The 71,001-nt window shown below is 50.1% G+C and overlaps 3 protein-coding genes and 1 long non-coding RNA gene across 6 annotated transcripts; 3 read left to right on the top strand and 1 right to left on the bottom strand.

Annotated features, from left to right (window-relative positions):
- Window positions 1–23,703: 23,703 nt before the first annotated feature.
- Window positions 23,704–68,694, top strand: LOC119399875 (uncharacterized). 3 transcript variants are annotated; one of them, XM_049417883.1, is made up of 3 exons: window positions 23,739–24,254; window positions 46,094–46,292; window positions 68,265–68,694. In XM_049417883.1, exons 1-3 carry the CDS (start codon window positions 24,037–24,039, stop codon window positions 68,571–68,573), a joined length of 726 nt encoding a protein of 241 aa, XP_049273840.1. In that variant the 5' UTR covers window positions 23,739–24,036; the 3' UTR covers window positions 68,574–68,694. The 3 variants fall into 3 exon arrangements, 2 of the variants coding, with proteins under 2 accessions (XP_049273840.1, XP_049273839.1); XM_049417882.1 differs by lacking the exon at window positions 68,265–68,694 and adding an exon at window positions 47,201–47,630 and having other exon boundaries at window positions 23,752–24,254; XR_007416935.1 differs by lacking the exons at window positions 46,094–46,292; window positions 68,265–68,694 and adding an exon at window positions 67,153–67,346 and having other exon boundaries at window positions 23,704–24,254.
- LOC125759353 (uncharacterized) lies at window positions 25,374–68,638 on the bottom strand. The gene is made up of 3 exons (XR_007416936.1): window positions 68,522–68,638; window positions 47,377–47,457; window positions 25,374–25,545 (listed from the first exon to the last, which is right to left on the bottom strand). It is a non-coding gene; the product is annotated as an uncharacterized LOC125759353 (long non-coding RNA).
- On the top strand, window positions 41,092–43,607 carry LOC119399874 (uncharacterized). The gene has a single exon (XM_037666750.2). The coding sequence runs from the start codon at window positions 41,192–41,194 to the stop codon at window positions 43,031–43,033; it is 1,842 nt and encodes a 613-aa protein (XP_037522678.2). The 5' UTR covers window positions 41,092–41,191; the 3' UTR covers window positions 43,034–43,607.
- On the top strand, window positions 56,675–58,983 carry LOC119399872 (uncharacterized). Its single transcript, XM_037666749.2, has 2 exons — window positions 56,675–58,111; window positions 58,568–58,983. The coding sequence occupies exons 1-2, from the start codon at window positions 56,723–56,725 to the stop codon at window positions 58,754–58,756; spliced, it is 1,578 nt and encodes a 525-aa protein (XP_037522677.1). The 5' UTR covers window positions 56,675–56,722; the 3' UTR covers window positions 58,757–58,983.
- Window positions 68,695–71,001: the final 2,307 nt, after the last annotated feature.

The following is a 71,001-nucleotide window of genomic DNA, read 5'->3' as shown; positions in this document are numbered from 1 at the left end:
GGGGGGGATTGATGAGTGCAATCGACAGAGATGCTCAAAGTAATTTAACCAACCTCACTGGATTCTTCCTCGCACAAGAACTAACTGTGGACAACAAATAATGATCAGCTGCCGTTACAACTAAATAAACTATATTCCGTGGGTATTGAGCTAACAAATATCGGACTTTCTCAACTCTGCCAATATCTTAACTTTCCGGACGATTAATCGCTTTTCTTCAAATTGCGTGCCTAAAAATAAAAAACACTACTGCTCTGCGTAAATTTTGTGTTTAGTGTATTGGTAGTTTATGTATTCAGAGTTTTTTTTTGTGCATGTATATATGTTAATTGTTAAAATAACAGAGAGCTGAGCTAGTTGGCAAGTATTCATGCTAATGAGACGGGGCGTGCGAACACGGACACAAGAGAGAAGTCAGGTCACGACATGTCCATTTAACATGTTTATTGTATCGTGTGTTTTCTTTGCAACACAGCAGTCTGCAGTGTGTTTGAAACCAATTCCGATTTTGGTCAGTGTTGTGTATGTTCACCACACCTTGTGTTGCCGCCACCGTCTCTGCCCCATGTACATATAGGGTGCGAGAACGTAGTCAAGAGGATAGTCGCGTTTATTCTCACCGCCCCTCCCCCTCATGAACTTTGTATTGGTGGAAAAAAAATAAAACCATTATTACCATTATTAATGCGTGCCTCTCACCCAGCGGCTCGCCATGTCTTGAAGGAAGTCTGGTCCTCGACCACATTACGTAATTCCGTGATGTGCATTACGAACTGTGCAGCACGCTTTCGCCTTCAAACGCTACGGAGAGCGTAACACGCTCCAGACTTCTCTTGCTCTGCTTGCGATGCACTGTTACGCCGTCCACCACCATGCGAGGAATGGCGCTGATTGGGCCTTAACAGAGAGTATGATCTGGCTAGTTGCTAATGATGCATTGTAGGTAGTGCGAAACTTTGCTCAGCGCTTTATATTCCTTTTGCATCCGTCCTTAGTAAAGTTTTGAGCTACCTACAATTATGGCTAATTGTACGTCTGATGCGAATGCCGTGCCATTTGGCCCGTCGCCCCTATGACGCGCTAATTACGCGCTAATGACGCTAATGACGCGCTAACCCTAAGCAGGACAAGCCCCGAATACGTAGTTCGGCGCGTTACTCACAATAGCCAGTTATGGTCATGTCAATAGCCTCGATGCATATTGATCTGATGATTGTCAATCGTTTCGTTGTTCATAGTCAATTTTTTTTAATGGTCCGACAGACACAAAATTACGTAAGTGCGCATGATGCCTCACAGACGGGTGGTTGGAACTTGGTACCTCGCTACTCCGCAAAATGGTCAATTACGGCACACTGGGTAGTTCCGTACTTCGGAAAATGATTATTTATGGCGTAGCGGGTACCTTGCAAATCTACTTGCCGTATTCGCCCCAAAAGAGTTTATAATGGGTGCCAGAAAGGCCACTCTTGCAGCTTTCGCTGTGACTGTGCTCACGTCCCGCGCCAGCCTAGTTTTTTTTTTTCTTTCTGTCTCAATAAAACTGCGGCCTCCACACGCTACCTTACATTTTAACTGCATCACGCTAATTTATCTTCCGGACAACCATTTAGCTGTGTGATCCTGTTGTACAGAAACACGATTATTGCGCTCTCTCATCTATATGTTTGTTTTTCTTTTCTGTTTAATCACTATTTAATGGCGCAAATATTCTTCAAAATTTCGTATGAACACTTCTTTGCCAATCCCCCAGTTTGGGCTCGGCCCACATGCGAAGGAACTTAATGATCATCATCGTCAACTCGCTCGAGGCGCTCGCGGAGCTCGAGGCAACGTGAACGCGCCAGAAGAAGAAGATTCCCGATCGCCCGCGGTCACGTATTCAGCGAGCTCCGCAGTGCCCGCGTTTCACGCTACTGCGAGCCATGCATTACCTGCCGAACCTGCGGAAGATCATCACCAGGAAGAAGAAGGAGAAGCCGACGGTAAGAGCAGACTCCGCTATTCGCCACTCTACATTACCAACTGTGGTGTGTTAGCTTCCCGGCCGGCGCTTCGGGCGCCGTGCCTTTGTTCTCCGGACGTCGCGTTCGACGCCCGATACCACACCAACCACAACCGAGATCGCTACACGTGATGGACGGGAGCTCTGCAGCCGGCGGGAGATCCGCAAGTGGTGGCCTCCTTACTAGCATTCCTGTTTCTCTGAGCTCCATTGCCCAAGGCTTATCTTCAAGGGGACACTGAAGTGAAGCAATTAATCGGTTTAGATTGATAAATTGTACTGTGAGAACTCTAATATCGTTAATTTGACCATCAGATGTTCATTATTAGAGGAGAAAATTGAGGCCAAATTTCATTTTGAAATTTCGCGAAGAATCTCCCCGCATGACGTCGCTGATTTTAAGGTGCACTTTTCACATTTTTGGCGACACTGGCTCAAAATTTCCTCAAACTTGGCATGTTAAGTCTACGGCCCCCTCAGAGGGCAATGTGCATCATTTTTACTAATTAGCAGCTACGTATGACCTAGAAGTCACCGCCAAATTCTATGAAGTCGCAGCGTTTGTTGGGGGAATTCTAAGGTGTTGTTTCGACTTGGCATGTTAAGTCTACGGCCCCCTCAGAGGACAATGTCATGTCTTGATTGTTATGGCTTTTATTGTATGCAGTGCGGATTCGTTATGCTTAGAAATCCGAAAACATTGCAGTGAGCAAAAACAGGAGGCCCGCGCCGCCACCTTCAAATATTTTTTTTGGCGCGCTGGGAGCGTTTCTTGGAAATAAAATTTTCAGTTCCGTGCACTTTGAATGTGCCCACATAGCATATAAAAAATCCAGGCAAAACAAAACTTGCGACCGGACAGGCATGTTCGATCTCTCGTGGAATCACCCATAGTTACAAATTTTTCGCCACTACCTAATACATTACCTTAGGATGAGCAGAAATGTCAGAATTCCCGAAAAGGACGCTAAAGTTTGTTACCTAAAGCCAGCGACACAAACATATCTCTGTATCGGAAAGTCAACTATTTGAAACACTCGAAAAGTGATTGACGTCACGAAAATGAGTAAGCGCTATCGGCTGGAGCATTTATGCAAATTGTCTGTGGGAGAGCAGCGATGCCTGGCCGGAGCTCACATTTTTCTTAGGTTGTAGCCGAGCATAGTTTATTCAAACCAATGTAACAGTTAGGCCGGCGACGAGTTCTGCTACAAGACAACTCATTAGATTGCAAAACGAAACATAGCAGCACTCTGTACAGCCTGATTCTGCTACTCCAAGTACCTCCCAGTCAACTCAGACTACTTCAGCCGCCAAACAATAAAAAGTTTCTACCCAGAAGGAATACGACTTCCTACTAGGAATGATTACTGAAGTCCAGCTGCAGTACTATGACGATCGGAATGACGGCGACGACGTCGATTGCGCCTCATGGCCCACAGAAATGCTTGCTGATGAGTTAGTTCTGTGTGACCATAGTTTTGTGGTCAGTACAGGTCGTGACCCTTGCCTCGGCTTCTGTTCCGCCAACGCAGAGGGTCAGGCTGCACCAACCCCTAGACTTCCACGCGCATGCAAGCAAGGCATCGAGCACTTCGTCTGTGGCTCCGCCAACCAACCCGCAGGCGCCCCTCGGCAACCAACTCAGACCCCAGGTGATAGGACAGCGCGTGGCCGCAGCGGTTCCTATGCCCAAGGAACTGCGACACTGGGCCCAGGACTTCCCCTGGCGTAGCGCGATGTGCGCTGCCGTCGTTCTCGCTTTCGTTGTCGGCATCTGCGGTACCGCGCTGGCCCTCGCCTGGCATACGGGTGCCCAGAAGCCCATCTGTGACGAGGCATGCAGGGAATACACCACGGTAGGGATTCTTCTTATATTTTGGGTTTCACGTGCCAAAATTACGGTATGGTGGGGCACGCCTTAGCGGAGGGCTCTGGAAAATACGACCCGAAAATACACCGTTACAGAGCCCACGCATGGCACTGCGTACGGTGAAAACGGAAGATATATGAGTACTACGTAATAGCGTGCACTACTGGCCCTGTTAGCTGATCTTCATGCTAAAAGCAGCGCAGAAACACGGCAACACGTGGCAAAGAACGACACAGAAGAGCAACTGTCCTGTGTCAATCTTCGTCTCGTGTCGCCGTGCTTGATTGCGACAGGAATTATACGGACAAACCTGGCCCGTTTTTTTTTTTTTTTTGCCGCCACCGTTAGGTTCCGTATGAAGCTCAAATCCATAAAATCACCCCGCGCCTCGCTTGCTCTACGCAAGAGCAAAAGCGCGTGAGCGCAGCAGACGAACGCGGCTGAAGAAAACATCTCTGTCGCGCGAAGGGCGGATACGACAACATCACCCCGCGTGCGAGGCCTGCCGTCATGGCTTTCCAAGCAGCGAGAAAATGCCCTGCCCGTCTACTCTCGTCAGGCGAAGGAGCGTGAAGGGGCGCTGGTAGAGGAGGAAGTGGTTGCGTCAATCGGGAAGCAACTACGAAATTTGATCAAAAGGGCGCGGTCGCGCGCGCTATCTCGACAGGTATCGGTAGACGGCTCGTATACCCTTGTACATGCTGTACAAGGGTATACAAGGGTTCATCGCTTACTTCGCGTTGAGGTGACAGACAGCACGAAAACGCTCCCTGGAGCGACCGCGTTCCTTACATTTTGTAGAGTGTTGCAGATTTACGCGAGATAGGATCCTAGAGGAGTTGTCTCTTAACCTTACTTCGTATAGCATGCCAACTTGTTGCGATCGCACTCAATGCCTCGCCCTTGCGTCGAAACTTGAGTTTCTTAAGCTGCTTTTACTCTGAAGAGCACTATGTGCTCTTACTACTGGGCAGCTGTGCGTTATCCCTGAAGATGATCTTACATGGAACCAAACCAATGTTTACGAAAACATTGTGCTTTGAGCTTTCCCAAACAGTCGTTCGGGCATATTGCTTACGAATTATTTACGTTCTCGTTCAGATGCTCGGCGAAACAATGGACTGGTCTGCGGCGCCCTGTCATGACTTCTACCGCTTCGTGTGCGGCCGAATGGAGAGCAACGCTACGGCGATACGCCACGCCATCAACCGTCGCTTCATCAATGCGGTTATTAGTTCCGCCAGGTAGGAACCAGCCTTTGCATGTTCCTAGAATTAGCTCAATATACTAAGGAAAGGAACAACGTCACACAGTCGGTAATCCAGGATATTAAGTCATAGCGCGGCATTACGTCTCGTCCAATAGCTTTTATCGCTAAGACCTTATTGTAAGGCCAGAGGTTTGCTCCTCGCTGATGCTGTGGTAGCGTAGAAAGCAGAGGTATTGAACGGGAGACAATGTATTGTAACGGATTTAACAACCTTCTCACGCTGTAACGTCTCCCGATTGGACTAACCTAGTGCGTTTTGGGTTAATTTTTGTCATCAATCACTTCACAAATATCAAGAACTCTTACCATTAAAGAAGGGAACGCAAACATGCACTTAAGAAAGAGAAGAAAACACAAATGCCGACCATCAACTGAAAGGGCCCACTGTGGCGGCGACGGAAGTAGACGCAAGAAGTTATCTGCACATGCAGAGGCATGGCAGCATCACCTTCAATCCGGCATACGTTCGAGTCTACGCGAGAGATAACAAATTATCAGGGTTTATAGTCACGCCGCTGTCAAATGTTTGCTGAAGTTGCAGAAACACTCGGTCACTGCAGTAATAGATACGAAAGAACTGAAATTTGGGCGAGTTTCTACGTATTCATACTTGAACAATTAAGGAGCACAGTAGGGAACCCAAGCTCAAGTTTGGGCGCGACGCCCGGCGCGAGCTATACGCTACTGGGTATAGACGCTGCCGGCGAAGGCGGATTGTCGCCAGATTTGGCAGCGCCGCGACAAGGACGCGTGCGCGTATGTGCTCCTCATTCGGCCCGCAGCACTGCTAGTCAGCAGCAGTTACATTGTGACGCACCACAGATTCGATCCGAGAGCTCTGCGCATGCGCGAAAGCGAAGGCGTCAGTGTTGTGCCTAAAGGAGACTCGCCGTGGATATTCCCTGTTACGATAAGAGCAGTGGCGCCGCTCGACGGTGCTTTGGAAGCCTATAAGACGACGACCCGGCAAGGAAACAGACCAGTAATCTGATGTTCTTGCTCCTTCTTCTGTCGTTGACTTAAGGCGAAAGCCTTCGACGCCTCGTCAAACACGAAAATTGACCATCGGCGCCGTCAACGCTGGTGATGTAAAAATCATCACGTGATGACCTCACTGTACGACGTCACAGATCGCCAGAATGTGTGATGTCACTATGACGTCAGTGCGACGTCATGATGACGTCACATAACGAGCCGCCACGTGATGACGTCACCGCATGAGACCGTCGCTTGGTCAAAAGTTGGGCCGATCACGGAGACAGTGCAGAACCACGTGAGGGTAAGAAAGCTTGCAATGCATGCCTATGATCCTGGAGGCAGCGCAATATCACGTTAGGTGGACGATGCTTTCGGTGGAGTGCTGGGAAGGATCAATGCATCGACTGCGAGTAAAAAGATAATGGCTTTCGCCTTCCAGTCGTCTTGGATGAATGCATAAGGAAACCTGTCAGTTTTTGTACTCCTTGTTCAAATAGATCGAACTGCTGTCTTCACGATATGGAAGTACGCGCCACCACCAACACGGCCGCCCTTCTGCGCGCCTTCCGGTAACGCGGAAAGCCGCACATTTCAAGGTTAAAACTCTGCAGTCTTCAGCTTAGGGCCAACTTCGCGCCTTCCCTTTCTGGCAGGCGCGAAGACGTTCCTGCCGAGGGCCAGACCGCGTCGCAGAGAGCGGCGCGTCTCTTCAAGACGTGCGACGACGTGGTGACGCAAGACACGGACTACGTGCCTCGAATCCGCGGATACATGCGCGACGCCAACCTGCACTGGCCACAGGACCCAGCGACACGTGAGGACGCCTCGGTGGACGTGTTGAGCAGCATGCTGCAGATCAGCGACAAGTGGGGATGGCCGTGCTTCTTCGAGTTCTACACGAAAGGGAGCCGCGATTCGTTCGAGGTACAGGTCATCGCCTTCGTACTAGTGGCGGCTATGATTACAAGCTTTTACGTCACTGGTCTTCGTTCGAGGTACAGGTCATCGCCTTCATACTAGTGGTGGGCATGATTACAAGCTTTTACGTCACTGGTTTTCGTTCGAGGTACAGGTCATCACCTTCATACTAGCGGTGGGCTTGATTACGAGCTTTTACGTCACTGGTTTATTTTGCCGGATGTCATGGCGACAAAGAACAGGCGTTATAACTTCACGGGCCGCGAAATTACTTAACAGGCACATACCTATACAGGGCGTTTCAGCTGACTTGCGCCTATAGTATTAAAAAACAAATATATGCGCTACGCGCGTCGAATTCCTCCAGTATTGTTCTGAGCCGTATGCAGAACGTCAGGATATTTTTGCCAATCCACCAAGCTAGGTAATTAACAAATGGCGTGTTAATTACTATAAATGAACACAACGGTTGCAGCACACGTTATTAAATGTCCGAATATTTCATCTACGCTAAACTGCCAATCCGCCAAGCTCTGCCTCTAACAGAGTAGTTAACCTTTAAAATAGTAATTCTTACGAAAAATATTCAACACAAATGTTGTAACGCTTGTTCATCAAGGTCGAATTAGTCCTAATTGCCCGTTTTTTCCCGTTTTTTTTTTAGCGTGCGCGAAATTTAAGAATATACTTGGCGCGAGTTAGCCGAAATACCTTGTATAGGCTTTCAAAGAGTCGATACAACGGCGAACACATGTACTTAAACAGCGGATCGCTGTTTTAGGGGTCATCGTAGCGCATGGCGGCCACTCGGCGCTACCGCCGGCCGGCAGCTGGAATGAGTCCTCTGCAGGCGCTGTGGTTACTGTGAGCGGTGCTCATTCGTCGTCCGCCAGCGTCTTCGAATTATCGCAAAGCGAACAGTGTGTGCGAGCCATTCACGCGACGAAGGAGCATCACTCATGGTGGGTACTGCGCGTACGCGAAACTCGCTCGATCCGGCGGTGGCGCCGAGCGGCCGCAACGCGCTCCTATGTTCCCTTTGAAGGGACAGACAACCACTCGGAACACGAATTGAGATAACCCCACTAATGGAAAGAGTGAATATTGTATTGGCTAGAACTAACCCTGTTCTTCTGACTAAACGCGGATTAATATTTTTTATATCTTCGCTAATGTCGCGAAAATGGCTTTTGGCGCCCCACGCGGCAAGAAAGCAAAGATGCAAATGATACCAATCACGTGATCTTTTACTGGTGTACGCGGTTTATCGTCTCAATATTAGTGCTGATATGCAGTACATTTTTTAGTGTACTATTTTATAAGATAAAATGTGCAGATACGCTTTCGTTTGTACTGAACAAAACAGCGGCGCCGCCTTCGCTTTGGTATATAATCCGATGCTCATGAGCGGCAGCATAAAAGTTGTTAGCTGAGGGCCTAGAGGCACCTGCCGACGAGTTGGAGAAGTACGAGGAGCGACTTGCTCTCGATGCGGTAAAGGGACTTAACGTGGAGACGAGCGTTCGGAAAACTTACCCTACCAGCTTTTTATATTAAAAACATTCACCGAGTGTTACGATACTGCCCAATGCGAATTCTGAGCGCAGCTGTTTGGGTGTTTTGATATTGCGATAAGTTGAGCAAATGCGCATGCGTCAAGGCGACGCGGCGCGGCGCGAGTGGGAGTTAGAATGCTCGGTTTTAGCGCCAATATAATGTGGTGAACCTGTCGTCGCCAACTTCCGCCGTCACTGGCTGAAGCGAACGATGAGCCGGACTATAAAGGGCCCTTGTGAGTCCGCTAGAGCGTTCCACACACAAGGTTTCCCTTCGACCAACACACGTCTTCTTCTCCCAAGCCTCACAGGTCAACCCATTATCTCGTGCCCGTGAGCGAGAGGCATGCGTTGGGCTCTCACAAGAAGCGCGAGCAGGCACGAGGCATCGCAGACGCTAACAGAGCGGCTCGCTGGCCCTCATGGTGGAAAAGTCGTTGGGGCAGTCTCTCTTTCGCTCTCGTTCGTCCCCGTTTGCAATATCAATTACGCCGACAACGGTAACTTTGCTCAACGCAGTAACGGGCGCCTAAGAGCTGCGGTCTGAAAATGTAAAAATCAAAGTGGTTAACCACAGTTGCACTCAATCCTGTGAAAGCAGAACGTTGAGCGTAACGAACAGTTTGCGAGGAGGGTTATCGGCATCGCTATCACCTCTCAGCGTTGCTAAAGGAGAGACTCTTTCAACTTTTTCGGTGGCTTTCCAAATCAAGAAATTCTGCTTACAAAATATCCGGCCGTGGGGGAGCTCTTCGTTGCGCTGCAAAAAACTGGGTCGACAAAAATCGGTTGTCATTTCCTTTAGAAGCGGATTGCTCTGTACTTGCTTCTTGCGGCTCATTGGCCTTACGTAAGTGCAGTGAGGCTTTCAAGAGTCTAACACCTACCGAACGTTTCTGCAAATTTTCAGTTGACCGTACATCCCACCATACACCTGGAGCTATTCCAGTACCACGCGATAACCCTCGGCGTGGGGTCGCCGGCTCATCGGAGGTACTTCGAGACGTTGTACTCACATTACGGGGGCGGTATCGTGGATGGCGTAACGTTCGAAGAGATGCTGGACTACGAAGCCGAGATCATGGAACCCGTGTTGGCCGAGCTCTTCTCGCCTCCCGACATATACGTGTATGAGAGGGACCCGTTGGACACTTCAGGAATGTGGGAACGCTGGGCGAGCGCCATCCGGAGGCACTACAGCCTCACCGGAAACGAATTGGTACGAATACGCTCAATCTGCGAGCCTAATATGCCAATCTAAAATTGAAGAACGAAGGGAGGGAATTTTGAGGACTTGTTCCTATGTTTGACACAATACCTCAATGATACCCAGCAGAAAATGAAGCCATGAAGGTATAGGGGGGGGGGGGGTTACTACAATTACTACAAACACTTTTTTAAGTGTTTGTAGTAATTGTGGTATGTGAAGAAAGAAAAATGAAAGAAAAAACAACTTGCCACCGGCAGGGACCGAACCTGCAACCTTCCGATTACGCGCCCGATGCTCTTACCAATTGAGCTACGGTGGCGGTCGTACCCTCCACTTTATCGGGTATTTATGCTCAAGCAAAAAAAAAGTGTTCCACACTCACCGCCATGGCTACGAGAGGCGCTGACTAACACTATATGTTTCTTTTTGTTCGTTTCCTTCGATAAAAGTTCAGTTGTTAAAATGCGCCTGTCCTGTAGCTTCCCTCATCTCGTCCCGCGTTTTTCTTGCTCTCTTTTTTTATTCATCATGTATTACAAACTCGCCCAACAGTCTATTTTTCCTGAAGCTCAAAGCTGGCGTGCGCCATCTCTACGCCCCAGATCCAGATCGTCACCAACAAGCGACACTACTTCCAGCTAATGCTCTACCTGATCGACACCAAGGAGACGATCCTTGAGCTCGTCATCGGCTGGCTCTGCGTCCAGTACACCTCCTGGTTCTCGAACCGCGAGCTGATCGCAAACTTCCACAACTACCAGGACAACACGGCCAAGCATCACCGGCGCACCTGCCTGGTCTTCACCATATCTCTGACCGGGATCGCCCTGGTGGTGCCGTTCGTGCAAGACGTCTACACAGAACCGGCGCGCAAGGACGCTTCGCGCATCGCTAGAGACGTGCGCCGCACCGTGTACCAGACGCTGGACGAAGCCACCTATCCGTGGCACGAGATCGGCTCGGTCTTCAGGTTCCTGGACACGGCACTCGCGCACGACCTCGAGGCCAGGTTAGTAGCGACATGTACCTTGGTCCCACACCAAAGAACATCATCCTCGCTATAAGGCGCGTTTGTGGGCAGGTTATCCGTGCGGCGATGACACAGTGAGTAGAGCGCCCGGCACCTACCGTAGTGCACCGAGAGGTAGTGGTTCGACTCCCAGGTCACCCTTGTCAACGAAGCTTCTTCTTATATCTTCTTTGTCATTTCTTCGTTTACATTTCACGTCAGATCCCTGACGGAAGTGACGTCGGTGAAGTCTTGGTAAATCCTGCCATAAAACACTTTCGTGTTTAAAATACGGCAGGCGTTTCTTAGACAGTAAGTTAACATCAAAATTTGCAGTTTTACGTGCCACAAGCACGATGTAACTACGAGGAACGTCGAAGTTTGTGAATACAGATTAGCTTTACGATGAGCCTCATTAAAATGAACCAAGTTCCTTCATGTGAATCCAATAGAATAGCTGCCGCCGTGAACGTTAATCGAACCGGCGTCGTCGCGACGACCACCGCAAAAATTTAACCCATATTCTGCCACGGTGGTTTTATTACGATATAGAACACTAAATGAGCGCTAGATGCGTGAATTAGGGTAGTAAGAGGCGTTTCAAGCCGACGGGTGGGGGAAACGCTTGCGTGGAATTGTCGGGAGCGGTTATAAATGGAAAATGTGATTAGGCAATGTACCATCCGCCACAGTGGTCTAGTGTTATGGTGCTCGACTGCTCACCCGATTGTCGCGGCACCAAAACCCGGCCGCGGCGGCCTCTTTCATGGAGGCAACATGCTAGAGGCCCGTGTACTTAGTTAAATTTAAGTGTACGTTCGAAAACACCAGATGGTCGAACTTTCCGGCGCCCTCCCTAACGGCGTCCCTCATAATCGTATCGTGGTTTTGGGATATAAAACCCCAACGATTGTTATTCTTGTTAAAGGACATTATCACATGAATGAATACGTCCAGTGAAAGCCAAAAGCCTCTCCCTTGTTCCTTCGAGTAGCCCACCCCCACGAATGCTGAGTTAACGTTATCACAGCAAAATGTCCACCTAACTTGCTGCCTCCCCCTTGAACGCCTGTCTTCTCTTGGAAACGAGCCTGTTCCATTTAAAGTACTCTGCCTCCAAAGGGGCACTGAACCACCTTTCTAACTAATAAATGAATGACCTCAGTGTTCCAGTTCACTGCCTTACGAATCAATTTCCGCAAAAAAAATTCGAATTCGCCAAGAACGAGCGGATATGTAGAGGTATTTCTCGTACGCTTTAGCCACTCATCCCGACGAACACCCTCGAAGGAACACAGGAAGGAATGACGCTTCATTGTCTCTTACAGCTTCACTGTCTGTCGGTTTAGTTAGGTTATGCCTAAAAGAAGCGAGCCCACAATCAATCCCCCTCTTTAGCTAATTCATAGCGAGGGTCCCTTTGCGACAGACTTGATGCCTTAGGTACTGTATGAGGGTTTATTGGTCAGCTCGCAGCTCGTAGTAAGATCGCGTGCTACGTGACGCCTGCTCGCTACATAAAATTTTTTCCACGTTCACAGTCATGGCTGCGAGCGGCGCTGACACACTCCCAGGATTACAGAAGCATAAAAATCACACCATCTCCCGCGAAAGGGGACCATGAGGCGATGCGAAGCAGCGTTTCGGCATGTACAGGCTGTTTCACACTTAGGGGAAATCTCTGAGCGCGTGCCATCGTGATGCGGCCAGCGCTGCAACCACGCGCCATCAGCAGCTCGCGCGTGCGCAGATGTACAACTCTACACCCTTGAGGCGTCTGCGCACACGCGAGCTGCTGCCGGCGCGCGATTGCAGCGCTAGTCGCATCGCGATGCCAGGCGCTCCGAGATTTCCCCTAAGTATGAAACAGCCTGTACAGCCCGCGTTTCAGAGGGGGAGGGGAAAGGGAGAGGGGGAAAGGGGAAAGGGAGATGAGAAGGGAAGTGGAAAGGGGAGGGGAAGAAGGAGGGGAAGGGGGCAGGGGGTGTGTGAAGAGGGCTTGCGCATGCGCAGTAAGGGTGGTCACGCCGCACACCACCACCACCGGATTGCACTCCGCTATAAGATGCTTCACATCTAATACCCAAAAAAGTGGACCAGAAAGTGACCGGCCCTTTAGCTCAATTGGTAAAGCATCGGGCGCATTATCTGAAGATTGTGGGTTCAGTCCCTACGTGCGGCAAGTTCATTTTTCATTCACTTTAATTTCGTTCCGTTTCTCATGATTTCTATACTACAGTTAAAAACATACACAAAAAATTGGAGCGGCTACGCACTAGTGGTACGAAGACTGAGGAAACAGCGCGCAGCGGGAGGCCTTCCCCTCCTCCTTTCCCTTCTGTTCACCCTCACATCAATAATCCTCACCCGCGCTTCCCTTTCCCACCCCCTTGATACACATGTCAATGCTAAGCTTTACCCTCCCCCTCACCCTTAGTTCCCTTTCCCACACCTTGCTATACTAGACTATACATGGCTATGCTATACTGAACCCTTTCCCCTCCTCGTTTTAGTCGTCCTCGCCCTCATTTCTCCTTCTCACCCCTTAGCGGTACACTATGCATGGGTACGCTATGCTAGGAGCTGCTTGGCATATATCCGCTTTCTGTGGCACATACCCGCCTAGTTTTGTCCGGACGATCCCAGAGTTCTGCCAAGCTTGAAAAGCACCGCTTTTATTCACGTCCCCTATGCCTTCCTTAGCTTCAGTGTGTTGGTTTCGTTAGTTTGTGCCCAACATTTGCACCTATAACACAACCCTACATTCCCACAGCGTCGATGCGATTCTAGCGCTGCGTTTTTAGGAGCGAAGCTCCTTAGGCACGCACCCAGCCGTCGCCGTCGAAGCAACTGCAACATAGATGTGGCGCCGGTGAAAAAAAAAAAAACAAGGCGCGCGTTGCGCAAAAACGTACATAGTCGTTTGCGTCCCATTTATAAGGAGCTTCGCTCATTGGGTGTATTCGTACACGGAACAACTGCTCATTTTTCTTCGCAGGTTCGCACAGTTCCCAGACATGGAGGCCAGCTTCGTGAAGAACCAGCGTGACGCCACCAAGGCCAACCGCCGAACGAACCTCGACGCCATCGGCAGGATGGATCCGACGTGGATACTCGTCGATGAGCTCTACCGACCCCTCACGTTGCCCGACCGGACGGACTACGCTCTCAAGCCGTCCATACTGACGCCTCCCATGTACCACGTGGGCGCGCCAATCGCGCTCCGCATGGGCACCTTCGGCGTCGAAGTGGCCAAGGCCACCATCAAGACCTACGAAGACCTTCAATACGAGGGCCACAGGACCACGGCGATAGACAACTTCCGGGAATGCATATTTGCCGCAGTGGCAGAAGAGGCAAGTTGAGAGCGTTTCTTTAACAGCCGAGCAGTTTAAGCTTGGCAAAACTGCGCTCTCGTCCCGCATGGACTGGTTGAGCGAGGCGCAGCCACGTTAAAAGAGAAGCCCGGCCTAGCGATGCCAAGGCACGCAAAGCCAAGAAAGCAGCATAGTATATATAGTATAGCATGGTGGTGGGAAATGTGATGGTGACGAGGAGTGATGTGAAGGTGAAAAGGAAGGAAAGGGGGGTAAAGCATATAGCTTAGCTATGAATAGTATAGTACAACAATGAGTGGCAAAAGAAAGTGAGGGGAAGGTGGCGGAGAGACGGTACAGAATAGCACAGCTTTGTATAGTATAGCAAGGAGGTGTGAAAGTGAAGTGAGGGTGAGGGGAGTGATAAGAGGGTGAGGAGGAAGAAAAGGAGAGGAAGCATAGCAAAGCCATGTGTAGTATAGTGCAGCAAGGGGTGGGAAAGGGAAGTAAGTGTGAACAGGAGAGGAAGGCCACCACCTAGCTCCGCTGTTTCCCGAGCCTTCGCCCCGCAAGTGCGTAGACGTCGCAATATTTTTTAGATGCGAAGCATCTTATGGCGGAGTTCAAACCGCTGTTGTGCGGCGTGACCAAACTTACTGCGCATGCACAAACCCTCTCCACACACCTCCTCCCCTATTCACTCCCCCCTCTCCACTTCCCCTCCCTTTCCCATCCCACTCCCCCTCTCTTCTTTCACCCTCTCCACTCCCTCTTCCCCTCTGAAACGCGGGCTCGGCATGCCGAAACGCTGCTTCGCATTGCCTCTCCCACGCTCCCCCCCCCTCGCGCGCCTGACGACCGCGTTCCCCGCTCGCCCGGCGAGAAATAACGGCCAGGCTAGAGGGAAGACACGACGCGCGTAGTGTTCCTCTTCGCGTTCCACGACGCGAGGTCGGTAGCATGCCCAACGAACGCCAACGGAACGCAATCGTGCAAGTGCTCCTGCTTCGCGTCGCCTCATGGTCCCCTTTAGCGGGAGACGGTGTAATTTTTTTCTCACATTCAACACAGACAAAATCTCTCCTCCCCCATAAACCACTTTGCACCCTTCAAGCGATTTGAAGAAAGCGAAAGACTCGTTTGCGCACCAAGAATTTGCACGAATGTGGGTGTAAGGCTATTTTGCTTCCCCAAATAGACTCTTTGTATGCGTAAGGGTTAATTTAATGTTTCACCTGAAACAATAAGAAAAATCGTTGGGGTTTTACGTCCCGAAACCGCGATATAAATATGAGGGACGCCGTAGTGGAGGCCTCCGGAAATATCAACCTTTAACGTGCGGCTAAATCTAAGTACTCGGGCTTCCAGCGTTCTCGCCTCCATCAATCCACTACTGTGAAGATGGCAGCCAGCGGCCACGGCTGCACGTCCTGCGCCAACGGCTTCACGTCGTTTTCGCGCCCATTCTCGCTTCAGTTAGCACTGACGCTCCTTCAATTCCCGATGTTTTTTTTTTTTCTGAGCGAACCAGACGCGTCCGTCCCATAGCGAGTCCAAGGGGCCACTGATGATAACAGCGCTAGCGGAGCCGATGTAGTACAGCGACCTTAGAGTCGATGACTCTTGATTCCTCTCATCCGGACCATTTCAAGCCAAGCCTGGATACTGTGCCAATGATCGTGATTGTAGTTCAGGTTAAGCGAATATACGGGCATCGTAGGTGGATGGTTACCTGATAGGACATGCTGTCATACGGGAAAGCAGGAACATAAAGAACGGTAAGTCATTGTTCGTAATCACGAGTGTCTACCGCTCACTTCCAGGGGTGCCTGCCTCCCTCACACAAGTTGCCGAGTCCGAAAGAAAAGTAGCTTCGCAATGGATGCAAAAAAAACAAAAAACAACAACATGAAAGTTACGCCACGGCATACTTTTCACACCGGCCTGCCTTTAGTCACCGGCTTCCAGGGCGGTTCAGATGGTGTGTAAATATATAGTTCTTAAGGCTCGTTCACACCTGAGACTTGCACCGGTCGCACGACCATTTGAGACTGGCGATCGAAAAGCGACTCTATGCGACCGCAGTTCGCACCCGCGTGCGACCAATAGCAGTCGCCGCACAGAATCCGCGTCTGCTCGCATTGCCATTGCCCTGTAAAATTAAGCTGGCGTCCTGTTACCTTACATGTGATTGGCACGGAGGTTTGCGAGTGCAAACGCGACTGAAAAATTGAGCAGTGAGCGACGTAACCAAAGCAGGCGCTTTGCGACCAAAGCGGCAACTTGCGACCATTTGCGACAAGCCGCTTTGCGACTAACTCGGTCGGGCGAACGGTGCTAGTCGCAGGTGTGAACGAGCCTTTAGGATGCGGCATCTGGGTGGGCCCTCGGCCACTATTATCTTCAAAAACGTGCATGACCGTAAGTCTGCACTTTAAACAGTGACGCAGAGGACGCGACTGAGTACATAGGTGCGGGGCACACTTGGCGCTCCCCTTGGATCATTAGGGGGGCGGCCGCCCACCCTTCCCCCCTCCCAGAGCACAAGCCTATGGGAGACGCTCATGCGCCCTCCAAGTTTTACGGCGGAGTTGGTAGGCTTTTCCTTATGCCATGCGGAATCGATAAGAAACTATTATGACCAGGGTCCGACGCGTGCTCTCTTCGTCCTCCTCTTCATGTTCTTAGTCAGTCTTCATGCTTAGTCAAGCCAATTAATCTAATTAAACCGATTCATGCTAAGATCAAACTAATTAAGACCATGCTAATTAAGATCACGCTAATTAAGAACTTGTTAATTAGAACCTCGCTGGGGCGACTTGCAGGGGCAGCCGGAACCCAGCGACGAGTGGATCGCAAGGTTGGAGGACAGCGTGAACACCGCCGCCGCCCTGGACGTCGCGCTCGCGGTGCTCAACCAGTCGTCGTCCTTCGACGACGACCGGCTGCGCGACGTGCCGCTGACGGGCCGTCAGCTCTTCTATGTGATCCACTGCTATACGTACTGCGGTGACGAGCACGGCCAGTTTTCGTGCAACGAGCCGCTGAGGCACAAGGCAGATTTCGCCGACGCCTTCTCGTGTCCGCCACGAAGCGACATGCGAGCTGGGCGCCAGTGCAGGGGCTTCTGAACGCTAACGCCTCGCGCTGTAATGTGACCCTTATATGACACTTCGTTATGTATTACTTTTCCGATTTATCGTATTTACGTTGTATTATTCATTCTTTGCCTTTGCTAGCTGCCTATAACCTTGTGGCACTGAAATGTGCCCTTTGGTTCTGTATTCATTTCAAAAAAAGTTATCGCACAAAGAAAACGAAGGCAAGAAAGAGATTTTTTCATGTTTTGGTGTTTCTTCAATACTGCTATCATGTATGGGATAGCCGGCGATAATGCAGCCTACCTTCCCATGTTTTTTTTTTTTAATATGTAAATAAAAAAACTGTTTCGCCGCCGCGGCGAAGCATTGAATGCGATAGAAACAAACTGGAATGTAACGCGAAGAACGAAAAGCAGCTAGAAATTTCCAGCGCTTCGCTCAAGCGCGAAGGACGCACGAAAAGAAGACGCACTAGACGAAGCGCGCATTATCAAGTGCCACAGCTCGACACTTAAAGCGCGCTGCTCAAACCAAGGACGCACGAAACGATCGCACCGGTGTACACAGGACGAGCGCGAACTAACAACTACCGCAGTTGTTACTTCTTTGTTGAACAGCGCGCTCCTTTCGCAAACGCGGCCGCTGCAGCGAGCGAAGTTACCTTCGTACGCTCCGCAACTTCAGCGTGGACAACGCGGTGAAAGCACAAGACATACAAACCACATCCCTGACAAGATAAGCGCACGCGCATGCCACCACCTCCTATAGGGCAAAGTGCACTGGGCGAGGCAGGAGGCGCGCGCGCATCGCACTGAGCGCAAGGTCAATCTAAATAGGTCGCGAAAGTCGGAACGAAAAGAGGTCGGAAACCTATTGCGACAAACATCAACACCCGCGTGACGATTAAAGCGCTACTAGGTGAGGGGGGGACAAATAATGAAAACAAAAAATTAATTAAACGTTTATTTTTATTAGTTATAATTATATTTGTGACGAAATAAATTAGTAGATTACTTTAATCAAACTTTAGTCTTGGGTATGTGGTTGAGTGGCCAATTTTTTTCGTTTATTTTCAGAAACAGCGGGCACATGCAGGCAGTCTGGTAACATGGGCCAACGGTTTTGGGCATTTTCAGATGCAAATGGCGTCGCTCGTTTTTGCGCAGTAGGTTTGTGCCTGTCGTCCGTAGGTTATTTCCTCGCATAAGCGTTGTTTTCTAGTCGTGGTACTTGGCAGAAGGTAATATAGCCCATCGCAGCCATCGGGAACCGTTTCAGTGACTGTGTTTTGCCAGCGCACTGCCGGCGTGCTGTCGCCCTTCGGGATGATGAGTCCGCCACGCTACGCGAAGAAACGCTGCGCTGTCTACGGATGCAAGAGAAACACGGGTGCAAGGTTTCTGTGCTCGTTGAATTGTTATGCTACTTCTGATTTCTTTGTTATATATTCTGGGGTAATATCCTGTTCAACTGCAATATTTCGCCAATAAAATACACCTTATTTATCAAATCTGTCTTTTTCGTCTTCCCGTTATCTCGCAGGCTTCCATTATGGAGCCGTCATAGTGATAAGAAAAAGAACGTGCAGCTATAAAAAAAAAGTAAGAAGCGGCGCCCTGTAAAAAAATTTCATAATTTCGCGCCCATCGCGTTAAAACGTGACGTCATTTCCGCTTCCGGTTGTGACGTCCTCTTTTTCTTTTCTTTTTTTAATTCTGTTTGTCCCCTCCTCACATAGATGGCGACTGTTGCAACAACTAGCCACCGGCTTGACACGTGGGCTTCTACGGAAGTTGCGCTACCAGTTTACATATACCTTGCTGAGCGGGGCAACGGCCTTTAAAGCGCGCCCCTCGCGCCATCTCACTGGTGATCGAGAAAACACGCTGAAGCGTTTCCGAGCTCCGCGTACCGCGCCAACAGTAAATGGTGTATGTAAATAGCTTGCCATTAGCATGTTGAAAGACGTAGGCCCCGTGGCCTAGCCGTCTAACGCCCTGCGCCGCGGAGCGATAGGTCGCCCGTTCGATTCCGCGCTTCGGAAAAGATTTTTTCTGACGATTAATAAATGCGAAGCATTTCTTCGCGATCCCAAGGCACTTTGAGCGTTTCGATCTTCGTATCTATCTATCAAACCGCCTACGTCTTGGTGCTGTCGTCATCGCCTCCTTAGCTTGGTGCAGAACAAAATTGGCATGGGAGGGTAAGATGGTATGACCAATATAAGTATCTGGTCATTACCTGAATAACGTGAAAATCCTATCATGTACGTCGTCAAAACCTTTCCTCCATACACGTGTGGCACATACCCGTATACCACAGGCCACGGTAAGCGGGTATGCGCCACAGATGATTCAAAATTTATCTTCCCAGGAACGGCAAGAACCGGCATTGGTAACTTAAATGATAGAGCGTAAAGAAAAACCGACATCGACAGCGTTAACCCGAAGAATGCAAAATAATAAAAATCCGGATCCCAACAGGAACCGAACCCAAGCATTCTGCGTGGCAGTCAGGTATTCTACCATAGAGCCAGGTTATGTCTTTAAACTGCTTCGAAAAAACAACCTGTGCAGGCGTAATATCGGTGCAGCGTCAATTGTAATTGTTGTTGCAGTGCTGGCTATCTAATTTTATAACAAAGCAGCAAGCACTATACATGTACTCCTATGATACAGGAATATCATGCCGGATTAGCGTCAGTTGTAGTTCCAGCCTTGGCTCCGCTTTCGTACAAGTCTAATAAACATTACATTAGTATTCCAACGATTCAGCAAGCTATAGTCAAGCGCTGCTCCACCCCGGTGGAATAGGCTAACGAAAATTACGTATGATATTCACATCATCACATCGTAAAGTGCATTTCGTTTCGATAATACTCACGTCTGTCCACTAAAGTGATTGCTGACGTTAAGTCAGACCATAAGTTACCCTTTAAACGCCAGTGTAGATGATGTGCCTCGTAAGGCCACGATGTGCACACAGATACTGCGCTTTCAAAAACACGTCGATCCCCATCATAATGCTTGGCTCAAGGCCCACAAATGCACCATAGACAAGTACTCGCTGAATGCTTCGCATGAAACCGATTCCCACAAGGCGTTGCATCTGCCGAATTTTGTGGCCTGTGTATATTATATATATATATATATATATATATATATATATATATATATATATATATATATATATATATATATATATATATATATATATATATATGGGCCATTCCATGCGGAGTGTCCCCGACGTGGCGCTCGCACATCGAGATTTTGCTGATAAAATTTCTGCCTTTTTGCTGTGCCACATAGAGTATTGTGGTAAAACATTTGTGCTCGGAAAAAGCTACGTATCTTCAATAACTACAAAAAATCTTCAGAGTTCGTGATTTTTTTAAGTGGAACTCTCCCTGACCAATCTTTATAATAGTATGATTTTCAGGACAGTGTATTTTAGTAAAAAAATAGAGTTCAAATCTTCCCGAAAAAAATTATGAAATTAGAGAAAATATGCGATTTCTCGCATGTTTGAACGTATTTTTCATACTGGTGCGGTCCAAGTAAAAACGGGAAGGGAGGCGGAGGGGTACCATTACTAGGCAAGAAAAAAAAAAGAGTAACCCGACGCTCATTCGGACATGAGGAGTGAGCTGACCAATCTTCATCTGTGTCAGCATTTAGTTGTACGGTTTCGTTTCAAATTGTTATTTTTCCTCTGTGGGTTCGGGTCCACCAACTACGATGGCAAAAATACAGTTGCCGCCCGCCGCTCATCCATGTCCAGAAGCAGCACGCCAGCTATGATAATCCACGAAATCTTCTCGAAGCGTCCGTAACATCCACGCCCCGTGATGCCAGCGTATCTGGAACGTAGGCTGTTGTGAACAACCACGCATAATCTCGATGGAACTTCGTATCCTATGAAGCCTCGGCGTCTGCGCAGGTCATGTATCTATTTATTTTTGTGAAAAAAAAAACATAATGGCCATTACGTATCCGTCGACCGCTTCGAACAGTTACCTCCGCCGAGCTAAAACAGCACAACTCGGCCAAACTTCTTCAGAACAACAAACATGCGCATAAATGTGCGCAGGGTTCCTAATTAGTGTGAGCAGTGCATCTTCGCAACGCCTCTTCCCCCTCCCCCAGACCCGTTGGTCGAATCCAAAACACCGAATGCTTCACAATGGATGAAAAAATGAAAATTAAGCGATGACGCGCCGCCGATAATGGCCTGCCTTTGGTCTGTGCCTTTCCTGGATCAAAGATGGGCAGTCAAGGATTCTTGGAATTCAACATGAGGGAACTATGGCCGCCATTATCCTGAAATACCTTCGTGGCCATAACCCTGCTTTTTAAATAATGTCGGATCGTGTCCGCCTGATTAACGATATGAGGCAGAATTAGCGCAATCTCACCCCCCCCCCCCCCCCGGTCAACTAAAGGGTGCGCACGCATATCATCATAGGCTTCCAAAGCAACGTCGGGCGGCACCACTGCTCTTATCGCAACTAGGGGCATCCACGGCCACAACACTGCCGCCCCCGTTTCCGCGCACGCGCAGAGCTCTCGGATTGCATCTGTGATGCGTCGCAATGTAACTATTGCTGACTAGCAGTGCTCTGGGCCCAATGAGGAGCGCATGTGCGCACGTGTCCTTGCCGCCGCCGCAAGCATGTCCGGCGACAAACCGCCTTCGCGAGCAGCGTCTGCCCCCATTAGCAGATTGGTCATCCGCGCAAGCGTCGAGCCCAAACTTCAGCTTGTGTTCCCTATACGCCCTTGAAAGAGTTCGCCTTGCAACCTCGGCCCGTATTCTCAAACGATCGCGAAAGGCTATAGCATCGCGTTTCGCGACGTAGAATGTGATGCGTTCAATAACTAAAGAAACACTTGCCTGCGACGTCATTGTTGCAATGGCCGTTGGTGTTACGAATGTCTCACAGCACAGGAGTGAGCGCACCGTAGGAGCGCAGAGCGACCCGAGTGCGGCGTTTTCGAGCGTATCCTGGCTTCTACGCAGTGGCCAGGCTTGGCTGTGGCTACTTGAAAAATAGGACGTGTTGAAAGTGCTTTCAACGTTCTTTTGTGCAATTGTTTAATGCACAGTATAATCTTTAAAGAATACAAATTCGCGTGTAATGTATTTTCGTTGAGACTTTACCACGCGGTACTCGGAGAGTTCAGGTGTAGTGTGCCGCCGTAGCGACATCGTCTCAACATCTCAACATGTTAACGGCACGCGATAAACCACGCGAGCAACGCACGGTTCATGTTCCTGGAACGTTCAAACCACGAAAAATCACGCGCTGGCAAACAACGAGTACTGAAAAGACCCCAAGGTAATGCTCGCTGAAAGCTTCAGAGTGAAACGTGCTGGGCACATCCACCGAGGATTAAGCGCTAGAAGCTACCGTCTGTGTCAGTGAAATGATAGACTTCACTGACTTCACCACCAACCGAATGTGATAAGGTGTGTTCGTTTATTCCAGGCATGTCAGGAGCACCGTAAAGCACCGTCATGTCGACGGAAATAATAGATGGCGCCCGCACTTTTCCCGTTTTGCTCAATAGCCAATCAGAGCGCCCCAAAGGCGATACTTTTGCCATTGTCGCCTTTTGCGATCGTTTGAGAATACGGCCCCTGTTTAGTATGCGTCAGCAGTGACGAGAGCACCACCGCTCCTCCGTGATGTCATATTATTTATACCTTTCGTCTCGAATCACGTCTATGACGAATGTCACCCGTCCAAGGGCCATGTGGGAGGCTTCAGTGGTCTAACGAAGGCCACGAGAAGCTATCGTTCAACAAGCGCGAAGTGTGCGCCGGAGCACCGATATGAACGTACGCCTGCGCGCCAACGAACCGGCGAGCAAACTAGCCGAGCGGCTGAGGCAGGCCGGCGGACCATTGGCGGTGAGAGACTTGGACCTCACAAATTGCTTCGACGTCAACGTCCAGCAACTGGTTCCCCTCATTACAGAATGCAAGCTACTCCAACACTTGCGGTGCGCCGCCTGCAACATACCGCCCAGCGACGTGTTGATGTTGGTGATGCAGCGGCTACCGCACCTCATTGAAGTCGAGTTTTCCTGCCTCGTCGACGGAACGATCGTGGGCGCCGAGATTAGTCGCCTAGCCGTAATGGCGTGCACTCTAGGCTGCAGTGCTCTGAAACTGCAACGCGTGTACGTCGAAATTGGACAAGAGCACAACTTCCGCCTACTCTCCATCATCCTGCGTTGCTGCCCGAACGCGAGCTCCCTACACGTGCACCTAGTGTGCGGTGAATTCCATGAAGCCGTTCGGGAGTGCCACACCCTCCTTGAAACACAGACAACAACTGGACACGTTCAGGTTCACCTCCGAGCTGCCTTCGCCCTTTCAGTGCGATCCGCCCAGTGCTTTCGATTTCGCCGTCTATGCCGCAGTCTGCGCCAACTTCACCTACCGGAGGTCCAAAAACTTGCGGAGCTGCGCACGACTACAGGAGCTCGCGGAGGCCGGCGTCGAACCCCGGACTTTACCATTTCAGACGACCTTGGTCGCGGTGGAAGACCAATTCACGCCTGAATGGCTTCGCGCGGCCAGCATCACACACGACTGGAGGGACGTGCGACAACTATGCCTCGTACTATTTCTGCCACACCTATCTAATACCTTCCCAGCGGCGGACGGCACGTACCGCGACTGTCTTCGCGAGTTCAGCACGCAGCTCAGGCAGCTCGTCGAGCTCAACGTAAGCTCGTTTCATTTCGGACCCGCTATCGACGTCACCGCATTCTTTCAGGGTGGCTGGATGCCGTTCCTGCAGTCGCTCTCGGCGGCCCCTTGCGGTTTTCGCAGCGTCTTGACTCTGCAATGTCTGGCGACGTACTGTCCCGACTTCAAGGAACTGGACGTTCGCTGTGAGAGTAGAGGCAGCTTTTACCGGTGCGCTGGATGCGAGTCTGAACACCTTTACGTTAAGGGATTTCACAGCTTCGCCAGTCCCGCCTTTCGGAACGGTCTTGCCAGGTTGACACTGACCAAAGTGCACGACGCTGCGTGCCTGTCGTTCCTCGAGTGCTGCAGGCCAGTTGCTACACTGCGGTTGTCCTGCTGCCCTTTGAAGCTGGACTACGAGCGTATGTCTCGCGCGCTCGCCCACAGCAGTGATCCGAGCTGCCTTATTTTACAGCACCGTCTCCTACGGTTGGACGACACGGCTCTGCTGGTGAGTGCCTTTGCCTTTGTGCATACACTTTCCTTGCCACAAACGGAAAATACCTCGTTGGTTCTTTACATTCGAAGCGTCTCGACGACAGTAACTGTGGCCAATTTTGAGATTCATCTTTCTCTATACCGTTGGGGCTCCTTGCTTAGGATGGTTAAAGAGGATTGCCTGTGATGGCGCATTGTAGTACTCGCGTGTCATAATGCACCGGGCTGTACGCTTACCGGGCTGTTTTCTCTGGTGCGTATCACTGATTGTAATGGCCTTTGCCATCATCCTTAGCCTGTTTTAGCCTTCTGCAGGACGAAGTCCTCTACCAATGATCCCTATTCACCCTATCCAGTGCGAGCTGGTTCTGATTTATCCCTGCCAACTTCTTAATTTCGTCCCTCAATCTAACTCTATGTCTTCCTCCACTGTGTTTCTCATTCCTTGGTAACCGTTCCGTTGCTCTTACTGCCGTCCGGCTCTCGGTCCTACGCGTTACGTGGCCACCACAGGTTCATTTCCTTCGCTTGAAGGAAATGAACCTGTTTGTCCCATGACACGTTCTATCGTTCTGTCGTAGTCTTCTGATCCCTTAATGTTACCCGTATCGTTTCTAGTCCTAGTTCATCATGCGTGGTTCTCAACTTTTTGCCTGGCTGCTTATCCCCATGTTCCCCTACAGTGCAATGCAAAAGCCATTTGTAAGCAGTGTAGTCAACGTGTGTGTGGCTGTATGTGTTATGCGATTTTTAAGATATTACTGTTGCTTTTATTACATCAAGATTCTGTTTCTAGACTTTACTGCAGACCTACATATTCAGTCTATCGTGCTACCGACAACTCCTGTTGCGTGTGAGAGTCGCCTTCGAGCTGTTTAAGCTTCCGAGTCACCAGTGCGGCCATAAAATTTCCATTGTTTCTATTACAGGAAAATCTGCACCGCTTCACCGACCTCCAGTACTTGTACCTCCTGTTGTACACGCGTCTCGACGAACGAGAGTTACCCAGTTCTATGACTTGCATCTTGCGGAGCCTACCACAGCTCAAGTGCTTGCATGTCCACTACGAATGCGACGCCAATCCCGAAGTCCTTAGGACGGCAACCTGGATGCGTGGACCAGGCGGGGCAATGAGCGACGAACTGGTACGCGGTGGTCGCTGCTTCCAAAGTTGCTCAACGGCTACCTTCATAGGACTCGCAAAGCCACTGAACCGCGACTTCCAGCCGATGCTGTAGTTAAAGGCTGGCAAACTTTTATGAATGACAAGCACAATTTGCTGAAGATAAGAAGTTGCGCCTTACCTTGCTTTAGTTGGTACATGTGCACTAATAAACACGGTACACTGTCTGCTTATTGTTTCTTCGTCATGGGATGGCTTGGTTCGTAGCGAAGCATGAAACAGAAATAGCAAGAATGTACAAGCGCACACAACAATTTTACCACTTCCAACGACAAATTCTTAATTTTGGTGTCGGTAAAACTTCATCATCGGCCTCACTACGCCCACTGCAGGCGCATCTCATCTCCAATGTTTCGTCAATCAACCCTGTCCGGTGCTTGCTGCGGCGATGTTATCCCTTGAAACTTCGTAATCGCATCTGCCCATCTAACTTTCAGGCTTCTCCTCGTGCGCTTGGCTTTCTTTGGAATGCTGTCTTTCTTTTTTTTCTTAACAGCGGTCACTTTGCCTTTGCTCTATGCCCTGCCCATTTCTTCTTTATTTCGACTGAGATATCGATAAAACTCATGCGCATAGAAACAACTCGACTAGCATTGTCTCGGCTTTGTGCCACTTGAAAATTGCTTGAATAAAGCAATCTTCGAACTACTTCGTCGCCATCACAACAAAAGATAACAGCGATAATAATTGTAGGTGTACACACCTTACAAGACACGCTTAGATAATCTACTTCTTTAGCGAACAATGAGATTGGATTGCTGACACGTTGTTGAGCGCCAGATATCACGGAACCGGTTTCTATTGCAGATTTTCCCTAATACTGAGCTAAAATGTGCTTCGTACATATTGGGAGAAACGCAGTATCATTTTACATTTCATTCGTACACAATGTCCCATGGTGCGCAGGTGCAGTAGACCGAGGTTCAACCGTGCACGTGCGTCATCAACAGGGGCGTAGCCAAGGGGGGGGTTGGGGGGGTTCAACCCCCCCCCCCGAATTTTTTCAATTTTGCTTATATACACGCACACATACAAAAGCACGCACGGACATACATAAAGCATGGTTGAACCCCCCCCCCCCCCCCCCCGAAACAAATTTCTGGCTACGCCCCTGGTCATCAAGTATTCAGCACGCACACAAGTACACACCTCAAGTACAGAACAAGGTGGCCATTTGTGTCTGTGAGCTCGCGGTGTCGATTTATTTTGATCACTGTACGTATGTTCCCAACGGACAAGCAGAGAGACGTGTGTCAAGGAACAGACGGTCGTTACCTGCATCTTCGTCGAAACCAAGAAGAAATGGGCAGCCATGTGGCGCGAAAGCAAGATAACCGCTGTTCAATAACAATGACTGAATGGATTCTAAGCGATGGCAAGGCCGTGAGGGTGAAGCAACATGTTAGATGGGAAGATGAGATTAAGAAGTTTGCGGCGACAACGCGTGAGTGCAGCAGGCGCAGGACCGGGTTGACTGGCGAAACCACGGAGAGGCCTAAGCCCTGCATTGGGCGTAGCCCGGTTGATGACGATGGCCTGACATATAAAACGCAATTGCGAGTGCGGACCGTGTGCCCTGTGAAAGTTGACAGTGTTGCGGTCCCTGTTAGGTATAAGCATTTAGAAAGAAATACGTGTGGTTTAGAATGCCATTTATTTTTTTTTTTAATTCTCGTTCGCGCGGTCACACCGCTGACGGCGACGTAACTGCGCGAACGAGTGCGTGCCACAGGAATTGGGCAAGCAAATTGGGTACGAGCCACATATAAGGAACAAGCAAGCAAGCCGAGGTATGGTTGCCAAGGAAGCCCATAACTTCCCATGATCCATTTCTTCAGGCTCTCAATAAAGTTGATTCCCTCTCTCTCTCTCGCTCTCCGTGTCTCCGGTTAACGTATGTTATAAAGCGTGGTGGGACAGTTAAATAACGACAGGGCGTCACGCAATATGAATTGCGTAACTAGTGGGTCGTTTAAAGCTTCCAACCCATTACAAAGGGTTCAGCCATAATTCTTCATCGTCATCAACCGTCGCATCAACAAAACGCACATAATGCCTTGCAGATGGTACCTCGCTTCTCCGCAGGATGACGAATAATGTCGTGGTGGGTGCTTCCCAACTTCCCAAAAATTATGATTTGTGGCGTAGTGGGTACGTTGTTGATGTACTTGTATTAGTAGCCACAAGAGAGTTATAACAGGCTCTAAATATACTTGTATAAGTACATTTTCTGTGCGTCTGTTCTCGAATCCTGCAAAAGTATTGCTCGTGTATTTCTACTACTTTTTTATTTTCTTTGTTTTTTGTATTTAGAAAATATTCTCCCTCCTTATGAAATGCCCTTAAGGGGCCCTAAAGGGTCATAACACTGATTATGATGATGATGATGATGATGCTAGAAATGCTGCGCTTTCCGCGCAGGCCTGGCGTTTTTCTTGCGAGCGTGCGAGAAACACCCAGGTGTTCAGACGTCGGGTCGTCGTGCAGAGCCTGGAGCACCTCTGGTCGCAATGTCGAGGGCACCACGAGAAGGCAATCGGCTAGAAGCGGCGAGAAGTTCTTCTTTAGGAGAACACCGTTGCGCAAGAAAAATAACGTTGGTCCCCACGTGAATACCTTTGGAACAACGGTGGTTCTGCCCTCGAGGTATTCCACAAGGCCCGTGAGTTCTGGGTCCGTCCGCTGTCGTTCGGCGAAGTCGTCGGCACTTGTGGTTCTCAAGAAGCAGTCATCCTCCTGGTCGTCCTGCGGCGGTGGGTCGACTGGGTCGCGAGATAGGAAGTCAGCGTCGGAGCGCTTTCTTCCGGACTGGTAAACGACGGTAATGTCCAATCCTTAAAGTCGTAGGCCCCACCGTGCGAGGCGACCTGAAGGGTCCTTTAACTTAGCTAGCCAACTCAAGGCGTGGTGGTCGCTAACAACTTCGAAGGGCCGGCCGTAGAGGTAGGGGCGAAACTTGGATGTAGCCCAGATGATGGCCAGGCACTCTTTTTCTGTCGTGGAATAGTTGATTTCGACATTTGATAGCGACCGGCTAGCATAACCCTGTCTAGCCCGTCAGTCTTCTGCACAAGGACGGCGCCGAGTCCTACGCTGCTTGCGTCGGTGTGGATTTCCGTATCGGCATATTCGTCGAAATGCGCTAGTGTCGGAGGCATCTGAAGGTGTCGTTTCAATTTTTGAAATGCTTCTATTTGCGCCGTTTCCCACTTTAATGGCACGTCGGTCTTGGTGAGGTGTGTTATCCGCTCGGCTATCCGTGAAAATTCCTTGACGAAGCGTCTGTAGTAGGCGCACAAGCCGAGAAAACGGCGTACGGCCTTCTTGTCGGTGGGTGGCAGGAAGGCAGCGATGGCAGCTGTTTTCCGCGGCTCCGGGCTAACGCCATCCTTCGGTCTTGGTGAGGTGTGTTATCCGGATTTAATCCCTGGATCTAACCGGGCTAACGCCAAACGTCGGTCTTCCTCGGCGTGTATCGCTGGCCGGCTGGCGGGCGGTATGACGTTGGTGGTGGCGGCGGTGGTGTCCGGCGGCGGGACTGCGGCGGTGCGGCGTCTCGACGTCGGCGGTGAGCGGGCGCGTTACGGCGGGCTGCAGCAGCGTAGCTCATAGCTTGTGGCTCAGGCTGCACTGATTCAGGTGCTCCCAGAAATAGCCGGATTTCCTGGCGTACGACGTGGCCGATCGGGTCCACTTGAGGCTGGAAGGAGGGCAACAATTCACGCAGCGCCTCCCGCACGATGGCTCTGATGGTGTCATGCAGGTCATCAGATTGCAGCGCCTGAACCTCGCCGTAGGTCGTCGTAGGAATGTGGCGGTTCTACTGCCTCGTACGCATTTTCAGTGTCTTCTCGATCGCTGTCGCTTCCTTCAGGAATTCCTGGACGGTTTTGTGCGGGTTACACATCAGCCCAGCGAAGAGTTCTTGCTTGACTCCTCGCACGAGGAAGCGGACTTTCTTCTCCACGAGCATGTCGGGGTCAGCGTGGCGGAACAGTAGGTTCATTTCTTTCGTGAAGATGGCCATGTTTTCGTTCGGGTGTTGCGCCTGTGTCTCTAATAAGGCCGTGGCCCTTTCTTTTCGGACGACGCTCGTGAACGTCACCAAAAAATTGCCGCGAATGAGGTCCCAGGTACGGAGTGCGGACTCCCGATTCTCGTACCAGGTCCTCCCTGCGTCTTCCAGGTAAAAGTACACGTGGCGGAGGTTGTCGTCAGAGTTCCACTTGTTAACCCTTTCGGCCCTGGCGGTGTCAACTGACACCATCACACAACATTTCCCTTAGCACCTCCGAAATGAAACCGAAACTGCTGATTCTTGGGGGAATAATTCTTCAATGATTCCCACTGCGATTGACACCAAAGTTAAGGCATGTTTGCGGAGCTGGGAGCCACAAAGAAGAAAAAGCTTGACCGAAGTCATGGGTGACGCCGAGGCGGGTCAGCTGACGCGGGTAAGCGTCATTTTCGGGACGACGTACCGAAGCTGTTTTAAGGGGTAAAACGCTGACAAATAGGTCATTGATTCACATTTTGTGTACTCTAGCGAATAGCAGGAATAAAGAAGCCATTTTTCTCATTTCACAACCAGTGAGCCCTGATGACCTAATTTGACTCCATGTTAATTAATCCGTAAATTCTTGCACCAATGGCTCAATTTTTCTTGTGTGGTCTTATGAGGTCATAACTATTAGGAAAACACGCATAAAAAAGGTATACGACCAAAATAAAAAATTCAGGGCTGAAATCGTTAAATGGAGAGACCCTCTCAAACGTCTCCAGCCAGATCTCGGGGTCTTCACATGGTGAACCACGGAATATCTGCGGCTCCCGTAGCGGCTGCCTCACTATCGCTGCAGGGGACACTGCGGCCGTCATTGTGCTTGTTGTCTTCGTCGCCGTGCCTCTTGTCTTATCCGGTAGGGGTCCATATGGAGGGGTAGTCCTTTCAGTCTGCGGCTGGCTCGACTTTCGCTGATGGTATCGGTGTCTTGTTCGCGACGTGGGCAGGGTTCACGGCTTGACGGGGCCGTCCGGTACATGAACGAGCAGCACCTCCACCAGATGTCACGTGGTCGTGACGTCGACGAACACAACAGCCGGCGTGTTCAAGGTGAAACTGTTTGTTTGGCCGAACTTGTGGCCGGCAAATGAAAACTCTAACTACAGCAATACACGCTGTACACTGATAGCGGCGAACAGGGCGTCGGCCGTTGATAAACTGCTCAAGGCTGGCACGCGCCGTCTTCTATACATCACGCATCGAACTTTCCAGTCTTATCACTGGTGGTCGCGCAAGCTCTGGAATAATCCAGACTATTCGCATCCTGCGCGCAATCTTAACAAACGATCTACAAAAATCGCGAAGCTTCTCGAACACTGCGGCGCGGAGAGCGTCGAGCGTTGATAACCGTCCCTGCTGGTCAAACCCGAATACCTCAAAATAAAACAAAAAGCGGACGTAGCAATATGTATGACGTAAGTTACCTCGGAAGACGTATATGCAACAGGGGCGTAGCAACAGTTTTGCTTGCGTATATATACACGCGCACATACACACGCACGAACATACATAAAGTATGGTTGAACCCCCCCCCCCCCCCCGCGAAAAAAATTTCTGGCTACGCCCCTGATATGCAATGAGATGTACCATATTTTCTCTCACAAAACGAACCCTGTATCCCAACGGCTGGGTGGTCTTGTGTAATGATTCCCAGTGTTGGCTAAATTTTGCCTAGCATTGTACAGTATTGGCGGATAAGTGGCAGGTGCCAGGGCAACGTTTGACAGCACATGCGAAACGTCATAAGTGACGTCATTAAACTTATTCTTTTACTTGGACCTAGAAACTTCGTCTTCATTGTTTTTCTCGCGCTGTGGGGTTCCTTCACAACGCCTTGTTTTTGGACAGCACCCGGTACACCACTATATCGGCATAGGTATGCGAATTTTCTGCAGTTCATTCCATCCACAGTAATTCGGTGCAAACAAATATCCCTTTGTAGTCTTCGGAGGGTGGTGGGCTCTTCCATGCCTAATTTTGGATGAGGAAGTGGATAATGCCTTCTTTATAACCAGCAGTGCTGCAATAGTGCGATGCAGTTGATTGGAATGTCCTCCACTCTCGACGCCTTCTGGTTAAAGAAGCCAAATCCCGTCTGGTATGCTCATGGCCGATAGCATTTTCTGCTTCTTTTCCGGCTACAGGTGGAAATAATTTACTGAGCTGTCAACAGTGCTCCGTGCTAATAAGAGCGTAACCGCTTCATATGTGAATAAAGAGGGAAACCTATTTGAACTAGGCGGGGCAGATTACAAAGCGCCATTCATTTAGAAAAAAAGCCATCCAGCCGCCATTTGGACCCCCTGAAATCAGCTGACCAGTCTCAACCTCTGTCGGCACTTGTATGATTCCACTCTAATTTATTGCCTTTATTATGTACAGTTCTAACGGAATAAAGCGCGAAACATTTTTTTTTTGTGTGTGTGTAACGACTGCAATGAGCGATCGCTCGAGAAAATCGTCGCGTATCGCTACAAATATGCGCGGTAAACATAAGGCTGGCGTAGACATGTAGGCGATTGAGTCAAAATTACGTCAATATAACACGAACTCAAGACGCTGCAAACGAAAGTATCTGCATTACTTAGCCCTAAGTTTTCGCGTTTCAATTCGTAAGCAAGGTACATTTACAACCCCAAATTTCTCAACGTAAGATTGTGGTCATCACGCTTTATCACACCGCGAAGCAGCACGTTATCAGCGATAATCCAGGAACTCTTGTAAAGCGTCGATATCAGTCATCTTGCGTGATTCCAGTGGCTCTGGAATGTCCGGCGCTGTAAACGCAAAGGCATGATGTCACACGAACGTTTTCTTTTTTTTCATGCGGCCCCGTCGAACCCACGAGGTCCTGAATCTGCTTAGTTTTATGATATCACAGGCATATAAGACGGCGAAATCAGCAGATTAAAGCGCTGACACTCGATAATGACCGTTACGAGTGACTCTTTTGAGTAGTTGTATCTGCCGTGCAGGCCCGTAGCCAGGGGGGGGGGGGGGGGAGGCACCCCCCCCCCGCCTTGAAATTAGATGACACATGGTGTTTTATCGAAAGTAAATCATGAAAATATGCGTTTTTCTCAAATAGTCAAGGCTTTCAGCTTGTAGCCCCCCCCCCCCCCCCCGGAAAAAATTCCTGGCTACGGGCCTGCTGCCGTGTTACAAACGCAAAACTACGTCACACACCTTCGCCGCGACACACATACGCCCACAATAGCGTTCGCCTTAGCATACGTTAAAGGGACACTAAAGAGCAAAATGATTTTTCTCATTTTAATAAAGTACTATTTCACGATACGAAAAACGGCACGCTTGCTGCGAGAAGACGCTTAGTAAGAGAAAACGCGCAAGAACAATATGTGGGTGGCGACGCCACCTTGAAGTTCTGGCGATTTTCGATTTTCTCGATTTTCTCCTCCATTATAAACCAATGATAGCGAAATTAACGACATTAGAGTTCTCAGAGCACAATTTATCGATCTAAGCCGATTCACTGTTTTTCTTTGTGTCCCTTTTAGGTTGCTTCGAGAGTGACGACAGCACAAGCGCACACCCGTGACGTCACATTATTCAAACTACCGGAACGTATCACGCCTGTGACGAGTGTCACCCGGACGCTCCGCTGGTATATATTTCGGATGAAGTTATCTGGCCACGCCACTTGAAGTTATCATTCGACGAGGGTGAACCATTGGCTATCCTATCGAAATGAACGTACGCCTGCGCGCCAACGAACCGCTGAGCAGACTGGCCGAACAGCTCACAGACGTCGGCGGGCCACTGTCCGTAGGGGAGTTGGACCTCACAAACTGCATCGGCGTCGACGTCAACCAACTACTTCCCCTCATCGCCGAATGCGGGCTTCTCCAACGCTTGCGTTGCCCCTCCTGCGCCATACCGCCCAGCAATGTGATCAGGCTTGCGATGCAGCAGCTACCGTACCTTACGGAAGTCGAGTTCTCCTGCCTCGTTGACAGAAATGCCTTGCAGGCCGAGATCAAAAACATAGTCTCATCGAAGTACCCTCCAGGCGGCGGCGCTTTCACCCTGAGACGCATATACTGCGAAGTGGGCCAGCATCACAACTTTGTCCTACTGTTGGCTTTACTGCACCACTCCCCCAATGCGAACGATCTACACGTGCATTTAGTGTGCGGTGATTTCCAGAAGACTGTCGAGGCGTGCCGTGGCCTCCTTGCGACGCACAGACAGCTGGAGACGTTCACGTTCACCTCGGAACTGCCTTCGCCTATCCAGGACGAACCGGTTCCACCATTCGATTTCGCCACGCTCGCCGCCGTCTGCGCAAATATCAGCCACCTGAGGTCCGTAAGCTACTGGAGCTGTGCTCGACTACGGGACCTCGCGGATGACAGCGCTGCAAGACGGATTATGCTATTTCAGACGATCCTGGTCGCTGTTGAGGACGACCTCACGACGGAATGGATTCGTTTGGCCAGCGTGAAACACGATTGGAAGAACGTGCGCCAACTATGCCTCGTCCTGTTGCCGCCGCGCCCGTCCATCTTCTACCCAGCGGCAGGCGGCAACTACCGCGACTGTCTTCGTGCATTCAGCAATGCACTCGCGCACGTCGTCGAGATTAACATAAGCACGTTCCATTTCGAAATTGGTCTCGACGTTACCGCGCTTCTTCAAGAAGGCTCGCTGCAGTTCCTGCAGTCGCTCTCAGCGCCCCCTTGCGGCTTTCGTAGCGTGTCGGCTCTGCGCCGTCTGGCGCTCCACTGCCCCGACTTCCAGGAACTGGACGTCCGCTTCGAGAGGAGGGGCCGCTTTTCCCGGTGCGATGGATGCGAGGGCAATAGCTCCCTTGTTACCGAGGAAGGTACCGAATTTCGCGACGGCGCCAGCCCCGTCTTTCGGAACGGGCTTGCGAGGTTGACCTTGAGCCAAGTACACGACGCTGCGTGCATGTGGTTCATCGAGTCTTGCAAGCCAATGGCCACACTGCGGTTGTCCTACTGCCCTTTGGAGATTCACTACGAGCTTCTGCGTCGCCCGCTCGCCGACAGCAGCGGCCCGAGCTGCCTCATCATTCAGCACCACGTTTTTAGGTTGGACGACACAGCTTTGCTGGTGAGTACCTTTGCCCTTGCCCACACCATTTTCTTGCCGCGAACGCGAAATGTCTCACTGCTTCCCTATGTTCGACTCGTGTGGACGACACCAGAAGTATTACGAATCATGTTTCTCTACGTACTACGCGTTCTCACGTTGCTTACTATGGTTCTAGTTGAGTGCGCGTGTAGCGGTTAACACTGTCATGCTCTAATGGCACTACACTTTAAGCTTCGCTGTGCTATTTTCTGTCGCATATACCAGTGATTGTTTTGCGTCTTAGTGTAATGGCAACAGATTTCAAACCTTTAACCACTTACCGCTGCTGTTTCTGCTATTTTATGATCCTCTGCTTCCAGAAGTTACTACAGACCTGTATACCGAACCTGTATACGGACTACTTCTATTTCCAAAATTTTCCTTACGCTGTTCCCTCTCCCGAAACACCGATGAGACCCTAGTTTCCACGTCGTTTCCATTGCAGGCCAACCTTAACCGCTTTGGCCAACTGCGGTATTTGTACCTTCTATTGGAAACGCCTCTGTCACCCAGCGCGGCATCGAATGCCGTGACCGCCGCCAGCCGGAGCCTACCGCAGCTGAAATGCTTGCACGCCCACTACCAGGACGTCGTCGATCCCAACCTTCTCGGCACTATCACGTGGCTGCAGGGACCTGGAGGGGCAAAGGCTGATCGCGTGCTTCGAGGCGGTCCCTGCTTCCAAAGTTGTTCGACGGCTACCTTCATAGGACTCGCAAAGCCGCTCAACCGTGACATCAAGCCGATGCTGTAACTGAAGGCTACGACACTTTTACGAAGGACACGCAAAACTTTGCTGTAGAAAAGACGTTGCATCGTACCTCTCTTTAGTTGGTACATGTGCACTAATAAATAGATCAGACTGTGTGCTTATTGCTTCCTTCTCTCTGGTTGGCTTGGAGCATAGCGAAGCCAGAAACGAGGACACACTCGGACACAAGATTTTTTTTTTAATGTTTCGACGAAAATTTTTCAAGTTAGGTGTCGCAAAATCTTCACCATCGGCCTGACTACGCCCCGGCAGGGCAGAGGCCTCTCTCCTGTTTCGTCGATCAACTTGGTACGGTGCTTGTTACGAGTACATTAACCCCGCACGCTTCTGAATCACAACTGCCGGTATAACTTTCTGCCTACCCCTCCCGCGCTGTGCCGTCTCTTGGAATCCATTCTGTTAATCTTAATGGCAAGTGGTTATCTTCATTTCTCTCTGCATCCCATCCCGTCTTCGTGATTTCGATTAAGGTGTCGGCAATGTTTATACGCACAGAAACCGCCCCCATAGCATATCGCTTCTTCGTGCTACACATTACGAAAATAATCTACTGGGTCACCAGCACAAGACCAACATTGCTTGTGAAGTGACGTTTCAGGTAGGTTAAGGTAATCAACTTTATAACGAACAATGACACTGTATTGTTTCCACGTTGTTCAGCGAAAAATAGCAAGAGCCCTGTTTGCTTCATTGATCTGACAGATTTCCGTTATTTTGCTTCCATTATATACGGAGGACGTTTCGGCAGAAGTGTAGTCTCTCTTGACGTTTCACTCGTAAGCATTGCCCCGTGACGCGCAGGTGCAGCAGAGCGCGATCCAACCGCGGACGTGCGTCAAGTATTGAACACAGACGCAAGTATAACATCAATTATATAGACAGATGGTCACTTGTGCCTACGTGTGGGCGGCGTTGATTTAGTTCAGATCACTGCGTTCGCATATAAAATGCACCTGCGAGTGCGGACCGTGTATCGTGTGAACGTTGAATGAGTGTCTCGATCGTTTTTCTGCACAGGCATTTACAAAAAAAAAAAAAAAACACGCATCTTCCAAGAGGATTTTAAATTTGTAACAATGCAGCTCTTCTTTAGGACCCCTAGCTGTCGTCATTGTTGGCGTGGTCACGCTAAAAATGGCCACATCACCAAAGTGGAGAGGAGGGTGTATAATGAGGGGAGGAGAGAGAAATAGGTGACGTGAACGAGCTTACGTAAGGCCGACGATTCAATGAGTGGATACAGTAGGAGTCACGTGATGAAGTTTACGTGAGGCGGACGATTGAAACAGTTGATTGAAAGGAGATCCGTTGCCCCTGAAATGGCAGGAGGTACACTGGAGGTGACAGCAAAAGATTTAGCAGAAAGAGAGAAGAGTCTAGACTAACCCAGGCCGACCAGAGCCGTCGATTGGAACTACAGACCTTACTTAGCTTAAATAAAGAAACGAGAAAAAAATGACTCAGAATTATCTGCGCACAACGAAAGAAGAGAATGTCCTAGAATAGTGAATGGGCAGTGCTTCACTGTTCGACGGCAGTCCCTCGCCCTCAGTCTTTCTGCCATTTCAGGGGCAACAGCTCCCCTCTTACTTCACTCTTTTAATATCCCGCTTTACGCAATCTTCATCAGGAAACCCCTCCTTTCAGACAATTTCAATCGCCCTCCTTCCAAAAAGGGGCCCTACAACACTCCTCCAAGTAATCATCGAATGGCTTCATAAAAAGAGCCTGTTGCCTCACGAGTCGACTGCCGCAAAAATGTTTAGATTCACCAAGTACGAGTGGAGCTACAGGGATATGTCGCACCCTTCAAGCGCTTTCGCTCTCCTTTCTTACCAGCAGGCACGCTTAATGCTACGCAGAGGGGATGACAAGAGTGAAAGAAAATGCGCTCTTTCGTCAGCTCGCGTTGGGCACTTTCTTTTCTTTTTTTCTTCGAACGCACGGCTTATTTTCAGTGTGATCGCCACCGCGGAAACGTGTCGGCATCCCGCGGCCGCCGCAGTAACTATGTAGCTCGCGGCACTGAAATCAGTCAATGGCCGGGACGTTGCGTTTGCGGCATCATTTGTCGAGAGAAGAAGGAACGATTTCTAGGTCAATTCGAAAATTAATTGAAAACACCTGGCCATGTGCTGTGCCGCGATGTTTGGCTCACGTGTTTTCAGGAGCCTCTACTACCGATGGGCAGCATTTTCTAACCATGCCAAAAAAGTGTTGCAAGGCCCCTTTAAGGTTCATCACGTGACCTTCCTTCCAATTCACTGTTTGGATTGCCCGCCTTACGCAAGCGTCATCATGTGACCACCTTTCCCTCAACGCCTCTCCACCCTTGTCACGTGCCCTTTTTAGCGTGACCACGCCAATGACGCCGACAGCACAGAGTCCGCATCAACGCCTTCACTGTAAAACTGTTCCGACTCTACGGGTCCTATTAAATTTGCCATAGCACGCAGGAAACCCGTATTAATGAATCATATGGGTTTGACTAGCTCCTGCTAGCAGATTAAACGAGGTTTGGTCTTTCCTCGGTTTTATTGAACACTGCATAAACTTTACCGCGAGTCGAAATAAAGCTCATGCAGATTAGCTCCCGCGCCAACGGAGGTGACGAAGTCATTAAGTTCTTTACCATGCCCGTCAAGCTCACAGTGTAAGCTTCCATGTACTGCGCATATAATCCGACTAAGCCGTCACGGCAACTGACAAATAATTTGGTGACGCATCAACAGTGCGCCGTGCTGGGTAACAGCCTTATACATAAATGAAACATGAAACGTTTAAATGTCTCACGGGAATGGAGGCGGAGGGGTACCATTACTACGCAAGAAAAAAAAAAGAGTACCCGATGCTCATTCGGACAAGAGAGTGAGCTGACCAATCTCCATCTGTGTCAGCATTTAGTTGTACGGCTTCGTTTCAAATTGTGATTTTCACTCTGTGGGTTCCGGACCACCAACTACGATGGCAAGAATACAGTTGCCGCCCGCTCTTCCATGCCCAGAAGCTGCACGCTAGCTACGATAATCCACGAAATCTTCTCGAAGCGTCCGTAACATCGATGCCGCGTGATGGCAGCGCATCTCGAACGTAGGCTGCTGTGAACGCCCACGAATGCTCTCGAAGGAACTTCATACCCTATGAAGCCTCGTCGTATGCACAAGGTCCGGTATTTATTTCTTTTTGTGAAAAAAAAAACATAATGGTTACTATGCCGAAGTGGTCATCGACCGCTTCGAACAGTTACCTCCGCGGAGCTAAAACAGCACAACTCGGCCACACTTCTTCAGAAGAACAAACATACGCATAAATTTGCGCAGCGTTCCTAATTAGTATGAGCAAGGTATCTTCGCAGCGCCTCTTCCACGTCCCCCAAACCCGTTGGTCGAATCCAAAACACCAAATGCTTCACAATGGATGAAGAAATGAAGACGAAGCGATGATACGACGTCGATAATGGCCTGCCTTTGGTCTGCGCCTTTCATGGAGCAAAGTTGGGCAGTCAAAGATTCTTGGAATTCAACATGGGGGGACTATGGCCGCCATTATCCTCAAATACATTCGTGGCCCTAACCCTGCTCTTTAAACAATGACGGATTGTGTCCGCCTGATTAACGATATGAGGTAGATTTAGCGCAATCTCACCCCCCCGCCCCTCCCAGAGACAACTAAAGGATGCGCGCGCATATGAACATAGGCTTCCAAAGCAACGTCGGGCGGCACCACTGCTCTGATCGCAACTAGGGGCATCCACGGCCAGAACACTGCCGCCCCAGTTTCCGCGCACGCGCAGAGCTCTCAGATTGCATCTGTGGTGCGTCGCAATGTAACTATTGCTGACTAGCAGTGCTCTGGCCGAATGAGGAGCGCATGCGCGCACGTGTCCTTGCCGCCGCCGACGGCATATCCGGCGACAAACTGCCTTCGCGGGCGGCGTCTGCCCCCATTAGCTCATTGCTCATCCGCGCAAGTACCGCGCCCAAACTTCAGTTTGGGTTCCCTATACGCCCTTTAAAGAGTTCGCCTTGCAATCTCGGCCCGTATTCTCAAACGATCGCGAAAGGCGATAGCATCGAGTTTGGCGACGTAGAATGTGATGCGTTCAACAACTAAAGAAACGCTTGTGACGTCATTGTTGCACTGGCCGTTGGTGTTACGAATGTCTCGCAACTCAGGAGTGAGTGCACCCGACCAAAGCCACCTAGAAAAAATATCAAGGCCTCCGAATCACCTCCTCTAATCGTCAATACGCCACGACAGTGAGATGACAGCGGTACATGGGGGAGGGGGAGGCAGTCAAAGCGACGCGCGCCGCGTCGTGAACGCAACAAACGCGCGCCGCGTTGTCGTTCCGTAGAAGGAACGCGCGCGTCTTTCCAGAGCGGCCGTGGTAGAGCATGCTGCATCACATACGCGCTTGCTATCTGTCGCGTGCGCGTGGTTAATCATTCCCATGGTCATCCACTGAAGCGCAACGATGCCTGGCTGTTGCTGTGCACCAAACTGCAAGTCAAATTATGACGGAGGGCCAAGTGTGCGAGTGCACAGAATTCCTTCAGACCCAATTATGCGGGCAGCGTGGACCAGAGCTGTTCCCCGGAAGGACTTCTTGCCAACGAAGTACACAGTGGTAAGCATTCCTTCTCTGTGTTGTTTATCAGGGTTTTCAGATATATCGATTTCGTTAGCATAGTGTCCAAAGTATCCGTTGATGATTGCACGCTAGATGGGAATTCCGCACTTGTCGGCACGCTTGTTCTGCGTTTTGGTCGAGCTCACGTTTCTAACATCTTTTTATTTTGTTTCAGCTCTGTGAAAAGCATTTCTTGCCATCGGATTACTTGAAGACGACATCTTACACAGACGTCAAGACAGGAAAAGTTGTCGAAGTCACCCTGAAGAACAGTCGTCTGAAGCAAACTGCAGTGCCGAGCTTGTTTCCCAACTGCCCTGCCTACTTATCGCGTCCGCAACCATGCGTTCGGGAAGCACCGGATGTGAAAAGAGCGCGATTGGAAGCCGCTTGTTTGCACAATGCAATAATGCTTTCGCTGCAAACGCAAGCAGAAGAGGAAACCAAAAATAAGCTCAGTAGTTTTGCGGACTTGCTCAACGCCTTGCCAGGATTTGAGCATTCAGACTTCTGGACGGTAATCCACAAGGACTCCAAGGTTTACTTTTTGGACTTGGCTCTCCATTCTGCTCCAACCATCCGCACTTCGGTGATTGTGTCTACCGACCTTCGCATTGAAGTATTTTTTGGTGAAACGGTCGTGAGAAATTGTGGTGATGTGCTAGTTCCTGAAAAGATATGTGACTTAAGAGATTTGAAGAGAGTGCTAGAGATCATCGAACAGACTCGCAAGGATATCAGCGCGGCGCCTTCTGAGAAAGCCCGTCATCTACTGAGATTGGTGTCGACGTTACTAGAGCAAGTAAGCGGCGAACATTTCGCATGCGAGTTGCGAGAATGGCATTTGGAGGTGCTGAAATTCTTGAAGAGTCAAGTTGATCTCGTTTTGAATAATGCCAGCCGGTATCCCCCAGATTTGTTGGTTTTTTCTAGCCTTTTGTTCACCATTTCCCCTCATGCATACAGATTCTTGAGAAATTCGATGAAGCTTAAGATGCCGCATCCTGATACTATCAGGAGACTGTGTTCATCGTGTGATATTAACCCCGTAAAGGAGCAGCAAGAAGCTAGCTTTCTTTCTTATGCCAAGCGGATTGTAAGCACACTTAAAGAGCATGAAAAGACTGTGACATTAATGCTTGATGAGGTTCATCTGCAGTCTTTTTTCGATTACAAGGCTGGCTTTGTAACTGGCGCTGCGGCAAATTCATCAACTGCGGCAAAGACTGCCCACGTATTTATGATACAGAGCCTTCTTTCTTCAAACAAGGATGTTGTACACATTCTTCCCGTGGCGCACATTGATGCTAAGGCACTACATGACTTCCTTCGGAAGCTTATTCTTGATCTCGAGGCATCTGGTTTTAGAATAATCGCAGTGATCTCAGACAATAACTCCATAAACAGAAAAGCTATGTCCTTCTTCGCTAAGCCCGCAAGTGTCAGCATTGTTTACCAGCATCCTGCTGACTCATCGCGACCCCTGTTTTTCGTGGTGGACCCAGTTCACATACTAAAGTGTATAAGAAATAACTGGCTCAATCAACGAAACATTGGAAAATGCATGTACTTTCCTGAACCAAAAAGTAATGAGGCTGAACCAAAGATACTTACAGCATCTTTCAAGGTATTGTGCGAGTTGCACGAAGCTGAAAAGCATGAGCTCTTGAAGTTAGCGCCAACTCTCACTTTGAAAGCGCTGAACCCCTCCAACATGGAACGACAGGACGTTAAGCTTCCACTAAAGGTTTTTAACTCATCTACTGTTGCTGCTCTCAGTACCGCAACGTTCCAGCATGCTAAGGAAACATCTGAGTACATTGACACCATATTGACTTGGTGGAACATTGTTAACGTAAAGACGCCAAGAAAAGGACAGCGGTTGCGAGATCATTTGCAAGGACCAATAGTATCATCGTTGTGTCCGCAGCTCGAGTTCCTGCAAAAAATAGTTGAGTGGCTTGATCACTGGGAAAGCCTCAGACATGACAATGGCCGCCTTACACGTGAAACGCACGCAGCTTTCAGCCACATTACCCACGCCTTGCACGAACTAGCCATATACTGCCTGGAAGAGCTTCATTTTGAGTACGTTCTTTTGGGCAAATTTCAAACTGACTGCTTGGAGGATCGCTTCGGAAAGTATCGGCAACTGTCGGGTGCGAATTACCATGTGTCAATAAGGCAGATATATGAATCTGAAAACAAACTGCGTTTGCAGAAGGTTTTGGACCTGCCAGATTTAGACATGCTACCAGCTCCGAGTGCGAATACATGGAGGACAGGTGTGCCGTCTGCGCACGGCCAGTTTGACGTCGCTGTGACTGATTCTGACATTCAGAAAAAAGCGTCAAGGCTTCCTGCAGTAACATACGTTGCCGGCTATTGTGCCCATCCAGCTTTAAAGAAATTGGCATGCGGATCGTGCAGGGAAAACCTTGTGATGCAAGACGTCGACCTAGATGATGCTGAGAATGCATTAATCACGAAGATGTCGAGGGGTGGGCTGAAGTTTCCACGAGCAGTTGTAGTTAACGCTGTGCTGTTTACTGAAATTATATTAGACAAGCTCAGGGCACCAGAATACTCTGCGCGATTTCTCAGCCTTCCTATGCAGAAAGACACTCTTGTCAGCCTTGTGTTCTCTGCCCTTGCAGACTATGAGGACCTAGATGTGTGTGATTCTGGTCATTCTGCACAGGAAGTAATGGAGCATGTTGTCAGTGCTGCAGCGAATACACTGCTGAACAACTTGTGCCGCACAGAAAACGACAAATTACGTAATGCCAAGAATGAGCGAAAGCTAAAGACCTTGAAGACCTGAGAGCTGTTTCTCGTTCCTTATGTTTTATTCATGATGCTCTGTTTTTTGGAAGATATTTGTATGCTTTTGTTGACAGAACCCTTGTAAAAATTGTGTGCCGTAGCTAGGCTTCACTTGCGCACAACATCATCATATAAACGATGCATTTTGTCCATTCTAAATACTATCGTTGAAGCGCATTGTGATAGTTGTTTATCATTGCAGCTCTCCATGTTACCGCATTTCACCATTGTGTACTTTAATTTTGCACTGAGGGGAGAAATTTTGTTTTTGGCGGGGTCTTCGCCATTATCTCAACATTTTATGAAGACCAAAGTGACCAGCAAACAGGGCGGGTGGAAATAAAAAAAAACACGATCAGAGATTGTACAAGAAGGCTGAAGCTCGTTTTGTGCGAATCATTTGTGCATGGCGCTATTATGATAAAATGTACACCAATAAAATGAACCTTGATATTCTTGTGTCTAGCCCTGTTTTACAAAATGCGAAAATGCACATGATCAATGCAAATACACGCTTTAAACTGTTTCTTGAAGAATTGAGTTTTTTTATAATTTGTCATTAAAGTATACTATGTGCCTTCACTGTGCTGTTCTGCTCTTTCGTAGTCACTTCAGTCTACGACTAAAGTGACCAAGTTTGCTTTCTATAGACTTTGTCAAGCACTCACGCCCAAAAGCAGAAGAGATGTAATGTTACGATACACACAAAAACAATGTTTCTAGCACATTATTCTAAGTAAAGGGTAAGAGAATGACGCTTGTTATGATGGTGTAGATTGCGGTGAACCGGCGCGAGGTACTTATTTTTTGCGTTCAAAATACGTGTCTTGCGTTGGGGCCGAAGCATATACAGTGCTGGATAAACTTGGAGGACAGCGCTAATTTTTCGAAGCCATAAACAGCGACTCGCAGAGTGACTACCTGCAAGCGCGACGAACCTAGACGCGTCGAAGCCAACGGTCCGGCCCATCTCGCTAGCGTGACGTCACATCGGCGTTCGGAGGCCTTGATATTTTTTCTAGGTGGCTTTGACCCGACTGCGACGTTTTCGAGCGTATGCTAGCTTCTACGCAGTGGCCCGGCTTGGCTGTGGCTACTTGAAATATAAGACGTGTTGAAAGTGCTTTCAACGTTCTCTTGTGCAATTGTTTAATGCACAGTATAATCTTTAAAGAATACAATTTGCGTGTAATGTATTTTCGTTGAGACTTTACTACGGCGTACTCGGAGAGTTCAGGTGTAGTGTGCCGCCGTAGCGACATCGTCTCAACATCTCGACATGTTAACGGCACGCGATAAACCACGCGAGCAACGCACCGTTCATCTTCCTGGAACGTTCAAACCACGAAATACCACGCGCTGGCAAAGAGCAAGTAGTGAAAAGACCCCAAGGTAATGCTCGCTGAAAGCATCAGAGTGAAAAGTGCTGCGCACATCCACCGAGGATTAAGCGCTAGAAGCTACCGTCTGTGTCAGTGAAATGATAGACTTCACCACCAACCGAATGTGATAAGGTGTGTTCGTTTATTCCAGGCATGTCAGGAGCACCGTAGAGCACCGTCATGTCGACGGAAATAATAGATGGCGCCCGCACTTTCCCGGTTTTGCTCAATAGCCAATCAGAGCGCCCCAAAGGCGATACTTTTGCCATTGTCGCCTTTTGCGATCGTTTGAGAATACGGCCCCTGTTTAGTGTGCGTCAGCAGTGACGAGAGCACCACCGCTCCTCCGTGATGTCATATTCTTTATACCTTTCGTCTCGAGTCACGTCTATGACGAATGTCACCTGTCCAAGGGTCATGTGGGAGGCTTCAGTGATCTAACGAAGGCCACAATAAGCTATCGTTCAACAAGCACGAAGTGTTCGCCGGAGCACCGATATGAACGTACGCCTGCGCGCCAACGAACCGGCGAGCAAACTAGCCGAGCGGCTGAGGCGGGCTGGCGGACCATTGGCAGTGAGAGACTTGGACATCACAAATTGCTTCGACGTCAACGTCCAGCAACTAGTTCCCCTCATTACAGAATGCAAGCTACTCCAACACTTGCGGTGCGCCGCCTGCACCATACCGCCCAGCGACGTGTTGATGTTGGTGATGCAGCGGCTACCGCACCTCGTTGAAGTCGAGTTTTCATGCCTCATCGACAGAACGATCGTGCACGCCGAGATTAGTCGCCTAGCCGGAATAGCGTGCACTCTAGGCTGCAGTGCTCTGAAACTGCAACGCCTGTACGTCGAAATTGGACAAGAGCACAACTTCCGCCTACTCTCCACCTTCTTGCGTTGCTGCCCCAACGCGAGCTCCCTACACGTGCACCTAGTGTGCGGTGAATTCCATGAAGCCGTTCGGGAGTGCCACACCCTCCTTGAAGAGCACAGACAACTGGACACGTTCAGGTTCACCTCCGAGCTGCATTCGCCCTTTCAGTGCGATCCGCCCAGTGCTCTCCATTTCGCGGTCTATGTCGCAGTCTGCGCCAACTTCACCTACCAGAGGTCCAAAAACTTGCGGAGCTGCGCACGACTACAGGACCTCGCGGAGGCCGGCGTCGAACCCCAGACTATACCATTTCAGACGGCCTTGGTCGCGGTCGAAGACCAATTCACGCCTGAATGGCTTCGCGCGGCCAGCATCACACACGACTGGAGGGACGTGCGACAACTATGCCTAGTACTATTTCTGCCACACCTGTCTACCACCTTCCCAGCGGCAGACGGCACGTACCGCGACTGTCTTCGCGAGTTCAGCACGCAGCTCAGGCAGCTCGTCGAGCTCAACGTAAGCTCGTTCCATTTCGGACCCGGTATCGACGTCACCGCATTCTTTGAGGGGGGCTGGATGCCGTTCCTGCAGTCGCTCTCGGCGGCCCCTTGCGGTTTTCGCAGCGTCTTGACCCTGAAATGTCTGGCGACGTACTGTCCCGGCTTCAAGGAACTGGACGTTCGCTTTGAGAGTAGAGGCAGCTTTTTCCGGTGCGCTGGATGCGAGTCTGAAACCCTTTACGTTAGCGGATTTCACAGCTTCCCCAGTCCCGCCTTCCGGAACGGGCTTGCCAGGTTGACACTGAGCCGAGTGCACGACGCTGCGTGCCTGTCGTTCCTCGAGTGCTGCAGACCAGTTGCTACACTGCGGTTGTCCTACTGCCCTTTGGAGCTGGACTACGAGCGTATGTCTCGCGCGCTCGCCCACAGCAGTGATCCTATCTGCCTTATTTTACAGCACCATCTCCTACGGTTGGACGACACGGATCTGCTGGTGAGTGCCTTTGCGTTGTGCATACCCTTTCCTTGCCACAAACGGGAAATACCTCCTTGGTTCTTTACATTCGAAGCGTCTCGACGACAGTAACTGTGGCCAATTTTTAGATTCATCTGTCTCTATACCGTTCGGGCTCCTTGCTTAGGACGGTTAAAGAGGAGTGCCTGTGATGCCGCACTGTAGTACTCGCGTGTCATAATGCACCGCACTGTACGCTTACCGGGCTGTTTTCTCTGGTGCATATCACTGATTGTAATGGCCCTCGCCATCATCCTTAGCCTGTTTTAGCCTTCTGCAGGACGAAGTCCTCTACCAATGATCTCCCTTCACCCTATCCAGTGTCAACTGGTTCTCATTTATCCCTGCCAACTTCTTAATTTTGTCCCTCGATCTAACTCTGTCTTCCTCCACTGCTGTGCTCATTTCTTGTTAACCGTTCCGTTGCTGTTAGTGTCGTCTGGTTGTCGGTGCTACGCGTTACGTGGCCACCACAGGTTCATTTCTTTCGCTTGACATCAACCTATTTTGTCCCATGCCACATTCTATCGTTCTGTCGTAGTCTTCCGATCCCTTGATGTTACTCGTATCGTTTCTAGTCCCATTTCATCATGCGTGGTTCTTAACTTTTTGCCTGGCTGCTTATCCCCGTGTTCCCCTTCAGTGCAATGCAAAAGCCATTTGTAAGCAGTGTAGTCTGCGTGTGTGTGGCTGTGTGTTATGCAATTTTTAAGCTATCACTGTTGTTTTTATTACATCAAAATTCTGTTTCTAGACTTTACTGCAGACCTGCAGATTCAGTCTATCGTGCTACCGACAGCTCCTGTTGCGTGTTAGTCGCCTTCGAGCTGTTTGAGCTTCCGTGTCACCAGTGCGGCCAAAAAATTTCCACATTGTTTCTATTACAGGAAAACCTGCACCGCTTCACCGACCTCCAGTACTTGTACCTCCTGTTGTACACGCGTCTGGACGAACGAGAGTTACCCAGTTCTATCACTTGCATCTTGCGGAGCCTACCACAGCTCAAGTGCTTGCACGTCCACTACGAATGCGACGACAGTCCCAGAGTCCTTAGGACAGCAACCTGGATGCGTGGACCTGGCGGGGAAATGAGTGACGAACTGGTACGCGGTGGTCCCTGCTTCCAAAGTTGTTCAACGGCTACCTTCATAGGACTCGCAAAGCCACTGAACCGCGACTTCCAGCCGATGCTGTAGTTGAAGGCTGGCAAACTTTTATGAATGACAAGCACAATTTGCTGAAGATAAGAAGTTGCGCCTTACCTTGCTTTAGTTGGTACATGTGCACTAATAAACACAGTACACTGTGTGCTAATTGTTTCTTCGTCATGGGATGGCTTGGTTCGTAGCGAAGCATGAAACAGACATGGCAAGAATGTACAAGCGCACACGACAATTTTACCACTTCCAACGACAAATTCTTAATTTTGGTGTCGGTAAAACTTCATCATCGGCCTCACTACGCCCACTGCAGGCGCATCTCATCTCCAATGTTTCGTCAGTCAACCCTGGCCGGTGCTTGCTGCGGCGATGTTATCCCTTGAAACTTCGTAATCGCATCTGCCCATCTAACTTTCAGGCTTCTCCTCGCGCGCTTGGCTTTCTTTAGAACGCTGTCTTTTTTTTTCTTAACAGCGGTCACTTTGCCTTTGCTCTACATGCCCTGCCCATTTCTTCTTTATTTCGACTAAGATGTCGATCAAACTCATGCGCATAGAAACAACGCGGCTAGCAATGTCTCGGCTTTGTGCCACTTTGAAAACTGCTTCAATGCAGCAATCTTCGACCTACTTAGTCACCATCACAACAATAAACAGGGATAATAATTGTAGGTGAAGTCCCCTTACAAGACACGCTTAGATAATCTACTTCTTTAGCGAACAATGACATTGGTTTGCTCACACGTTGTTCAGCGCCAGATATGATGCGACCGGTTCCTATTGCTGATTTTCCCCTAATATTGAGCCAAAATATTGTCACGGGGTCGTGACGTCGACGAAGGCAGCAGTCGGCGTGTCTGGGATGAAACTCTTTGTTTGGCCGAACTTGTTGCCGGGAAACGGAAAGTCAAACAACAGCAATATACACCGTGCACTGATAGCGGCGAACAGAGCGTCGGCCGTCGATAAAACTGATGATGGCTGGGACGCACCATGTTTTATACATCATACATCGAACTTTCTAGCCTTATCCCTGGTGGTTGCGCAAGCTCTGGAATAATCTTGACCATTGGCGTCATGTGCGCAATCTTGAAAAAATGGTCTACTACAATCTGGAATGTTCCCAGACATTCTGGCGCGGCCTGCGCAAGACAGAGTTCATACGCGCAACGGACCAGTTACACAAACATGGCAAATGAAGCGCGCGTTGCAATATGCTTCGTACATATTGGGAGAAATGCAGTATCATTTTACGTTTTGTTCGTAAACAATGTCCCATGGTGCGCAGGTGCAGTAGACAAAGGTTCAACCGTGGACGTGCGTCGTCAAGTATTCAGCACACACACAAATACACACCTGAAGTACAGAAAAAGAAGGTCATTTGTGTCTGTGAGCTCGCGGTGTCGATTTATTTTGACCGCTGTACGTATCTTCCTAAGGGACAACAGGAGAGACGTGGGTCAGGGAACAGACGGTCGTTACCTACTTCTTCGTCGAAACCAAGAAGAAGAAATGGGCAGCCATGTGGCGCGAAAGCAAGATAACCGCTGTTCAATAACAATGACTGAATGGATTCTAAGCGATGGCAAGGCCGTGAGGGTGAAGCAACATGTTAGATGGGTAGATGAGATTAAGAAGTTTGCGGCGACAACGCGTGAGTGCAGGAGGCGCAGGACCGGGTTGACTGGCGAAACCACGGAGAGGCCTGAGCCCTGCATTGGATGACGATGGCCTGACATATAAAACGCAATGGCGAGTGCGGACCGTGTGTCCTGTGAAAGTTGACAGTGTTGCGGTCCCTGTTAGGTATAAGCATTTAGAAAGAAATACGTGTGGTTTAAAATGCCATTTAATTTTTTTTAATTCTCGTTCTCGCGGTCACGCCGCCGACGGCGACGTAACTGCGCGAACGAGTGCGTGCCACAGGAATTGGGCAAGCAAATTGGGTACGAGCCACATATAAGGAACAAGCAAGCAAGCCGAGCTTTGGTTGCCAAGGAAGCCCATACCTTCCCATGATCCATTTCTTCAGGCTCTCAATAAAGTTGATTCCCTCTCTCTCTCTCTCTCTCCGTGTCTCCGGTTAACGTATGTTACAAAGCGTGGTGGGACATTTAAATAACGACCGGGCGTCACGCAATATGAATTGCGTAACTAGTGGGTCGTTTAAAGCTTCCAACCCATTACAAAGGGTTCAGCCATAATTCTTCATCGTCATCAACCGTCGCATCAACAAAACGCACATAATGCCTTGCAGATGGTACCTCGCTTCTCCGCAGAATGACGAATAATGTCGTGGTGGGTGCTTCCCAACTTCCCAAAAATTATGATTTGTGGCGTAGTGGGTACGTTGTTGATGTACTTGTATTAGTAGCCACAAGAGAGTTATAACAGGCCCTAAATATACTTGTATAAGTACATTTTCTGTGCGTCTGTTCTCGAATCCTGCAAAAGTATTGCTCGTGTATTTCTACTACTTTTTTATTTTCTTTGTTTTTTGTATTTAGAGAATATTCTCCCCCCTTATGAAATTCCCCTAAGGGGCCCTTAAGGGTCAAAACACTGATGATGATGATAATGATGATGATGATGCTAGAAATGCCGCTCTTCCAGCTTTCGCTGTGACTGTGCTGCGCTTTCCGCGCAGGCCTGGCGTTTTTCTTGCGAGCATGCGAGAAACACCCAGGTGTTCAGACGTCGGGTCGTCGTGCAGAGCCTGGAGGACCTCTGGTCGCAATGTCGAGGGCACCACGAGAAGGCAATCGGCTAGAAGCGGCGAGAAGTTCTTCTTTAGGAGAACACTGTTGCGCAAGAAAAATAACGTTGGTCCCCACGTGAATACCTTTGGAACAACGGTGGTTCTGCCCTCGAGGTATTCCACAAGGCCCGTGAGTTCTGGGTCCGTCCGCTGTCGTTCGGCGAAGTCGTCGGCACTTGTGGTTCTCAAGAAGCAGTCATCCTCCTGGTCGTCCTGCGGCGGTGGGTCGACTGGGTCGCGAGATAGGAAGTCAGCGTCGGAGCGCTTTCTTCCGGACTTGTAAACGACGGTAATGTCCATTCCTTGAAGTCGTAGGCCCCACCGTGCGAGGCGACCTGAAGGGTCCTTTAACTTAGCTAGCCAACTCAAGGCGTGGTGGTCGCTAACAACTTCGAAGGGCCGGCCGTAGAGGTAGGGGCGAAACTTGGATGTAGCCCAGATGATGGCCAGGCACTCTTTTTCTGTCGTGGAATAGTTGATTTCGACATTTGATAGCGACCGGCTAGCATAACCCTGTCTAGCCCGTCAGTCTTCTGCACAAGGACGGCGCCGAGTCCTACGCTGCTTGCGTCGGTGTGGATTTCCGTATCGGCGTATTCGTCGAAATGCGCTAGTGTCGGAGGCATCTGAAGGTGTCGTTTCAATTTTTGAAATGCTTCTATTTGCGCCGTTTCCCACTTTAATGGCACGTCGGTCTTGGTGAGGTGCGTTATCCGCTCGGCTATCCGTGAAAATTCCTTGACGAAGCGTCTGTAGTACGCGCACAAGCCGAGAAAACGGCGTACGGCCTTCTTGTCGGTGGGTGGCGGGAAGGAAGCGATGGCAGCTGTTTTCCGCGGCTCCGGGCTAACGCCACCCTTGCTGATCACGTGACCCAAAAACAAGAGCTCCTCGTACGCGAAGCGGTACTTTTTAGGCATCAGGTTGAGTCCGGAGGTCTTGATTGCTTGAAGTATAGTTTCAAGGCGCCGAAGGTGTTCGTCGAAGTTTGAGGAAAACACAACGACGTCGTCCAAGTACACGAGGCACGTCTGCCACTTCAAGCCGGCCAGTACTGTATCCATAATCCGTTGAAAAGTCGCAGGTGCCGAGCAAAGACCAAAGGGCATGACCTTGAACTCGAACAGGCCGTCTGCTGTTATAACGGCAGTCTTTTCACGGTCTCTCTCGTCGAATTCTATTTGCCAGTAACCGGTCTTGAAGTCCATCGACGAAAAGTAATTTGCTTTGTGTAGTCGATCCAGAGCGTCGTCTATCCGGAGAAAGGGACACATGTCCTTCTTCGTGACTTTGTTCAGGCGACAATATTCAACGCAAAAACGTAGAGTCCCATCCTTCTTCTTCACTAGCACCAGGGGGATGCCCACGGACTCTTCGACAGCTGGATGATGTCGTCGCATAGCATTTCCTCGGCCTGTTTCTTAACGGCCCCGCATTCTCTCGTCGAAACTCGGTACGGGCTCTCATGGACTGGTCCGGCACCTTGCTCTGTTAAGATGCGATGTTTCGCGACTGAGGTCTGTCGAATTGTTGACGACGACGAGAAGCAGTCCTTGAATTGCAGGAGCAGGGCTTTAAGCTGGTCTTGCTTGTGCTTCGAAGGCTCGGGTTCCCGTCGAAATCTCTTTGGAGACCTCCATCCTGCAAAGCAGGTTCGGTAGCATCGAAGAGGACGAAAGCATTGCTGGCGTCCATGAATTCGTCGATCTAGGCGACCGTCGTACCTATATTGAGGTGCCTATATTCGTGGCTGATGTTTGTCAGCACTACCTTTGCTTTGCCGTCGCGCAGCTCGGCTATGCCTCGTGCGACGCAAATCTGACGGTTCTGAAGAAGGTGCTGATCGCCCTCAACGAGGCCTTCCAGGTCTGCTGATTTCTGAGTGCCGACAGAAATTATGACGCTGGAGCGAGAGGGAATGGTGACCTGGCCTTCCAGCACATTCAAGGCGTGCTTCCCAGGCGGCGTGTACGGCGGTAGTGCTTTTTCTGTGGATAGTGTCATCGACTTGGATCTCAGATCGATGACTGCACCATGAAGGCTTGAGAAGTCCATACGAAGAATGACATCTCTCGAGCAACAGTGCAGGACTACGAAGTTCGCGGGATAAATCCGGTTGTTAATGGTGAGTCGCACTGTGCAGATTCCCTCCGGCGTTACTAGACGACCTCAAGCTGTCGGGATTTCGGGGCCTTCCCAGGCTGTCCTAACTTTCTTCAGCTTCGTGGCGAACGATCCGCTGATGGCACAATAGTCGGCTCTGGTGTCGACGAGCGCTGTGACGCTGTGGCCATCGATAAGAAGGTCGAGGTCGCTAGTTCGTCGTCTCGCGTTACAGTTAGGTCGTGGCGTCGGGTCACGGCTACGCCGGTTTGTTCCGCTGCTGCCCCGTTGCGTTGTCAGGTCTACATCTCTCCGCGAGGTTTTGTCGTCAGAGCTTTCTCTGGTTCACGTCGTGCCCTGAAGGTTTCGTCGTGGCGTCGTCGTCGGCAGCGGAGGATCTTCAGTATTTCGCCGTACAGCAACCGCACCTCCATCGATTACTGCCCTTAGTTTTCCGGATACGGGCTAGGTGACCAGCCCCGAGGTTGGCCAGTCTATGGTCGGCATTGGAGAGAGACGTAGCGGCCTGGCGATGGCGAAAGGAAAGGTTGTCGGGGTGTTCACTGCGCTCCTGCGAAGTAGTCGGCGATGTCGCGTGGTCGTTCACCCTGCTGTGGACGCGGCACGTCAATGGCGAACCCACGCAATCCCATCTGTCTGTACTGGAACCGGCGGTAGGTGTGGCCAGCTTCTCCGCAATGGTAGCAAAGTGGGCGGTGGGCGGGGGGCGTCAAACGTCGGTCTTCCTCGGCGTGTATCGCTGGCCGGCTGGCGGGCGGTATGACGTTGGTGGTGGCGGCGGTGGTGTCCGGCGGCGGGACTGCGGTGGTGCGGCGTCTCCACGTCGGCGGTGAGGGGGCGCGTTACGGCGGGCTGCAGCAGCGTAGCTCATAGCTTGTGGCTCAGGCTGCACTGATTCAGGTGCTCCCAGAAATAGCTGGATTTCCTGGCGTACGACGTGGCCGATCGGGTCCACTTGAGGCTGGAAGGAGGGCAACAATTTACGCAGCTCCTCCCGCACGATGGCTCTGATGGTGTCACGCAGGTCATCAGATTGCAGCGCCTGAACCTCGCCGTAGGTCGTCGTAGGAATGTGGCGGTTCTACTGCCTCGTACGCATTTTCAGTGTCTTCTCGATCGCTGTCGCTTCCTTCAGGAATTCCTGGACGGTCTTGTGCGGGTTACACATCAGCCCAGCAAAGAGTTCTTGCTTGACTCCTCGCACGAGGAAGCGGACTTTCATCTCCACGAGCATGTCGGGGTCAGCGTGGCGGAACAGTAGGCCATGTTTTCGTTCAGGTGTTGTGCCTGTGTCTCCAATAAGGCCGCGGCCCTTTCTTTTCGGACGACGCTTGTGAACGTCGCCAAACAAAAAATTGCCGCGAATGAGGTCCCAGGTACGGAGTGCGGACTCCCGATTCTCGTACCAGGTCCTCCCTGCGTCTTCCAGGTAAAAGTACACGTGGCGGAGGTTGTCGTCGTCAGAGTTCCACTTGTTAAATGAAGAGACCCTCTCAAACGTCTCCAGCCAGATCTCGGGGTCTTCACATGGTGAACCAGGGAATATCGGCGGCTCCCGTGGCGGCTGCCTCACTATCGCTGCAGGGGACACTGCGGCCGTCATTGTGCTTGTTGTCTTCGTCGCCGTGGCTCTTGGCTTGTCCGGTAGGGGTCCGTATGGAGGGGTAGTCCTTTCAGTCTGCGGCTGGCTCGACTTTCGCTGATGGTATCGGTGTCTTGTTCGCGACGTGGGCAGGGTTCACGGCTTGGCGGGGCCGTCCGGTACATGAACGAGCAGCACCTCCACCAGATGTCACGTGGCCGTGACGTCGACGAACACAACAGAAGGCGTGTTCGAGGTGAAACTGTTTCTTTGGCCGAACTTGTGGCCGGCAAATGAAAACTCTACTACAGCAATACACGCTGTACACTCATAGCGGCGAACAGGGCGTCAGCCGTTGATAAACTGCTCATGGCTGGCACACGCCGTCTTTTATACATCACGCATCGAACTTTCCAGTCTTATCACTGGTGGTCGCGCAAGCTCTGGAATAATCTAGACTATTCGCGTCCTGCGCGCAATTTTAACAAAACGATCTACTACAATCACGAAGCTTCTTGAACACTGCGGCGCGGCCAGCTTCGAGCGTTGATAACCGTCCCTGCTGGTCAAACCCGAATACATCAAAATAAAACAAGCGGGCGTAGCAATATGTATGACGTAAGTTACCTCGGAAGACGTATATGTAATGAGATGTACCATAGTTTCTCTCACAAAACGAACCCTGTATCCCAACGGCTGGTTCACCTTGTGTAATGATTCCCAGTGTTGGCTAAATGTTGCCTAGCATTGTACAGTATTGACGGATAAGTGGCAGGTGCCAGGGCAGCGTTTGACAGCACATGCGAAGCGCCCTAAGTGATGTCATTAAACTTTTTCTTTTACTTGGACCTAGAAACTTCGTCTTCATTGTTTTTCTCGCGCTGTGGGGTTCCTTCACAACGCCTTGTCTTTGGACAGCACCCGGTACACCACTATATCGGCATAGGTATGCGAAGTTTCTGCAGTTCATTCCATCCACAGTAATTCGGTGCACACAAATGTCCCTTTGTAGTCTTCGGAGGGTGGTAGGCTCTTCCATGCCTAATTTTGGATGAAGAAAGTGGATATTGCCTTCTTTCTAACCGGCAGTGCTGCAATAGTGCGGCGCAGTTGATTAGAATATCCTCCACTCTCGACGCATTCTGCAGCCCTCAAGGAAGCCAAATCCCGTCTGGTATGCTCATGGCCGAAAGCATGTTCTGCTTCTTTTCCTGCCAAAGGTGGCAAAACATTTAGTGAGCTGTCAACATTGTGCCGTCCTAATAAATGCGTAGCCGCTTCATATGTGAATAAAGAGGCAAATATATTTAAACTGGGCGGGGCAGATTATAAAGCGCCATTCATTTAGACAAAACAACTGTCTAGCAGCCAGTAGGATCCCCTGAAATCAGCTGACCAATCTCAGCATCTGTCAGCCCTTACTTGTATATTTGACTCTTATTTATTCTTTTTATTATGTACAGTTATTAAGGACAAAAACGCGAAACAAGTCTTTTTTTTTAATGTAAGGACTGCTATGAGCGATCGCTCGAGAAAATCGTCGCATATCGCTACAAATATGCGCGGTAAACATAAGGCTGGCGTAGACATGTAGGCGATTGAGTCAAAATTACGTCAATATAACACGAACTCAAGACGCTGCAAACGAAAGTATCTGCATTACTTAGCCCTAAGTTTTCGCGTTTCAATTCGTAAGCAAGGTACATTTACAACCCCAAATTTCTCAACGTAAGATTCTGGTCATCACGCTTTATCACACTGCGAAGCAGCACGTTATCAGCGATAATCCAGGAACTCTTGTAAAGCGTCGATATCAGTCATCTTGCGTGATTCCAGTGGCTCTGGAATGTCCGGCGCTGTAAACGCAAAGGCATGATGTCACACGAACGTTTCTTTTTTTTTTTTTCATGCGGCGCCGTCGAACCCACGAGGTCCTGAATCTGCTTAGTTTTATGATATCACAGGCATATAAGACGGCGAAATCAGCAGATTAAAGCGCTGACACTCGATAATGACCGTTACGAGTGACTCCTTTGAGCAGTTATATCTGCCGTGGAGGCCCGTAGCCAGGGGGGGGGGGGGGGGAGGGCACCCCTCCACCCGCCTTGAAATTAGATGACACATGGTGTTTTATCGAAAGTAAATCATGAAAATAGGCGTTTTTCTCAAATAGTCAAGGCTTTCAGCATGTAGCCCCCCTCCCCCGGAAAAAATTCCTGGCTACGGGCCTGCTGCCGTGTTACAAAACCAAAACTACGTCACACACCTTCGCCGCGACACACATACGACCACAAAAGCGTTCGCCTTAGCATACGTTAAAGGGACACTAAAGAGCAAAATGATTTTTCTCATTTTAATAAAGTACTATTTCACGATACGAAAAACCGCACGCATGCTGCGAGAAGACGCTTAGTAAGAGAAAACGCGCAAAAACAATATGTGTGCCGACGCCTCCATGAAGCTCTGGTGATTTTCGATTTTCTCGATTTTCTCCTCCATTATAAACCAATGATAGCGAAATTAACGACATTAGAGTTCTCAGAGCACAATTTATCGATCTAAGCCGATTCACTGTTTTTCTTTGTGTCCCTTTTAGGTTGCTTCGAGAGTGACGACAGCACAAGCGCACACCCGTGACGTCACATTATTCAAACTACCGGAACGTATCACGCCTGTGACGAGTGTCACCCGGACGCTCCGCTGCTATATATTTCGGATGAAGTTATCTGGCCACGCCACTTGAAGTTATCATTCGACGAGGGTGAACCGTTGGCTAGCCTATCGAAATGAACGTACGCCTGCGCGCCAACGAACCGCTGAGCAGACTGGCCGAACAGCTCACAGACGTCGGCGGGCCACTGTCCGTAGGGGAGTTGGACCTCACAAACTGCATCGGCGTCGACGTCAACCAACTACTTCCCCTCATCGCCGAATGCGGGCTTCTCCAACGCTTGCGTTGCCCCTCCTGCGCCATACCGCCCAGCAATGTGATCAGGCTTGCGATGCAGCAGCTACCGTACCTTACGGAAGTCGAGTTCTCCTGCCTCGTTGACAGAAATGCCTTGCAGGCCGAGATCAAAAACATAGTCTCATCGAAGTACCCTCCAGGCGGCGGCGCTTTCACCCTGAGACGCATATACTGCGAAGTGGGCCAGCATCACAACTTTGTCCTACTGTTGGCTTTACTGCACCACTCCCCCAATGCGAACGATCTACACGTGCATTTAGTGTGCGGTGATTTCCAGAAGACTGTCGAGGCGTGCCGCGGCCTCCTTGCGACGCACAGACAGCTGGAGACGTTCACGTTCACCTCGGAACTGCCTTCGCCTATCCAGGACGAACCGGTTCCACCATTCGATTTCGCCACGCTCGCCGCCGTCTGCGCAAATATCAGCCACCTGAGGTCCGTAACCTACTGGAGCTGTGCTCGACTACGGGACCTCGCGGATGACAGCGCTGCAAGAGGGATTATGCTATTTCAGACGATCCTGGTCGCTGTTGAGGACGACCTCACGACGGAATGGATTCGTTTGGCCAGCGTGAAACACGATTGGAAGAACGTGCGCCAACTATGCCTCGTCCTGTTGCCGCCGCGCCCGTCCATCTTCTACCCAGCGGCAGGCGGCAACTACCGCGACTGTCTTCGTGCATTCAGCAATGCACTCGCGCACGTCGTCGAGATTAACATAAGCACGTTCCATTTCGAAATTGGTCTCGACGTTACCGCGCTTCTTCAAGAAGGCTCGCTGCAGTTCCTGCAGTCGCTCTCAGCGCCCCCTTGCGGCTTTCGTAGCGTGTCGGCTCTGCGCCGTCTGGCGCTCCACTGCCCCGACTTCCAGGAACTGGACGTCCGCTTCGAGAGGAGGGGCCGCTTTTCCCGGTGCGATGGATGCGAGGGCAATAGCTCCCTTGTTACCGAGGAAGGTACCGAATTTCGCGACGGCGCCAGCCCCGTCTTTCGGAACGGGCTTGCGAGGTTGACCTTGAGCCAACTACACGACGCTGCGTGCCTGTGGTTCATCGAGTCTTGCAAGCCAATGGCCACACTGCGGTTGTCCTACTGCCCTTTGGAGATTCACTACGAGCTTCTGCGTCGCCCGCTCGCCGACAGCAGCGGCCCGAGCTGCCTCATCATTCAGCACCACGTTTTTAGGTTGGACGACACAGCTCTGCTGGTGAGTACCTTTGCCCTTGCCCACACCATTTTCTTGCCGCGAACGCGAAATGTCTCACTGCTTCCCTATGTTCGACTCGTGTGGACGACACCAGAAGTATTACGAATCATGTTTCTCTACGTACTACGCGTTCTCACGTTGCTTACTATGGTTCTAGTTGAGTGCGCGTGTAGCGGTTAACACTGTCATGCTCTAATGGCACTACACTTTAAGCTTCGCTGTGCTATTTTCTGTCGCATATACCAGTGATTGTTTTGCGTCTTAGTGTAATGGCAACAGATTTCAAACCTTTAACCACTTACCGCTGCTGTTTCTGCTATTTTATGATCCTCTGCTTCCAGAAGTTACTACAAACCTGTATACGGACAACTTCTATTCTTTCCAAAATTCTCCTTACGCTGTTCCCTCTCCCGAAACACCGATGAGACCCTAGTTTCCACGTCCTTTCCATTGCAGGCCAACCTTAACCGCTTTGGCCAACTGCGGTACTTGTACCTTCTATTGGAAACGCCTCTGTCACCCAGCGCGGCATCGAATGCCGTGACCGCCGCCAGCCGGAGCCTACCGCAGCTGAAATGCCTGCACGCCCACTACCAGGACGTCGTCGATCCCAACCTTCTCGGCACTATCACGTGGCTGCGGTGACCTGGAGGGGCAAAGGGTGATCGCGTGCTTCGAGGCGGTCCCTGCTTCCAAAGTTGTTCGACGGCTACCTTCATAGGACTCGCAAAGCCGCTCAACCGTGACATCCAGCCGATGCTGTAACTGAAGGCTACGACACTTTTACGAAGGACACGCAAAATTTTGCTGTAGAAAAGACGTTGCACCCTACCTTTCTTTAGTTGGTACATGTGCACTAATAAATAGATCAGACTGTGTGCTTATTGCTTCCTTCTCTCTGGTTGGCTTGGAGCATAGCGAAGCCAGAAACGAGGACACACTCGGACACAAGACTTTTTTTAAATGTTTCGACGAAAATTTTTCAAGTTAGGTGTCGCAAAATCTTCACCATCGGCCTGACTACGCCCCGGCAGGGCAGAGGCCTCTCTCCTGTTTCGTCGATCAACTTGGTACGGTGCTTGTTACGAGTACATTAACCCCGCACGCTTCTGAATCACAACTGCCCGTATAACTTTCTGCCTCCCCCTCCCGCGCTGTGCCGTCTCTTGGAATCCATTCTGTTAATCTTAATGGCAAGTGGTTATCTTCATTTCTCTCTGCATCCCATGCCCATCCCGTCTTCGTGATTTCGACTAAGGTGTCGGCAATGTTTATACGCACAGAAACCGCCCCCATAGCATATCGCTTCTTTGTGCTACACATTACGAAAACAATCTACTGGGTCACCAGCACAAGACCAAGATAATACATTGCTTGTGAAGTGACGTTTCAGGTAGGTTAAGGTAATCAACTTTATAACGAACAATGACACTGTATTGTTTCCACGTTGTTCAGCGAAAAATAGCAAGAGCCCTGTTTGCTTCATTGATCTGACAGATTTCCGTTATTTTGCTTCCATTATATACGGAGGACGTTTCGGCAGAAGTGTAGTCTCTCTTGACGTTTCACTCGTAAGCAATGCCCCGTGACGCGCAGGTGCAGCAGAGCGCGATCCAACCGCGGACGTGCGTCAAGTATTGAACACAGACGCAAGTATAGACATCAATTATATAGACAGATGGTCACTTGTGCCTACGTGTGGGCGGCGTTGATTTAGTTCAGATCACTAAGTTCGCATATCAAAATGCACCTGCGAGTGCGGACCGTGTATCGTGTGAACGTTGAATGAGTGTCTCGATCGTTTTTCTGCACAGGCATTTACAAAAAGAAAACACGCATCTTCCAAGAGGATTTAAAATTTGTAACAATGCAGCTCTTCTTTAGGACCCCTAGCTGTCGTCATTGTTGGCGTGGTCACGCTAAAAAAGGCCACATCACCAAAGTGGAGAGGAGGGTGTCTAATGAGGGGAGGAGAGAGAAATAGGTGACGTGAACGAGCTTACGTAAGGCCGACGATTCAATGAGTGGATTCAGTGGGAGTCACGTGATGAAGCTTACGTGAGGCGGACGATTGAAACAGTTGATTGAAAGGAGATCCGTTGCCCCTGAAATGGCAGGAGGTACACTGGAGGTGACAGCAAAAGATTTAGCAGAAAGAGAGAAGAGTCTAGACTAACCCACGGCGACCAGAGCCGTCGATTGGAACTACATACCTTACTTAGCTTAAATAAAGAAACGAGAAAAAAATGACTCAGAGTTATCTGCGCACAACGAAAGAAGAGAATTTCCTAGAATAGTGAATGGGCAGTGCTTCACTGTTCGACGGCAGTCCCTCGCCCTCAGTCTTTCTGCCATTTCAGGGGCAACAGCTCCCCTCTTACTTCACTCTTTGAATCTCCCGCTTTACGCAAGCTTCATCAGGGAACAATCCCTTTAAAACAACAATTTCAATCGCCCTCCTTCAAAAAAGGGGCCCCGCAACACCCTTCCATGTAATCATCGAATGGCTTCATAAAAAGAGCCTGTTGCCTCACGAGTCGACTGCCGCAAAAATGTTTAGAATCGCCAAGTACGAGTGGAGTTACAGGGATATGTCGCACCCTTCAAGCGCTTTCGCTCTCCTTTCTTACCAGCAGGCACGCTTAATGCTACGCAGAGGGGATGACAAGAGTGAAAGAAAATGCGCTCTTTCGTCAGCTCGCGTTGGGCACTTTCTTTTCTTTTTTTCTTCGAACGCACGGCTTATTTTCAGTGTGATCGCCACCGCGGAAACGTGCCGGCATCCCGCGGCCGCCGCAGTAACTATGTAGCTCGCGGTACTGAAATCAGTCAATCAATAGCCGGGACGTTGCGTTTACGGCATCATTTGTCGAGAGAAGAAGGAACGATTTCTAGGTCAATTCGAAAATTAATTGAAAACACCAGGCCATGTGCAGTGCCGCGATGTTTGGCTCACGTGTTTTCAGGAGCCTCAACTACCGATGGGCAGCATTTTCTAACCATGCCAAAAAAGTGTTGCAAGGCCCCTGTTGAAAATAGAATAGTGGGGCATAGTCTTGAGGGTGGGGACAGGGTCGAAAGGAGGAGGAGAACGAAGTGGATTCGGAGCGAGCCTTCATGAAGTAAAGACGTGTTCCTGAACTACGACCACGGGTCCTCGTTATTTACATTTTTGGTGCCGTGAAACCCGGGAATGGTCATTCGTGGACTACAATGACTTCGGCCGAGCGTCTTCAGAAGGTGCGTGGAACTCTCAGGGTCAGCGTCTCTCGTATTATTGCGCTCCTGACAGAACTGCTGCAGAATCCCGATGCCGAAGCGCGCCGTGTCATGAAGCACGTCAACTTTTTGAAGAGCAAAGAAGCTGAGCTCCGCCAGTTAGACAGGAAGATCCTCGACGTTATTGAAGACGAGGAACTTGACAAGGAACTCGACGAGTCTGCAGAATATCATGAGAAGGTCTTGTATGCCATCGCTGATGGGCAGTATTTCCTGTCTGAACGCGAACAGTCTGTTCTGCTACGTGACACGTGCTATTCCCCTTTTGCTTACGCTAGACGTGACAGCGGAAACTACAACCGAGCTGGTTCGTGTAAAATCGCCGACGACTGTGACAGCACCTCCGAAGGCATGCAAAGAGACATGACAAGTTTCGAAGGCTCAGATTCCAACCACAAAAGCGGATTGTCTGCGAGTCCACAAAGGGATGAAAAAGAGAATACCATCGAAGCGACGATGATGTGCGTGGAAGATCCTCCTGAGCAAACATTGCACGCTGTTACTTGGACAAGAGAGGAACAGCCATTGGAGAACTGTGGTAGTATTCAGAAGAGGGATAAAGAACCGAAAGAGGATCAAGCGATAGGCATTCTCGAAAGTACAGGCGGCAGTCGTGAAAATGGTGGAAGCTGTGGAATGAATAATGAGGTTCAAGTTGACGAACAGTTTGTCTCCAGTGAGCAACTGAAGCGTGGAAAGGAAGAAGTTGCCGACAGTTTGCACACCTGCAGCAATGACTCCTTCGACGGAGCTAGCAGTCGTGCCGTGTTTTTCTTGGAATCTGCGTCGTTGGATGCACAGCCTGGATGTCAGGATTTTGTTCCGTTCAGCTTCGTGGAACTGGACGAGGTTATGACTGAGCGAAGGGAGGATCGCGTACACAAGGAGGAGAAAGCGCTGCTTCTGCCTCGGGAAGAGAGGTGGAGGGTCCCGAAAACGAAGCCGAAGAAATACCACCACCACGCGAACCTACTGTGCGAGCATCTCAACGAACATATCCCTACCGAGAAGCGGGAGAGTCAGGCACCGGGACTCGTCACTGACGTGGTGAACCGATCAGGAGAACAAACGTCGATATCGGCAACCTGCTCGAAATTCGGGACTTCGCAGGGTTCGGGCCGCCGCAAGAAACGTCGCTGGAGGCATCTAGGCACATGGAGAAGACTCCCCAACGCTGCAGCAAACCGTCTGCAGGAGAACCTTAGTGCGGAGTACAACAACAATGCCACACCGAGATGGAAACGACGGAGATGGAAGCGCGCACCTCATTTACACGTCGGATGAGCAGGCTTCATCACCGATTGGCGTCTGAGACGCGGTGACAGTGCAAGAACAGCTGTCCGAGTGATGTGACTGCATCACGGACGCGATAGTCACAGCCTGTTCCGTTTGTTTCGCTACGGGCCGTGGTGAAACCGGCCGGTGCAAAACCTCTGTGTAATGGAAGCCACAAAATGACTGATGTGACGTTTTTTGTCCTCTCCCCCTCGGAGGATGTTGAAAATAGAATAGTGGGGCATAGTCTTGAGGGTGGGGACAGGGTCGAAAGGAGGAGGAGAACGAAGTGGATTCGGAGCGAGCCTTCATGAAGTAAAGACGTGTTCCTGAACTACGACCACGGGTCCTCGTTATTTACAGCCCCTTTAAGGTTCATCACGTGACCTTCCTTCCAGTTCCCTGTTTGCATTGCCCGCCTTACGCAAGCGTCATCATGTGACCACCTTTCCCTCAACGCCTCTCCACCCTTGTCACGTGCCCTTTTTAGCGCGACCACGCCAATGACGCCGAGAGCACAGAGTCCGCATCAACGCCTTCACTGTAAAACTGTTCCGACTCTAAGGGTCCTATTAAATTTGGCATGGCACGCAGGAAACCCGTATTAATGAATCATATGGGTTTGACTAGCTCCTGCTAGCAGATTAAACCAGATTTGGTCTTTCCTCGGTTTTATTGAACACTGCGTAAGCTTTACCGCGAGTCGAAATAAAGCTCATGCAGATTAGCTCCCGCGCCAACGGAGGTGATGAAGTCATTAAGTTCTTTAGCATGCCCGTCAAGCTCACAGTGTAAGCGTCCATGTACTGCGCATATAATCCGACTAAGCCGTCACGGCAACTGACAAATAATTTGGTGACGTATCAACCGTGCGCCGTGCTGGGTAACAGCCTTATACATAAATGAAACATGAAACGTTTAATTGTTTCACGGGAAAGGAGGCGGAGGGGTAGCAATACTACGCCAAAAAAAAAGTACCCGACACTCATTCGGACAAGAGGAGTCAGCTGACCAATCTTCATCTGTGTCAGCATTTATAGTTGTACGGTTTCGTTTCAAGTTGTTATTTTTACTCTGTGGGTTCAGGTCCACCAACTACGATAGCAAGAATACAGTTGCCGCCCGCTCTTCCATGCCCAGAAGCAGCACGCTAGCTATGATAATCCACGAAATCATCTCGAAGCGTACGTAACATCGATGCCGCGTGATGCCAGCGCATCTGAAATGCACGCTGTTGTGAACGCCCACGCATGATCTCGAAGGAACTTCATATCCTATGAAGCCTCGTCGTATGCACCAGGCCCTGTATGTATTTATTTTTCTCAAAAAAAAATAAACATAATGGCCGTTATGTATCCGTCGGCCGCTTCGAATAGTTACCTCCGCCGAGCTAAAACAGCACAACTCGGCCAAACTTCTTCAGAAACACAAACATACGCATAAATTTGCGCAGCGTTCCTAATTAGTATGAGCAAGGTATCTTCGCAGCGCCTCTTCCCCCTCCCCCAAACCTGTTGGTCGAATACAAAACACCAAATGCTACACAATGGATGAAAAAATGAAAATTAAGCGATGACACGCCGCCGATAATGGCCTGCCTTTGGTCTGTGCCTTTCCTGGATCAAAGATGGGCAGTCAAGGATTCTTGGAATTCAACATGAGGGAACTATGGCCGCCATTATCCTGAAATACCTTCGTGGCCATAACCCTGCTTTTTAAATAATGTCGGATCGTGTCCGCCTGATTAACGATATGAGGCAGATTTAGCGCAATCTCACCCCCCCCCCCCCCCCCCGGACAACTAAAGGGTGCGCACGCATATCATCATAGGCTTCCAAAGCAACTTCGGGCGGCACCACTACTCTTATCGCAACTAGGGGCATCCACGGCCACAGCACTGCCGCCCCCGTTTCCGCGCACGCGCAGAGCTCTCGTATTGCATCTGTGGTGCGTCACAATGTAACTATTGCTGACCAGAAGTGCTTTGGGCCGAATGAGGAGCGCATGTGCGCACGTGTCCTTGCCGCCGCCGCCGGCATATCCGGCGACAAACCGCCTTCGCGGGCAGCGTTTGCCCCCATTTTCACATTGGTCATCCGCGCAAGCGTCGAGCCCAAACTTTAGCTCGGGTTCCCTATACGCCCTTTCAAGTGTTCGCCTTGCAATCTCGGCTCGCATTCTCAAACGATCGCGAAAGGCGACAGCATCGCGTTTGGCGACGTAGAATGTGATGCGTTCGATAACTAAAGAAACACTTGCCTGTAACGTCATTGTTGCACTGGCCGTTGGTGTTACGAATGTCTCACAACACAAGAGTGAGCGCACCGTAGGAGCGCAGAGCGACCCGAGTGCGGCGTTTTCGAGCGTATGCTGGCTTCTACGCAGGGGCTAGGCTTGGCTGTGGCTATTTGAAAAATAGGACGTGTTGAAAGTGCTTCCAACGTTCTTTTGTGCAATTGTTTAATGCACAGTATAATCTTTAAAGAATACAACTTTGCGTGTAATGTATTTTTGTTGAGACTTTACCACGGGGTACTCGGAGAGTTCAGCTGTAGTGTGCCGCCGCGCGCCTGCTCTTCTCTCCGCTGTCTTTTCCATCTTTCTCTCCCTTTCCCCCTCCCCTTAGTGTAGGGTAGCAAACCGGATGCTACAGTTCTGGTTAACCTCCCTGCCTTTCTCTCGTTTTATTATCTCTCTCTCTCTCTCAACATGTTGCCGGCGCGCGATAAACCAGGCGAGCGACGCACGGTTCATGTTCCTGGAACGTTCAAACCACCAAAAATCACGCGCTGGCAGAGAACAAGTACTGAAAAAACCCCGAGGTAATGGTCGCTGAAAGCTTCAGAATGAAAATGCTGCGCACATCCACCGAGGATTAAGCACTAGAAGCTACCGTCTGTGTCACTGGAATGATAGACTTCACCACCAACCGAAGGTGATAAGGTGGGTTCGCTTATTCCAGGCATGTCAGGAGCACCGTAGAGCACCGTCATGTCGACAGAAATACTAGATGGCGCCCGCACTTTTCCGGTTTTGCTCAATAGCCAATCAGAGCGCCCCAAAGGCGATACTTTTGCCATTGTCGCCTTTTGCGATCGTTTGAGAATACGGCCCCTGTTTAGTGTGCGTCATCAGTGACGAGAGCACCACGGCTCCTCCGTGATGTCATATTCTTTATACCTTTCGTCTCGTATCACGTCCATGACGAATGTCACCCGTCCAAGGGTCATGTGGGAGGCTTCAGTGATCTAACGAAGGCCACGCGAAGCTATCGTTCAACAAGCGCGAACTGTTCGCCCGAGCACCGAAATGAACGTACGCCTGCGCGCCAACGAACCGGCCAGCAAACTAGCCGAGCGGCTGAGCCACGCCGGCGGACCATTGGCGGTGAGAGACTTGGACCTCACAAATTGCTTCGACGTCAACGTCCATCAACTGGTTACCCTCATTACACAATGCAAGCTACTCCAACACTTGAGGTGCGCCGCCTGCAACATACCGCCCAGCGACGTGTTGATGTTGGTGACGCAGCGGCTACCGCACCTCGTTGAAGTAGAGTTTTCCTGCCTCGTCGACAGAAGGATCATGGGCGCCGAGATTAGTCGCCTAGCCGGAATGGCGTGCAATCTAGACTGCAGTGCTCTGAAACTGCAACGCGTGTACGTCGAAATTGGACAACAGCACAACTTCCGCCTACTCTCCATCTTCCTGCGTTGCTGCCCGAACGCGAGCTCCCTACACGTGCACCTAGTGTGCGGTGAATTCCATGAAGCCGTTCGGGAGTGCCACACCCTCCTTGAGATCACAGACAACTGGACACGTTCAGGTTCACATCCGAGCTGCCTTCGCCCGTTCAGTGCGATCCGCCCGGTGCTTTCAATTTCGCCGTCTATGCCGCAGTCTGCGCCAACGTCACCTACCAGAGGTCCAAAAACTTGCGGAGCTGCGCACGACTACAGGACCTCGCGGAGGCCGGCGTCGAACCTCAGACTATACCATTTCAGACGACCTTGGTCGCGGTCGAAGACCAATTCACACCTGAATGGCTTCGCACGGCCAGCATCACACACGACTGGAGGGACGTGCGACAACTATGCCTCGTACTATTTCTGCCCACACCTATCTAATACCTTCCCAGCGGCGGACGGCACGTACCGCGACTGTCTTCGCGAGTTCAGCACGCGGCTCAGGCAGCTAGTCGAGCTTAACGTAAGCTCGTTCCATTTCGGACCCGGTATCGACGTCACCGCATTCTTTGAGGGCGGCTGGATGCCGTTCCTGCAATCGCTCTCGGCGGCCCCTTGCGGTTTTCGCAGCGTCTTGACCCTGAAATGTCTGGCGACGTACTGTCCCGATTTCAAGGAACTGGACGTTCGCTTTGAGAGTAGAGGTAGCTTTTGCCGGTGCGCTGGATGCGAGTCTGAACACCTTTACGTTAACGGATTTCACAGCTTCGCCAGTCCCGTCTTCCGGAACGGGCTTGCCAGGTTGACACTGAGCCGAGTGCACGACGCTGCGTGCCTGTCGTTCCTCGAGTGCTGCAGGCCAGTTGCTACACTGCGGTTGTCCTATTGCCCTTTGGAGCTGGACTACGAGCGTATGTCTCGCGCGCTCGCCCACAGCAGTGATCCTATCTGCCTTATTTTACAGCACCATCTCCTACGGTTGGGCGACACGGATCTGCTGGTGAGTGCCTTTGCGTTGTGCATACCCTTTCCTTGCCACAAACGGGAAATACCTCCTTGGTTCTTTACATTCGAAGCGTCTCGACGACAGTAACTGTGGCCAATTTTTAGATTCATCTTTCTCTATACCATTCGGGCTTCTTGCTTAGGATGGTTAAAGAGGAGTGCCTGTGACGCCGCATTGTAATACTCACGTGTCATAATTCACCGGGCTGTACGCTTACCGGGCTGTTTTCTCTGGTGCATATCACTGATTGTAATGGTCCTCGCCATCATCCTTAGCCTGTTTTAGCCTTCTGCAGGACGAAGTCTTCTACCAATGATCCCTATTCACCCTATCCAGTGCGAGCTGGTTCTGATTTATCCCTGCCAACTTCTTAATTTCGTCCCTCAATCTAACTCTGTCTTCCTCCACTGTGTTTCTCATTCCTTGGTAACCGTTCCGTTGCTCCTACTGCCGTCCGGCTCTCGGTCCTACGCGTTACGTGGCCACCACAGGTTCATTTCCTTCGCTTGAAGGAAATGAACCTGTTTGTCCCATGACAAGTTCTATCGTTCTGTCGTAGTCTTCTGATCCCTTAATGTTACCCGTATCGTTTCTAGTCCTAGTTCATCATGCGTGGTTCTCAACTTTTTGCCTGGCTGCTTATCCCCATGTTCCCCTACAGTGCACTGCAAAAGCCATTTGTAAGCAGTGTAGTCAACGTGTGTGTGGCTGTATGTGTTATGCGATTTTTAAGATATTACTGTTGCTTTTATTACATCAAGATTCTGTTTCTAGACTTTACTGCAGACCTACAGATTCAGTCTATCGTGCTACCGACAGCTCCTGTTGCGTGTTAGTCGCCTTCGAGCTGTTTGAGCTTCCGAGTCACCGGTATGGCCAAAAAAGTTCGACGTTGTTTCTATTACAGGAAAACCTGCACCGCTTCACCGACCTCCAGTACTTGTACCTCCTGTTGCACACGCGTCTGGACGAACGAGAGTTACCCAGTTCTATGACTTGCATCTTGCGGAGCCTACCACAGCTGAAGTGCTTCCACGTCCACTACGTATGCGACGCCAATCCCGAAGTCCTTAGGACGGCAACCTGGATGCGTGGACCAGGCGGGGCAATGAGCGACGAACTGGTACGCGGTGGTCGCTGCTTCCAAAGTTGCTCAACGGCTACCTTCATAGGACTCGCAAAGCCACTGAACCGCGACTTCCAGCCGATGCTGTAGTTAAAGGCTGGCAAACTTTTATGAATGACAAGCACAATTTGCTGAAGATAAGAAGTTGCGCCTTACCTTGCTTTAGTTGGTACATGTGCACTAATAAACACGGTACACTGTGTGCTTATTGTTTCTTCGTCATGGGATGGCTTGGTTCGTAGCGAAGCATGAAACAGAAATAGCAAGAATGTACAAGCGCACACAACAATTTTACCACTTCCAACGACAAATTCTTAATTTTGGTGTCGGTAAAACTTCATCATCGGCCTCACTACGCCCACTGCAGGCGCATCTCATCTCCAATGTTTCGTCAATCAACCCTGTCCGGTGCTTGCTGCGGCGATGTTATCCCTTGAAACTTCGTAATCGCATCTGCCCATCTAACTTTCAGGCTTCTCCTCGTGCGCTTGGCTTTCTTTGGAATGCTGTCTTTCTTTTTTTTCTTAACAGCGGTCACTTTGCCTTTGCTCTATGCCCTGCCCATTTCTTCTTTATTTCGACTGAGATATCGATAAAGCTCATGCGCATAGAAACAACGCGACTAGCATTGTCTCGGCTTTGTGCCACATTGAAAATTGCTTGAATAAAGCAATCTTCGAACTACTTCGTCGCCATCACAACAAAAGATAACAGCGATAATAATTGTAGGTGTAGACACCTTACAAGACACGCTTAGATAATCTACTTCTTTAGCGAACAATGAGATTGGATTGCTGACACGTTGTTGAGCGCCAGATATCACGGAACCGGTTTCTACTGCACATTTTCCCTAATACTGAGCTAAAATGTGCTTCGTACATATTGGGAGAAACGCAGTATCATTTTACATTTCATTCGTACACAATGTCCCATGGTGCGCAGGTGCAGTAGACCGAGGTTCAACCGTGCACATGCGTCGTCAAGTATTCAGCACGCACACAAGTACACACCTCAAGTACAGAACAAGGTGGCCATTTGTGTCTGTGAGCTCGCGGTGTCGATTTATTTTCATCACTGTACGTATGTTCCCAACGGACAAGCAGAGAGACGTGTGTCAAGGAACAGACGGTCGTTAACTGCATCTTCGTCGAAACCAAGAAGAAATGGGCAGCCTTGTGGCGCGAAAGCAAGATAACCGCTGTTCAATAACAATGACTGAATGGATTCTAAGCGATGGCAAGGCCGTGAGGGTGAAGCAACATGTTAGATGGGAAGATGAGATTAAGAAGTTTGCGGCGACAACGCGTGAGTGCAGGAGGCGCAGGACCGGGTTGACTGGCGAAACCACGGAGAGGCCTAAGCCCTGCATTGGGCGTAGCCCGGTTGATGACGATGGCCTGACATATAAAACGCAATTGCGAGTGCGGACCGTGTGCCCTGTGAAAGTTGACAGTGTTGCGGTCCCTGTTAGGTATAAGCATTTAGAAAGAAATGCGTGTGGTTTCAAATGCCATTTAATTTTTTTTAATTCTCGTTCGCGCGGTCACACCGCCGACGGCGACGTAACTGCGCGAACGAGTGCGTGCCACAGGAATTGGGCAAGCAAAGTGGGTAAGAGCCATATATAAGGAACAAGCAAGCAAGCCGAGGTATGGTTGCCAAGGAAGCCCATAACTTCCCATGATCCATTTCTTCAGGCTCTCAATAAAGTTGATTCCCTCTCTCTCTCTCGCTCTCCGTATCTCCGGTTAACGTATGTTATAAAGCGTGGTGGGACAGTTAAATAACGACCGGGCGTCACACAATATGAATTACGTAACTAGTGGGTCGTTTAAAGCTTCCAACCCATTACAAAGGGTTCAGCCATAATTCTTCATCGTCATCAACCGTCGCATCAACAAAACGCACATAATGCCTTGCAGATGGTACCTCGCTTCTCCGCAGAATGACGAATAATGTCGTGGTGGGTGCTTCCCAACTTCCCAAAAATTATGATTTGTGGCGTAGTGGGTACGTTGTTGATGCACTTGTATTAGTAGCCACAAGAGAGTTATAACAGGCTCTAAATATACTTGTATAAGTACATTTTCTGTGCGTCTGTTCTCGAATCCTGCAAAAGTATTGCTCGTGTATTTCTACTACTTTTTTATTTTCTTTGTTTTTTGTATTTAGAGAATATTCTCCCCCCTTATGAAATGCCCCTAAGGGCCCTAAAGGGTCATAACACTGATTATGATGATGATGATGATGATGATGATGATGATGCTAGAAATGCTGCGCTTTCCGCGCAGGCCTGGCGTTTTTCTTGCGAGCGTGCGAGAAACACCCAGGTGTTCAGACGTCGGGTCGTCGTGCAGAGCCTGGAGCACCTCTGGTCGCAATGTCGAGGGCACCACGAGAAGGCAATCGGCTAGAAGCGGCGAGAAGTTCTTCTTTAGGAGAACACCGTTGCGCAAGAAAAATAACGTTGGTCCCCACGTGAATACCTTTGGAACAACGGTGGTTCTGCCCTCGAGGT

The sequence above is a fragment of the Rhipicephalus sanguineus genome, chromosome 7, assembly GCF_013339695.2.
Source record: "Rhipicephalus sanguineus isolate Rsan-2018 chromosome 7, BIME_Rsan_1.4, whole genome shotgun sequence".
Classification (NCBI taxonomy): domain Eukaryota; kingdom Metazoa; phylum Arthropoda; class Arachnida; order Ixodida; family Ixodidae; genus Rhipicephalus; species Rhipicephalus sanguineus.
Note: the sequence above shows the minus strand (reverse complement) of the source record. Positions and strands in the feature narration are given on the sequence as shown.

What these genes read in the sequence shown, in the direction of transcription:
- LOC119399874 (XM_037666750.2), top strand. Translation starts at nt 41,192, where the DNA reads ATGAAGCTTAAGATGCCGCATCCTGATACTATCAGGAGACTGTGTTCA.
- LOC119399872 (XM_037666749.2), top strand. Translation starts at nt 56,723, where the DNA reads ATGAACGTACGCCTGCGCGCCAACGAACCGCTGAGCAGACTGGCCGAA. An exon ending in TGGACGACACAGCTCTGCTG is followed by an intron (nt 58,112 to 58,567) that starts GTGAGTACCTTT and finishes TTTCCATTGCAG; the next exon opens with GCCAACCTTAACCGCTTTGG.
- LOC119399875 (XM_049417883.1), top strand. Translation starts at nt 24,037, where the DNA reads ATGCCGTTCCTGCAGTCGCTCTCGGCGGCCCCTTGCGGTTTTCGCAGC. An exon ending in TTTCGGAACGGTCTTGCCAG is followed by an intron (nt 24,255 to 46,093) that starts GTTGACACTGAC and finishes CGGGCTTGCCAG; the next exon opens with GTTGACACTGAGCCGAGTGC. An exon ending in TGGACGACACGGATCTGCTG is followed by an intron (nt 46,293 to 68,264) that starts GTGAGTGCCTTT and finishes TTTCTATTACAG; the next exon opens with GAAAACCTGCACCGCTTCAC.